The 72089-nt window shown below is 37.0% G+C and overlaps 3 protein-coding genes and 1 pseudogene across 4 annotated transcripts; 1 reads left to right on the top strand and 3 right to left on the bottom strand.

Moving 5' to 3' along the window:
• Positions 1–12110: 12110 nt before the first annotated feature.
• Positions 12111–18657, bottom strand: LOC140813648 (probable ubiquitin-conjugating enzyme E2 23). Of its 2 annotated transcripts, XM_073172267.1 has the most exons (8): positions 18499–18657; positions 15246–17267; positions 14713–14853; positions 14136–14597; positions 13868–13937; positions 13620–13759; positions 13138–13449; positions 12111–12771 (listed from the first exon to the last, which is right to left on the bottom strand). In XM_073172267.1, exons 2-8 carry the CDS (start codon positions 17265–17267, stop codon positions 12520–12522), a joined length of 3399 nt encoding a protein of 1132 aa, XP_073028368.1. In that variant the 5' UTR covers positions 18499–18657; the 3' UTR covers positions 12111–12519. The 2 variants fall into 2 exon arrangements, with proteins under 2 accessions (XP_073028368.1, XP_073028369.1); XM_073172268.1 differs by lacking the exon at positions 12111–12771 and having other exon boundaries at positions 13148–13449; positions 13592–13759.
• Positions 18658–19010: 353 nt separating this feature from the next.
• On the bottom strand, positions 19011–24428 carry LOC140813887 (probable 26S proteasome non-ATPase regulatory subunit 3). Its single transcript, XM_073172678.1, has 9 exons — positions 24298–24428; positions 23961–24053; positions 22145–22335; positions 21578–21715; positions 21348–21484; positions 21103–21157; positions 20904–21014; positions 20166–20405; positions 19011–19799 (listed from the first exon to the last, which is right to left on the bottom strand). The coding sequence occupies exons 2-9, from the start codon at positions 24040–24042 to the stop codon at positions 19287–19289; spliced, it is 1467 nt and encodes a 488-aa protein (XP_073028779.1). The 5' UTR covers positions 24043–24053; positions 24298–24428; the 3' UTR covers positions 19011–19286.
• A 16585-nt stretch (positions 24429–41013) lies between these two features.
• Positions 41014–44901, top strand: LOC140814558 (protein ALTERED PHOSPHATE STARVATION RESPONSE 1-like). Its single transcript, XM_073173579.1, has 4 exons — positions 41014–42457; positions 42954–43174; positions 43612–43835; positions 43926–44901. Exons 1-4 carry the CDS (start codon positions 41569–41571, stop codon positions 44755–44757), a joined length of 2166 nt encoding a protein of 721 aa, XP_073029680.1. The 5' UTR covers positions 41014–41568; the 3' UTR covers positions 44758–44901.
• A 9146-nt stretch (positions 44902–54047) lies between these two features.
• On the bottom strand, positions 54048–63398 carry LOC140814223 (serine/threonine protein phosphatase 2A 57 kDa regulatory subunit B' kappa isoform-like; annotated as a pseudogene).
• Between the last annotated feature and the right edge of the window lie 8691 nt (positions 63399–72089).

Raw genomic sequence — 72089 nt, 5'->3', positions numbered from 1 at the left:
ATATCCAAGTGTGTTAAGTTTAGATAGAACAAGAAATTATAAGTGCACCAGAAGATTATGCAATATTGTGATAACACATCATATAACAGTATGAATGAAAAATGCAGAATGTCTAATGCCTAAAAATGCACATGCATGTTAGATGTTGTCCGAGATGTTGTAACATCTGAGACAACATCCATGTATGATCAGCCAGAACACATGCTGAGAGATTTCCTAAGGTTGGAGAATCTCTCAAAATCTAATGCATTTGTGAATATGTCAGCCAATTGGTTATTTGTATCAACAAATTCCATCCGAATCAATCCTTTTTCTACTAAATCTCAAATGAAGTGATGTCTAATGTCAATGTGTTTAGTTCGAGAGTGTTGTACTGGATTTTTTGAAATGTTAAATGCACTTGAATTATCAAAGTACACAACTAAGGTCTCCCTAATAAAACTTATCCAAGAAAATCATGAAAATTCATCTATACACACAAAGGAATACTTCTTATGTCCAAAGTTTTCAACTTTCATAGGACCCATTAGGTCCATGTAAACTAAATCCAAACAGCGTGTTGTCCCAGATGTTGGCAACACTGGATGCGACACGCGAGTCATTTTTCCTTTTTGACAATCTCCACACACATATGGTATACCAGAAGAGAGATTAAGCATACCTCTAACTGCATCGTACTTACTCAAGTTCTTCAAGGTTTTGAAATTTGCATGTCCGAGTTTTTGATGCCAAAGGTCACGTTTGGTGATTTGCATATGTTTGCATGAAAGTTCTTCACCTATTTGGTAGCAATTTTTTGAGGACCTTGTACCTGTCATAATGCACATGTTAGCTTCATCAATAACTTCACAATTATATTTATCAAACTTAACAAGCAAATTATCATCACACAATTGGCTTATGCTTATAAGATTTGAATTTAATCATTCAACGTGAAGCACATTGTGGAGCTTTGGTAGTCCTTCCATATTCAAAGTTCCATTTCCCACAATCATTCCTTTAGCTCCCCCTCCATATGTCACTCTACCACATTTTTGTTCAACATAATCGGTGAGATATTCTCGAGATCCCGTCATGTGGCGTGAGCTTCCACTATCAAAGTACCAATGACCTGCAGTATTAGTTTTCAATGAAGTATAGACAACATTACAGTGAGTTTTTACCTTTGGTACACAAATTTGTCTTACTGTAGGTCGATGGTGGGAGATGTTGCGGGAAGTGTTGGACAACATTCGGGGCAACATCCTGCTCGACTTTCGATTCATGCAGTCATCCCTGAGTTTAAAACAGTAGGGCCTGATATGACCAGGCTTAAAGCAGTAATGACATACGTATCTTCGTTTTCTTCTCTTAGGACATATGTAGTATGTTGTCTTTTTGGTGGAGAGCTTTTGGTTGAAGATGTAGTATGAGATGGTATGAATGTTTCAGTTTCTCCTTTCACAAACACATTAGATTTTGAACACTCACCTATTTCAAACACATTGTCTTTGAAACCTAAACCTTTCTTGTCATCCCTTCCCATCAAAAGTATGGATTCAAGCTTGGATGTGCTTGAATTAACCTTGGACAAGGTTTCAGTTGCCTTTTGAAGTTCTTCTTTGGTCTTACCAAGTTCCAGATCATTTTTGCTCAAAATTACTTCAAGTTTGGCAACTACGGCTTTTAGTTCAGCGTTCTCTTTCATGAGACTTGAGTTCAACTTATTTCTTTTGGTCCAATCTACAAACAAATCTTCATATATCTTTTGCACACTCTCAAGAGTGATTTCTTCATCATCAGCTTCCACATCATCTTCACTGAAATTTCCAGAAGACGTGGATTTCAAACAAACTGATTTTTCACAGATGTTGCGGCCAGGAGTGGCAACACCTAGGGCAACACCTAAAGGATTCACTTGAAACCAGCGTTTTTCTTCATTCCTTGGTCGAAACTGTTGTTGGACAGGAGGTTTAGGAGCTGGTGGTCGAAATGCTCCGTTTGCAAGTGATGTGTCCATTAAATATTTCTGTCAAAACAAAATAAAAACCAGAATCAACACTTAGTATATCAAGAGTTGGCTCTGATACCACTTGTTAGGATTATTTTGACCGACAGATATAAAAAATAATGAAAATATCAGAATAGGATTAAAAATAGTGAATTTGTGTTTTATCAGAATTAAATGTTGTGCCAGATGTTACAAAATCTCGGACAAAATCTACATGCAGCGGAAAATTAATAACACAAATTGACTTGAAACAAATAGATGGACAAGATTAAATATGCACAAGTATAAATACTTGTGCGGTGCCTTATGTCAAAAATTAATCACAAGAAAATCAAACCGATTACAAAAACCTATCACTAGTGATTATTATAAAAATCAATTTCCTCAACAAGTTGAGAAAATAAAGCTTTTTAAAACAACCAACAATATTAAAACGTGAACAAGAAAGCAAAACTTGATCCCGAAAAACATGATCAATTAGATGTAATCTTCAGTCAACATAGTTACGGATGTTGTCTGTAGATGTTGGCAACATTCAGAGCAACACGGGATCAACACTCTTCAAAACACAGCACGTCTCTTGAATAGGATTTTCTCTGAAATTCTGAACGTGCACAAGTGAGTGAATATTGACCGAAGAAGAGAGACCACCACGAAAACTTTCCCACGAAGAACTCCAAGAACCTCACATGAAAACTTTCCCACGAAGAAAACTCCTCCACTAAAATTCTATGAATTTCTCTAAGTCTCTCTCTACAATCTTCTCTCTATTCACACTCCATCATCTCATGTTGATCACCTCTTATGTATAGCTTTCATCTCTCCTAAAGTTTATCTTCCATAAAGAAATCTATAAGATATGGTAAACATGAATTCTATTAAAAACAAGTCAATAATACCATATCATGTAAATCATTATCATAAATATTATATCTAGAAGATATTTATCACAAAGATAATATCTAGAAAAGTAAAATCCAATATTCCACATAATCTTATCAATAGGAAATTAAATTCAAGGAAGATATTATATCACAATAAAATCTTAACATAAATATCTAGAAAGACAAAACCACAATTAAATATTATACTCAATCAAATCAACAAGGAAAAGATAATATTAGGGAAATCAATTTAATATGGAAATTATATTTCCCTTCATAAATGATACAAATTTATGCTACTTGCGGAATAAAAAGAGGTCAGTGGAACACTCAATCACTAAGAGAAAAATAAAGAAATATGGACAAATTTTTGAGGCAAGTGGTAGTGAAGGGAGAAGTCATTTGGTAATCAGAATTATTCCAGCAATATCGGGGGGAACCATGGCCTTCGAGCCGAGGAGCCAACATTTCTCAAGAAGTATTATAAGCTTGCAACCAATGGGCGGCATGTCTTTTTCTAGAGATAGATAGAGCCGAAAATTCTATGGGAGTCATCCACCAAATAATTGGGTGTTATTTTCATAGTATAGATCACGAGCAAGTAAAAAGGTTCATAGTGAAAAGAATGAAGGAATGATAAAGAGTTATTGCTAGATTTGTACTGACATCTCAAAGTCAAATATGAGAAAATTGGAGAGTGGCTCAACGTAAAAATCACCTAAGTCACTCACCAGGACTCAAAAAAGAAAGAGTTGTTGCAAAAAAATAAAAAGTCAAATAAGTTGGAAAATGAACCCACACTAGATATTTCAATCATCGAATATCGAGTGGAGGGCAGATCATCTACTAAAGATAAGTTAGTGGATGACGATGATAATTTTTTCAATAAAGATGATGATCAGAGAAGAAAAACAATAAATTTTGTGTGAGAAAGTTTCACATCTCAATAGATTGTACCACATGAGTGGTGATACTATTAGAAAATTTTTAAATAGTGAAAGAGAGGAATGAGGAGTTGGTATCCAAGGAATCAATGCTAAAAGATCATTCCAGCAAACTGTTGGACTAAGAGGCCTATTGGGCTTGTATTTTGTGAATGGGAAATTGGACAAGCAATGCCCAATAGTTGGTAAGTGGGAAATGTCCTACATAGGAAAATAAACATAGCATTGATGAGCTTATATTGAGTTGCACTTTATGGAGGTGTAACAATGATTGGTCAAGAGGCTCTCTCTCGCGCGCACAGGCGCAGGGGGGTGCAAATCATGGGCCCGATTTGCAGTGGAAAAAGGCTTGACTTGTGTGCAAGCGTACGTGCGCGACCTGGGCGCGTCGAGTGTCGGACCGATCAAGGCAAAATTTCCCACCGAGGTTCACCTGGCTTTTGCTATTTTTATTTTCGAAAATTAAATTATGGACCAAGACCTTTTGGTGTTTCAGCTTACTCGAAACTGAAACTACCTTTGGTGCTTCAGCTGACTCGAAACTGAAACGGCTTTTGGTGCTCCAGCTGCTGACCTTTGGCCTTTCAGATGGCCAGCCGTAACTGTCCAACGAGTGCCTATAAATAGAGGCAGCCTCAAGTCTTTCGAAGTCATCCAGACACACTCTCCTACATTCTGCTATTTTCGAAGCCTTGTTCCTTCTGTTCTCTCGGCTGCTGCTGTTACCACCGGCTGCTGTCTCCCTGTCGTTTCTCTGCGTCGTGATAAAGTTCAGGTACTTTTTCAGTTCACCGTGCTGGTGCCTTGTGCTACGGTACTACTGGTTTTCCGTTGTATCCTGGGAAACAGACGTCCACGTTCATCCTCGCAGCACACACCGGAGGGGACGAATCTATTTTAAGGACACTGTATTTCATGCAGGCCTCGGTTTGCTTTATTTTTGCACTGTCCTACTGTTTTGTTTATTGAAATACTAGTTCTCTTTTCGTGTACCTTTCTGTTTGTGCGTATACGTTTTGATTAACAATCTTAAAACAGATTACTTATTACGAGCTTTGTTTCAGATATGGCTACTGAAACTAACGTGCAAAGGGAAACTGTTTCGGTTGTCCCTCCTCAAGTTGTCTCTCATGGTACCCCACGGGCTGCTGCGATTTCTGTTCCAGCCAGCCACGGAGAAAAACCTGAGAAGTTCACTGGTGTCGACTTCAAAAGGTGGCAGCAGAAGATGCTGTTTTACTTGACGATGCTGAACTTGGCCAGATTCCTTACCGAGGATGCTCCTAAACTCAACGAGGGTGAGGGAGATGTTGAATCTGTTAGTGCGGTTGAGGCATGGAATCATTCTGATTTCTTATGCCGAAACTATGTACTAAACGGATTGGCTGATTCGCTCTACAATGTGTTTTGCGAAAAGAAAACGGCGAAAGAGCTATGGGAATCCCTTGACAGAAAGTACAAAACCGAGGATGCCGGGGCCAAGAAGTTTCTTGTTGGTCGCTTTCTGGACTTTAAAATGATGGATTCAAAGCCGGTTATCAGCCAAGTTCAAGAACTCCAAGTGATTCTTCACGAGATTCACGGTGAGGGGATGACTTTGAGTGAATCATTCCAAGTGGCAGCTATTGTTGAGAAGCTACCACCAGCTTGGAAGGATTTCAAGAACTACTTGAAGCACAAGTGAAAGGAGATGAATGTTGAAGAGCTCATTGTTCGACTTCGCATCGAGGAAGACAACAAGGGTTCGGAAAGGCGATTGTTTTCTCCTGTTGCCGCTAAGGCAAATGTTGTCGAGCATGGTCAAAGCTCGAAAAAGAGAACATTTTCTTCCTCAAACAAAAGGTTGAACATGGGACCCAAAGGAGGCATTTCAAAGAAGAAATTCTCGAGAAAATGCTATAATTGTGATGGCATGGGTCACAAGGCATCTGAGTGTAAGAAGCCAAGGAGAAACCGCGAGGTGAATGTGGTCGAGAACATATCTCAAGAGGTTTCAAACATGAATCTCTGTGCTGTAATATCAGAGGTTAATCTGGTGGGTTCGAATCCAAGGGAGTGGTGGATCGACACGGGTGCCACTCGCCATGTTTGCTCGGATAAGGAGATGTTTGCAACTCTTGAGGAATCTGAGAATGGAGAAAAGCTGTTCATGGGAAATTCCGCCACTTCTGAAATCAAGGGTCAAGGAAAAGTTGTCCTAAAGATGACATCGGGAAAAGAACTGACGTTGAACAATGTGCTGTATGTGCCTGGCATCCGCAAGAACTTGGTGTCCGGGTCGCTTCTTAACAAGCATGGTTTCCGCATTGTCTTCGAGTCAGATAAGGTTGTTTTGTCTAAGAGTGGAATGTTTGTTGGCAAAGGTTATGTTTGTAATGGTTTGTTCAAACTAAATGTAATGGCTATTAAGGTCGTGATCAATAAAGTTAATACTTTTGCTTACTTGCTTGAGTCTTCTTGTTTATGGCATGGTAGACTTGGACACGTTAATTACGATACAATTCGTAGATTAATTAACATGAAAAGCATTCATGCATTCCAAATTGACAAACAACACAAATGTGAAATTTGTGTTGAGGCAAAACTAACGAGATCATCTTTTCGAACTATTGAAAGAAATAGTGAACTACTTTATATAATTCACAGTGATGTATGTGATTTAAAAGGTGTACAAACTCGTGGTGGAAATAAATACTTCATTACTTTTGTTGACGATAGCACAAAATTTTGTTATGTGTATCTTCTCAAAAGTAAGGATGAAGCTATTGATAAATTTGTCCAATATAAGAGTGAAGTTGAAAATCAACTTAGCAAGAAAATTAAGGTGCTAAGAAGTGATCGTGGAGGTGAATATGAATCACCATTTGCTGAGTTTTGTGCTCAACATGGTATCAAACACGAAAGAACTGCACCTTATTCTCCTCAGCAAAATGGCATTGCAGAGAGAAAGAATCGCACTTTGAAAGAAATGATGAATGCGTTACTATTAAGTTCTGGTTTACCACAGAACATGTGGGGGGAAGCTGTTCTAACAGCAAATTACCTTTTAAATAAGGTGCCCCGAAAGAAGCAAGATAAAAGTCCATATTAGTTATGGAAAGGTAGAAGTCCTTCCTACCAATACTTGCGAGTGTGGGGGTGTCTTGCCAAGGTAGCAGTACCCACTCCAAAGAAAGTAAAGATAGGACCAAAAACTGTGGATTGCATTTTCATTGGATATGCTCAAAACAGTAGTGCGTATCGTTTTCTTGTACATGAATCTCAAATACCTGATATTCACAAGAATACGATAATGGAATCAAGAAATGTTTCGTTCTTTGAACACGTGTTTCCATGTAAATCTAAGGAAGAACCAAGTTCATCCAAAAGATTGTATGAAACAATTGATGAAGAACAAGAGCTTGATCAAGACATTGAACCTAGACGTAGCAAGAGAGCTAGGACTGAGAAATCCTTTGGTCCGGATTTCATCACTTTCATGATGGAAAGTGAACCTCAAAGCTTCAAGGAAGCAATTAGTTCATCTGAGGGACCTCTATGGAAAGAGGCTATCAATTCTGAAATGGAATCAATTTTACAAAACCATACGTGTAAATTAGTAAATCTTCCTCCGGGAAGTAAACCACTAGGCTGTAAATGGGTTTTCAAAAGGAAAATGAAATCAGATGGAACCATAGATAAGTATAAAGCCAGATTGGTAATTAAAGGTTACCATCAACGTGAAGGGCTTGATTACTTTGACACATATTCTCCTGTATCGAGAATAACCTCTATTCGAGTGATACTTGCGATTTCCGCCTTGAGGAATCTGGAAGTACACCAAATGGACATAAAGACTGCTTTTCTAAATGTAGATTTAGAAGAGGAAATTTACATGGAACAACCTGAGGGATTTTCTGCGACTGGGCAAGAAAATAAGGTATGTAAATTGGTGAAGTCTCTGTATGGCTTAAAACAAGCACCAAAGCAATGGCACGAAAAATTTGATAAAGCCATGATAGAAAGTGGATTTAAATTCAGTGAATGTGACAAATGTGTATACATAAAGAACACTGAATTTGGATATGTCATCTTATGTCTTTACGTAGATGACATACTTATCATTGGTAGTAATGATAAGATGATCAAATCCACCAACAAGTTATTGAATTCAAGATTTGACATGAAAGATTTGGGCTTAGCCGATGTAATCCTTGGAATTAAAATCCATAGAACATCAGAAGGGCTAGTCCTAAGTCAGTCACATTATGTTGACAAAATACTTGAGAAATTCAATAACGATGACTCTGCATTGGCTAGAACTCCGATAGATACCAGTCAGCATCTATCAAAGAATCGAGGTGAGAGTATGTCTCAATTAGAGTACTCTCGAGTCATTGGAAGTCTGATGTACCTAATGAGTTGTACAAGACCAGACATAGCCTATGCAGTAAGCAAATTGAGTAGATTCACGAGTAATCCAGGAGTTGAACACTGGAAAGCAATTATCAGATTGCTAAGATACTTAAGGTACACTCGTGATCATGGGCTGCACTATACAAGATATCCTGCTGTTATTGAAGGATACAGTGATGCTAATTGGATATCTGATATGAAAGATTCAAAATCTACAAGTGGATTCGTATTCACTTTAGGAGGTGCAGCAATTGCGTGGAAATCTTCTAAACAAATTGTAATAGCCAGATCCACAATGGAATCTGAGTTTATAGCTCTTGACAAGTGTGGTGAAGAGGCTGAATGGCTGCGTCACTTTTTAGAAGATGTTCCAGGATGGGAAAAACATGTGCCGGCTATATGCATACATTGTGACAGCCAATCTGCGATTGGTAGGGCACAAAATAATATGTATAATGGTAAGTCTAGGCATATACGTCGTAGACATAATACCATTAGACAACTACTCTCAACTGAAGTTATTTCTGTTGACTATGTAAAGTCAAATGATAATATAGCGGATCCGCTAACCAAAGGGTTAAACAGAGAGTTAGTTGCGAAAATGTCAAGGGGAATGGGGCTCAAGCCTATAGAATAAATTGGTGCGAAGGAAAACCCAACCTACGCTAACTGGAGATCCCAAGAACTAGGTTCAATGGGACAACCTAATCGCATTAATTTGGAGAATCACTGTGGGGGTTATCCCTAGTCCATTCATATTATGAAACAATGAATATTGAGGATAAGCTTACGACTTTTAATGATTCTGATCAGAAGAAATATAGAATCACCTATGTGAGAGAGAGGTGGGGGCCGCTTCGAAGGAATTGCAGGGCTCAATTCTAGACCCTCTTGCAGAACCAGGAGTGTGTTCATGGCCAAAACGAACACAATCATGAGAACTGAATAGTATTAGGAAGAGTCTTGTGTGAAGTATATCTTAATTCACACAAACGGCTGTACAGTTCAAAGACATCATGTCTACTGTCAACCAATGAATTATTATGCTTTCACAAGGGAAGGTTCAAAGGGTAATACCTACCTATCCTATGCAAGATTCAACTGTTGAAATTTATCACGAAAACCGTTGAATATCTTTCAATTTTCATTCATGTGGGGGATTGTTGGACTAAGAGGCCTATTGGGCTTGTATTTTGTGAATGGGAAATTGGACAAGCAATGCCCAATAGTTGGTAAGTGGGAAATGTCCCACATAGGAAAATAAACATAGAATTGGTGAGCTTATATTGAGTTGCACTTTATGGAGGTGTAACAATGATTGGTCAAGAGGCTCTCTCTCGCGCGCACAGGCGCAGGGGGGTGCAAATCATGGGCCCGATTTGCAGTGGAAAAAGACTTGACTTGTGTGCAAGCATACGTGCGCGACCTGGGCGCGTCGAGTGTCGGAGCGATCAAGGCAAAATTTCCCACCGAGGTTCACCTGGATTTTGCTATTTTATTTTCGAAAATTAAATTATGGACCAAGACCTTTGGTGTTTCAGCTGACTCGAAACTGAAACGACCTTTGGTGCTTCAGCTGACTCGAAACTGAAACGGCTTTTGGTGCTCCAGCTGCTGACCTTTGGCCTTTCAGATGGCCAGCCGTAACTGTCCAACGAGTGCCTATAAATAGAGGCAGCCTCAAGTCTTTCGAAGACATCCAGACACACTCTCCTACATTCTGGAAGGAACAAGGCTGCTGCTGTTACCACCGGCTGCTGTCTCCCTGTCGTTTCTCTGCGTCGTGATAAAGTTCAGGTACTTTTTCAGTTCGCCGTGCTGGTGCCTTGTGCTACGATACTACTGGTTTTCCGTTGTATCCTGGGAAACAGACGTCCACGTTCATCCTCGCAGCACACACCGGAGGGGACGAATCTGTTTTAAGGACACTGTATTTCATGCAGGCCTCGGTTTGCTTTATTTTTGCACTGTCCTACTGTTTTGTTTATTGCAATACTAGTTCTCTTTTCGTGTACCTTTCTGTTTGTGTGTATACGTTTTGATTAACACAAACTCCTTAAGGAAGTTCATGAGTGATTATCAAACACAATTGCCCAACAGGTCTAAACAAGTGATACTCGAGAAGCCTACATCAGCTATCACCAAGCAAATAAAACCGTTGTACATGAAAACCCACATGAATGAGAAGTCAGTGTCTATGGTATTAATTGAAAATGGTACGATGGTGAATGTTTTGCTAGTGAGGATGTTAAGAAATTTAGACAAAACTGAAAAATACTTAATCCACACAAAAGTTTTTGTTGCTACATTTATAAGGAAAACCACCAAGACCATTGGGTTATTCATCACTGATGTTACTATGGGGAGTACGTCGTCGTCGTGTGCATTTTTCGTGCTAAACTCATCATAAAACTTTCAAACGTTATTAGACAAATATTGGATCCATGAAAACCAGTGCATTCCATTCTCGATGCACTGACTACTATTATTTTGGAAAAATGATTATGTGGATCCATGAAAACCAATTTATGATTTTTGGCAAGAAATGAGGTAAGAGTGTTGGCTGGATTAGCTTAGAATATAAAAACCAACATGATGATCTCCAACATCCTACATCTCATACAAACTCATCTCTACGCATCAATCAATATTCAACAATCACAATAACAAGCTAACAGTCACCAAACATAAAGCAAAGTCACCGCATGCAAGAACAGTAAATAAAATGTATGCGAGGAAGGACCCAAGTGAAGTTCAATGCATAGAAATGTATGCGAGAATATTTTCATAAGATTTTTTATAAATATCGAGATTTCTCATTGATAATATATGAATTAACTTTTTACTAAATAAAACAACAAACCAAGCTATTAAAATAAAAAACAAACCAAACATAAATTTTCCATTTGGTTCTGTTCAGCTTAGTTTAGATGACATATTTCAAACTTCGATTTTTTCAAATTAAATATTTTGATTATTTTCAAATATAATTCAAAATTTCTAAACTAACTATTATAAATAAACAAATATCAAAATACGCGTAAATATTAAATTGTATTTAGCAATTTAGTGTGCAAAAATGACACTACAAATTTAGTATAAAAATATAAAGACTCAAAATGGTTTATTTTAGTTTCCAAAAAAACTTCACAATCATCCATTAAAACTAATCTCAACAAAAATCTCTCGAAAATAGTAAATAGAAATATCATATTTTAAAATAAAATTGATTACAACAAACAAAGTTTTTATAATTAAAAATATTAAGTTAAAATTTGACAAATCTGTTATCTAATTTTGTTATATATACGAATTCGTTTTGGTTTGATTTGATTTGGATTGAGTTTTATTTATTTATATATTCAACTAAATCGAATAAAAAAACTAATCCAAAATATCGGTTTTGTTTTGCTTTCGATTTGATTCAGGTTATGTTCATATCTAGATTCACACTTTTATCACCCCCTCCACGACATGTAAGTCCTCTTGAACCCCCACCTAAGTTTTAACAATGTTCAATCAAGGTGCATCCTAAACTGAACTTTGGTGCAATGTTTTCAGAATAGTATTGGATCGACCGGGACCATCGATAACCGGTCACAAGTCCGGTCCGGACTGCTCTAAAAAAATCGTTTTAATAGTCAAATCGGTCAAGAACCATTCGAACCAGTATTGAACCGGTTAAAAAATACATTTAAGATTTTTAGAATTTAAATATCAACCGTTCCAACAGTCCGATAAGTTGAACCACTATTTTAAGGTGGTCGCCGGCCTGGATATGAAAATATTGATTTGATGTACTTTTTTTCCTTTGGTAATATGGAAGATACACCCAAGAATGTTACATTTCTGGGTAAGTTATGGGATTATAAAAATTAAATAAATAAGCAAACACAATGAAGGAACATCAGTAAAACTTCATCCACGAATTATGGACCAAAAAAAGACCAATAGTTGAAGGAATGCATCAAATGCCCAGATTAGGGGGCAATGCAAACACAAATTCCAAACAGAAACAGGAAAATAATATGTATCAATAGTCAACAAATGGCCTGCCAGTATATAGCATCAAAATTTTCAACCGACTGCTAAACATACATGCTGCAATTTTTTTGGTACAATAACAGTAAATAATTCAGAGCAATTACAAATATCTAGTGTTTCAATCCCACTTTTGAAGCACGTCTCTCTTCTTTGAAGTTTCCAACGTCTCCACTGCAAGACAGCAACTCTATTAACCCCAAACAAAATCAAGAGGTATGTTGAGATGAGTTATTTATGGCCAAATTGTCCTTTCAGATTGTTCCTACGATGGTAGGAGATGCTTGAATTCCTGACATTGGGCTCCAACTTCAGTTAATGCATCAAAAAGTTTCGGTAAAACTTTAGCAAGCATTAGCTTGAAACCGACTGAATTCAAGTTAGAATTACTATCAATAGATACAGAAGCGTCCCTTGTGAGTGAGCCAATGAGGTGTCCTTTCATATATGCGTCACATGCCTTGAGAATATAGTAACCGCGCTTCCTGAAGTGCTCAATGACCAAGCCTTCAAAGTCCTGCAAAAATCGTAGAAAATAAACACCTAACAAGGATGACTACATATTTTTAGTTATTACTTCAACAGTTCATGCTACAAAAATGGACTAGAGAGATAATCCAATTAATAGGAACTGTTAATCATTTTTTGATGTAGAAGATGAGTAAATAACTGGATGATAATAGAAAAAAAAATATATGCTAAGCGACACGTTTGTTGTTATTTACAATAGTTAATAAACAATAAACCAATCTTTGAAAGAGCTGTTCTCAGAATACTGATTTAGTTAATTTTTCAGAATGGATCCATGGTCTATATTCCCTGCGGTCAAACATAGCATTTTAACCACCACAGAAGCCAACACGTAAAAAAAATTAGCAATAACCTTTGGGGGCTTTCGCATCAGGTACATCATTGTCTTACAGTTCAGTAGAAACGTATTCTCATTGTAAGACAAGGAATTTTTCTCCCCTTCAGCCGTCCCAACTTGTTTATCATATCCAGCCTCATTGAAATATGGCTTGGAATTGAGTACAAGTCCCTGAAGAGAAACTAATACTTGAAGAATACTTGAGGTTGAATGATGCCAGACCTCATTTCCTTTACCTGTCCAGGTATTCAGAAGACTGAGGCAAACTTTTCCTTCCTCGTACAAATTTGGATTTATTCGCCACCCCCCAGAATGATAATACGCAGACTGCACACACGAAAATTGGTTGCTGAAAGTCACGAAGCAAAACCAGCAAAGAGAAATTAAAGGAGTTCGGAGCAACATGGGGGCAAAGACTACAGATGCAAATAAAAAAGTACAACTTTCCAGCTTTAAATGAATGATGGACCTGTAAAGGCAATGCATAGATTTCTTACAGGCGGAACATCAGGATATTCTGGTGGAAGGTGAAAATCAAAGAAGAAAAGGCCATCTTGGTAAGGCGTCCCATATGCTCCAACTATGACTGCCCTCAAAAGATCCATTCTATCTTCATAGACACGTACATATATCCCCTCTGTTTATCAATCTTTTAATTTTTAAGATAGCTTGTAAAATCATTTCCACATTATAACAAGAGTTTTTAAAAGAAGTTGAGAGCAATAGGAAAACAGCGGAAGCATACCCGGTAGGTTATTTTGAAGAATATTCCAGTCTTGTTGGACTTTCTTGAGCCACTTCCTTGCAGCGTTATTCTGTAAATTGGATAACAGGGATCAGTTGAGCATAAACCCTGATAGAACTAAGGAAGCACTATAGATAGGTAAATAAAGGACAGAGAAAAGAAGCCAAGGAAGCAAGGTTCAGATTAATCAAATGCATAATTTCTCTGTCTGATGCTGCATTATGAAAAGCTTTCAAGCGATCGTTATGGTAATTGATTGAGAACTAACCTGCCCTTGTGCACCACTAAAGTAGTGGTCAAAAGAATCTGGGACGATATCAAAGCCTTTGAATAATGAAACATTTGATTCTGCCAATTTTAAGTGGCATAGGTTTTCCACAACTTCTGATAAATCAGATGCCTTGGTATCGTGCTCCTCATCCTTGTTATTAATGCTTGGATTTGAATGCTTATCCTCTGCATCATGAAGTATTTGAGAGCTTGATCCGTTGCAAGGATTCTTATTCGAAGCCAATCCATCAAACTGAAAATCATCGTCTCTTTTGATATTTAACTCCAGTGGATCGGAATCCTTTCGTCCCTTCGAAAATATTCCGGAGGCTAGTCTGGTCATAAAACCTAGTGCAGCAAGAGGAACTGAGAGTGCACCATTCTTTCCCGAATTTTCTGCAGCCAGGTTGCTATCTTCGATATCAGGTTTGGCGTCACTAGAATTCTCCGACGTGGGATCCTGATATCACATGTGCAGGCCATTCATCGTATCAAAGAAATTTAGATAAATTTCAACATAAACAGAGAGACTCGTGACCATTGACAACAATTAAACTGCTCTAGCCACCATTTACCTCCTTGTCATCATCAATAGTCTCAATGTTATCATCTTCTACAGTTTCCCAGCTGGCAGCATCATCATCGCTAGCACCACTTGCAGCTGCAATAGACTCATCATCATCACGACCAACAACATATATTGCCTGGGGACCAACCTGATATATCATAGATTAAACTGTCAATGAGGATTAAGAAAAAAAAGATGAAATCAGTACAGAGTGTCATATATAAAAAACAAATTCATTGTTTTATTAATACAGTGCCGTTAGTTATACAACCAATTCTCTCGTACAAAAACATAAATTTTAGATGAAAGGCTGCGAGCAGGGGAATATTTGGGGGAACTAACATTTTTTCTTATAGGAAACGATATTTGGGGGAACTAACATTCTCAGTGAACAAAATAAAACAAAAATAGAAGAAACTATGACATCAGGAGTGAAACTAATGCTTTCAATCAATTGAAGAGTCAAACGACCAGAACAGGATCAACAGTATTAAAACTAAACAAAGTGATGATAATTCGCGAGGCACGCAGAAAACTTACCGAGGATATCATCCCATCAGCCCATGTGACTTCTATGTCACCGTCTTTCAGTCCAGTGATGTTCCCAACCCAAGAGAGATCCGAAAATTCAGAAGAAATGTCATGAGCAGAGGTATTTTCTATATCATTACTTCCATGATGCTTGACCTCGTCATGCTTTGACTCATGTAAACTATTAAGTGAACTGTCTTCAATAGAATTTTTAGCAGGAAAAGTTACTGGTGAAAGCCGAACAACTACATCTCCATAACAATAATCGTAGTCTGGATGGCCCTCCAGCTCATAAACACTTACCACTTCCTCTCTGTCAAATTCCCTGGGGTCCTCTGCCCTCATTACAGGCTTCAACCATCTGAGACAAGATGTCCGTTCTTTTGCATTTACACTTTTAATAACCCCGACACGTCGGATCTCAGTGCCAGTAGCATCATCACTGTCGTCAGCAGCTTTCTCCACCACATACTGCTCAGCAACGAATTCATGATCCCCAGGACTATCAATGGGAATCAAAGATGTGGAATCCATGCCCAATTTTATTGTTCCATCCTGCCATGCAACATCAACTTTTGTCTTGGTATTAACAATTAAAAGGGCTCTTTCAAAATTTTCTACCTTCTTCCGGGCTCTCTTGTCCTTCCTAACTACAACTTTACGAATCTTTTTACGATGAAGAGGCCAAGTTTCATGCACAGCTTCCTTTGAAGCTGTTACTGAACTGCATAAACTGGATCCTGCAAGAACACTGTTCTCTGATGATTTTATATTTTTGTTCAAGAAAGCCTCTGAATCATGCTGCATCAGTTCACCATTCCCATTTAATTCCTCAGTGGTGGCCACTTCTGCATCAGACTCATCACCCGTTTCAGTTGATTCCCGTTCATCTTTCACAAAATCCCGAACTCCTGATTTTGTTGGGTCCTTGTCCAATAGAGTGAATGATGACTCCGCGGCCGATGGAAGTAGGCACCAATCACCCAACTGCCAAATTGTATGTGCAAAACAAGATAACAGTTTTAAGTTCTTAGGACTCTGCTCTTCATCTGGAGTGCTATCAAAATCAGGTCCATACCCAGCAGAAGCAATCCAGTAAATGAACACCGATCCTACAGCTACTTTGGTCACCGTGCCTTCCAATCTATTAGCTTTCCACAATCCAGATAGCCACCTAGAATTTTTGAAAACTGATGACGAGCTTGCCTTCACACGTTGGCCGGGATAATATGGAAAATGTCCATCTTCTAGGATTTTCTTTCCAACTGGTTTAAGGCGCAACGGGTCAGCATTCATGACCTTGCAGACAGAACCATCATCAAACAGAACAGTCACATTATCAAAAACATCTTCAATTCTACCCAACCAGGGCCCGAGGACAACATAGTCGCCTACGGTGAACTCTCTAATGCGTTTCAGGTCCTTGGATAACTGATCTTTCAATACAGATCCATCATGGGTTAATAAATCAACAGTAATACTGACATCAACCACAATCCCTATTTGACCAGTTGGATCTGAAGTAGCAGCAACATAATCCCCTTGTAAAAATCCTCTATCGATAACTGTCACATCATTAGTGCTTTCTTTTGTTTCAGACTCATCCATCCAAAGCACTCTAACTTGGTCTACTGAGAGGATTTCGTTCTTAGATTCATTATCACCAAATTTTCCACTAGAATTTTCATCAGAATTTTTGTTTCTTTCCTCAAAACACTCCTCTTTAGAGCCAGCTTCATCATCTTTTTCATCTTCATTATCTTCTTCATCATCTGTTACGATGCTATCGGAATCTGAATCACCAGCAACTTCAGTCACAATACCAATTTTACTGTTAACTTTGCTACTCACAACATCTTGCCTGTAGATGTATGAAACATTCTGCAAGTTCCTGAGAACCTCGCCTGGTCTATTTGCATAGCTCAAGTCAGGATCTCTATTTGATCCACATGTTGAATTACATTGTTTAGTGGTGATGTCCTCTGTAGTAGTGGTAGGTTCATTAAGATCAGAACTCCGCTGAGATTCCATCTGATGAACAATAAAGGCATTCATGAAGGCATAAAATATGCAGCTGGTATAGACATACGTCCCGATATATCCACATTTTAACTTCTCTATCTTTAATAGGCGGATAGATATTTCTATTCAACATCTCAATAAGGATAATTGGATCATGCTGCACTACCGCATTAGTCCCATTCACAAAAGAAAAAATATCACGCGACAGAAATGTGGAAGATCGTAGCCCCCATATTCAGATTATTTCAAGTAATAATTAATGGAATCTCAACTGGTTCAAAATAAGCTAAGTTCGTAGAAAGAAGCTGACAGTCGCATTTGCTCAATTGGACCAATTATACATAACCCAATCTCATATCCCAATACAAATTCAATTCCAAAAACACTTGCACGAACTTCATGCATACGTCAGATAGCCTTTCTATATGATTGGAGAATATTTTAGTAAATTGAGGAGAAGCAAACAAATGGACAAGGCAAGTTTGTAAAAGAGATAATTATACAACAAATCAGAAATTTTAATGCGTACTCTGCGGCACAGCGCCAAAATTCAAATCAATAGTTCGTACAAATAAGTAGAATTCGCAGTATCCCATCACTCAAAACTCGAGAATAAGAAGCTAGTGAAAGTAAAAACTTCTTATTCTGCAATAAATCTTCCAAATGTGAAGTCTTCAGAAACAATTATGATACTACTTTGCACAATGCAATTGTTTTTGTGAGTAGCACAGAATTCCCTTCCTCTATAAATACCGACTCCTATGGAGCCATGTACAACGGACCAAATTGAGTTCTTTAAGAACTCATCTTGAAAACCATGCTCCACAGGAACTGGCATCTCATTTCAAAACATTATTTACCATCCTCGCCATTGCGGAAGCTTTAATTTGCCATAATGACAATGAAGCTAAAATAACGAGAAATTGAAATTTAAGAATCCAGATTATACAAAAAGGAAAAATAAAAAGTAAAGAAGCAATGAACAACGAAAAATCCAGCGACCCGCTCAAACCCGTCATCTTTTCAGAAACTCGTACAGCTAAAGGATGAGTTAACAAATAAAATGCACAAAAACCAGATCAAACAACTATTATCTACATCAACTCTTCCGCCAAAAATCCAACAACACGTCGGAAACAAGTACACGAATCACCAATTTTTTTTAAAAAATAGCTCAGAAATACAAGGAATTTAATCAAACGCAAATCGGAGGAATGAGAGGAATAATTATATCGATTACCTCCAAAATCGGAGAGCAACAAGCGAGCTGATTGAATGTTTGACACTTCCCTCCGATTATATTGATCCAGACAACAAAAATATATATTGTTTAAAGGTCATGGTATCACCGAAGCTCTTACAGAGGCTACGCTACCGTGGGCCTTTCGGTCATTACACCACCGTATATTTGTTTCGTAGGTCATCTTTCTTTTTCATTATTTATTTATTAATGTGTTTTCGATTAATTACTATCTTAGTTACCGAATGAATGATTTTAATTTAATATTCGTCTAATATGTCTTGTTTTGTTGGTTGATCTATCGTCTAGTGAAACAGATCTTCTACTCGACTCGATTAGTACATACACAGCGATTAAAACTCTAGTAAAACAGAACTTCAACTCGATCTGATTAGTACATCCTCAACGATCAAGGAAGAGTCATGAGTATATATATTAGAAAGATGGTTGTTCTTTAGCTAATTATGACGACCAAGGCAGGCAAAATGCTTTTCTTGAGACCTCAGGGAAGGAAAGAACATCCAAGTGACATAATCCATCTGCTGTTGAACAAACACAGCATATTTAAATGAATCAAGTTGCAAATATAGAAGTAATGTAGAATTGTTCCAAAAAAAAAAAAAAAAAACTTTCGACATAAATTCTGAATAAAGGAGTTTCTTTGAAGTTAAATGAACCGATCCAACATCTTGAAGCTCGGTATGATGAACGTAACAAAACGTCTCCGAAAAATTCGGTAGCCCCATCGAAGAGAATGGAAAATGGAACACCTAGCAAGAGAACATTAATCAGAATTCGTCATCGTCCTCCTCGGCTATATGTTTAGCAAGCTCTTGCTCCTGCTGATGTCTCTCTCTCCTCTTCTCCGCACTTTCCTTTTCCTTGTGAGAATTAGGTGGGAATCGAAGAGCACGAACTGCCTCATTATGCATGTTCAGGCAGAAAGCAATCCTGGAGTTGAAGGCAACTTGTGGCTCGTTTGTAGAGTATATATCCCCGGTCTCCTTCGATACCATCCATCCATTAGCATGGTCCAATGTGGCATCAATCGCACCATCTCGAATTGCTTTGGATACAATGCTTTCAGCATCAGCAACAGGATTTGGTGAATCCAATCTTAGCTTCTTAGCAACATCAAAAAGTGAGATCTTGGAATATGAGATACTGATGTTGCGTAAGCCAGTCCTGATAACATTGTGGCGTAGCCTGACTATTAGATTGTTAGTTCGATCAGAGCTGAAGGAGCTGGAGAACTTTTCAGCTACTGTTTTGAACAGCTCCAGATCTCCAATTCGAACGGCCTGAAACCCATACATAGAATCCGTCGGTAACAAATTATTTGCTTTTAAAGATGCTAATTCCCACCACCCCCCACCAAAAAAAAAAAAACTAATATCCTAGCCCAAAACAAATTCAGAATTTGTTTTTATATAAATAGATAACAGAGACTGTTGATTCTAGACAATACTAGTGACCGTTAACCAAATAGAATTAAAGCACAACAACAAAATAAAAAACAAAAAAACACTTTCTTATTTCTACAAACGCAATTAAATGTGTGGAAAGCCTTCAACGGCTTCCTCATGAGATCATCAATTTCATTTGAGTATAAATGGTATCTCTTCATTTTTCATGATTGTCGACAACTTTAATAGATTCATACTCACATTTGTAAGCTCAAAGTAAGGCCTCAGAGCTTTTTCCATCCCTTTCTGCATAAAAACAGTTCTTTCTGGAATCTCTCCAAGCAGTAAGCGGACAATTATAGCCCACTTGTTGCATTGAACTCGGAAACCAAGAGCAGAAGCAGGTGCTTTCCTAGAAGCTTGTAGGAGTGATTCTTTGGCATCAGTGTACTCCAATTGAATTGTCCTGATCTTTCCGAGGTAAAAGAGATACCTACAGAACTGAAGAGAATACAGGCAGAGTTAATCACATGACAGAGACGACTAGTTATTCCTGGAACAGTAAAAGTTTTTGACACATGTTAAGAGAAAATGAGATCTGACAGAAATGCTGCATTTACGGAGAGATAAAATCACTAAATTTACAACATTAAAGCGTGATTGCTTGAAACAGCCATATATGAGATCCTTTTCCATTTCTTATAGATGTGTGATATTAATCTGGTCTATCAATCTCTTTCTACACTAACAGTTCAAGCACTTAATGTTGATGATATTAACAACAATCTACGAGTTCCAGGTTATTTAAAGATAAATTATTTCATGTACCGAATTTACAACATTCTAATCTCCTCTTTATATCAATATTACATTCCACTCTATATTAGGCTCTAAGTCAAACCAATCATTTTATTAATTGATCAATTATATTCAGAAAGAAACAATACAGGTCTCATATTGACAAGTATAAAATGATTGGAGCTGTGTTTCTAGAGTTGCCTGCTGATTTGAGTGAGCTTCAAAACGAGGAGCCTTTGATCTCAGTTTTTCAGCTTGATCATATAAGTTGTAATGGAGGTAATTCCTAAGCAACAGATTCAGAAGAGTTTCCTGCATCATGCCATTACCACATCCATCACTCACAAGAACACCAACACCCAAGTTAACAAAGTTAATTGCTGATTCAACAACCACCAACCTGGCCCAACTCGTCATGTCGCAAAGTAGCAATTCGGTGCAGAGCAAGAAGACTACTGAAAAAAATAATAGAATCTCTATCAGATAACACAATCGGTTCATAATCAACACAGTTAAAGTTGCAAAGAAGAAGAAATAAAGCATCCCAGTTCCTTGTTTTCCAAACTACAGTATCTGCGCATCAGAAAAAGAGTTAGGGTATCAAAGGCTATGAAAGAAATTCAGACGAGTAAAACATAGGCATACCCACGTATTTCAGCAAGATCTCCAGTAAGTTCATAGCTTAGACTGTAGTAAAAGTAAAGCCTGGATGCTAGGACATCAACAGTTCGCCTATTAAGATTCTTTAGACGTGCTATGCTTGTAGAAGAACAAGCCTTGGCCTAATGTATCAAAGAATCATCAATAGATTAACACGCGCTCAAAACATAATCTAGTTATGGAAGCCTTGTATAAATTTAAATATACTACTATACCTCACTGTATCTCTTCTGATCAATCAGAAATATCAATACAAGTAAATAGCAATATATCTCAATCTCTGGTAAGGAGTGTTTTGCAGGAGCTTGAGCACTAGATGTAGCAGAATCAACTTCCATATCATTTTCATCCTCCTACAACATTCAGCAAAACTTTTAAGAGTTATACACAGTATATCTTGTTTATATTAGATGCCATATTATTTGATGAGACAAACGACCTCAGAATAAAATGCCAACCGCCGCCCACATCCAATTAGTTCACCAAGTTTAAATGCACTTCATTTATTAATGGTATACAAAAAGATGTCACCTTTTAAATCAAATTAGGAAAAAAACCTAGAAAAAGACAAAAGTATGTCGTTTAAAACTATGCCTCGGAGCAATTGTGAAAACAGAGTTGAACGTCCAAAATAAGATATACCACTGTTTCACAAGATATTAATAAATTGTTGGGTGATTTATTCCACCAACAAAATTAAGAAATCATTCTCTTTGAAATATGTTTAAACACTTAAATTTCCAAAATCTATTTAAATGTTGGCATAAAAACATTTTTCTCACCTTGGGAAGGTAGGAAGACAATCGTGAATGCACCTCAGATCCTGGCACTAGCACAAAATTGAGAAATGCAGATAGAACAGAAGTCGTGAGGTTCTTCCTGAGCTGAATTGTCAATCGAATAGCCCTTGCAATTCTTCGAACCTCCCGGGTGTACGCCCCAGTCTCAACCAAAGATGCTATATCCTTCAAATCTAGAAGAAGAGGCCAGAAAAAAGAAAAAAGAAAAGAAAAGAAAGAAGCTAACTCATTTAAAAATTAAGATATAAATTTCAACAAGCTCTCTAAGTTTAGTTGAGTGCTGTTAAAGTATAAAACTAATGATTGTGTTGGCTCCCGTGAACTTGAGCTTTTCCAGCTTGGCACCAAAGTCGGATAAAAGATTCAAGACCAACTTACATCTTCAAGCTAAGATGTAGAAGTGATAGTTAAAGCTTAAAACACAAACTAGAATGAATTATGATGTTTCTTATTTGAAAGAATGAAGTAAAGTTAAGGTTTCCAACCAAAGTGAGCTTAATAGAATAATCCACTGAAAGAAAAGTGATTTATTGGCTCTTTTCTTTCATTGGGAAGGCAAGGGTAGGATTCTCTTATTTTCATCCTCGAGTATACATCGCAATAATGTTCTAGAGTGAACACCAGGAGAGTAATTTATTGATGGAGCAAAGGGCAAAGGCAAGTCTTCTCATTCCTAGAAGCAGCTCAAAGCAAAGTAGTCTGTAGCATGGTTCGCCGGAACGGTTGCGGTACTTGGAACGGCAACTTACCGTTCCAATTCCAATGTTATGTTGCGGAACGCTTGTATAAAAAAATTAATAAATTCAAAAAATTGTAAAAAAATTTAAATATGAATTACATCATACTAAAATATAAAATATATGAAGTTATTACAAATTAATATATCAATACAAAACTATTTTACAATAATAGCACAATAAGAAATACACACTAAAAATTATAACATACCAAAGCTAATACCATGAAGAGTGACGCGGTGGAGCGAGATCTGGCGCATATGCGCGCCACATTCTGCCGAAAAACTCATTTTTATCTTCCGAATTAGCAAAAGTGGTCAACATGAAAGTTGTAGCCCGATGTATTTTCTTGCATCTCCAATTAGCCTCATGTCATTTGAAGGTCTGAGTAAAAAGTTATGCTCATTTTCCTAACATGTGTCAGTGCAAGAACAACGATACACACGACACACTTCGGGCCACTTTTGGCTCGTCTTCCCTAATGATTTGAACAAAACTCAAAGCATGAAAGTTATAGCCTTATATCTAATCTTTCTAATGGAAGTGGCCTGACAACAATTGGATCAATATACAAGACATTATACTAAAAACCACAACAACTGTCACATTTCCCATTCGCTCCGCTCCGCCGTTCCGTTCCACATTGCCGTTTAATCGCCGCTAAAAAGTCGAAGAACAGTGCTACAAAACAATCACCGCTTTGCCCTGGAACGGTGGTGACCGTTCCCGTTCCGCAACGGCCGTTCCGGCGAACCATGCTCCCTAGGAGTGCAAAACTCCACATTTTATTAAGTTGGGTTTTTAATCCCCTTCTTTCATGATGTTCTATGAATTTACATGTCTACACCTTAGATGTTAAGCTGGAGCGCTTTCGGCACAAACCAGTTTCCACTTTACTATAATACTTTAAAACCAAAGGGGATAAAAAGAGAAACACAATGAAACTCACTCTTCTTGTTTAATTCAACAAAGTTTAAGCTCCAAATACGGTGTGATTCAGTAAATATCCATTACAAACAACAACAAAAAAATTAAGCATTTTCACAGAAATAAAGACATACGCTGGAGAGGTGAGGGAGAACTGGTGACAACTGAATTTGAAGGGGTGGGCCGCTGCTCCTTCATCTCGATATCTTCAGTCATTTTCTTCGAATCTGATAAATAAACCCAAAATTAGCCCACGGTTTGTTTAGATTAATTGACTGCAGATCAGATTCAAGTAAAATTAAAATAAAAAGTAGTTTTCGAGGTGAGCTTTAATCTGTAACAAAGGGTGAATCAAGGGTTTCAATTGCATTAAATTTATGCATGCCATTGGAAAAAATTAATAATTTCAAGAAAAAAAGTCAGGTTTGGTTCAAATATGCATCCGTAGAAGAAGATAAGAAGAATCTGTACCTCGGATTCTACGACTTTCTGAAAATCAGGTAAACCCTAAATTGTTGGCTCAGTGATTTGGGGGGTCGTCTCCTCCAAGCAAGCTGTAAAAAAAACTAGTAGGTCTGCTTGGCCAAGGCCGATAAATGGGTGCGGGGCAATTTAGTAAAACAGTTATGTTTTCTCTGTTTTTTACTCAATTAATTAATAAGAAACACGTGAAAAAAAAAATTACGAAAAATTAACGATAAATTTAATTAAAATCCTTCTGTCTGTTTCATTTTAAATTCAGTACTTATAAGATAATTTTTTTGGCTTACTACCTGATTATAAGCCTAATATATTTTTAACTCTCTACATAAACTAATTTACTTTTTTACCCTTTTGTTGTTATATTATATTTATTAGATAAAATCTTCCCCAACAATATACCCGTTTTTTACCATACATTTGTAATTCTTCCCCTACGAATATACTTGTTTTTTACAATATATACCTGTTTTTGACCGTACAATACTCAAATTAGATAATTTGAAGTAAAATTTGAGTGGCTTTTGATAATGCAAGTTGTGAAGTAAAAAATACTGTTGGAACATTTCATGTTCGCAATCTTGATTTTGATGTTAATAAAATGTGTTATTATGTTTTTAACATATTTACTCAAGTGTGAAGTTACACGAGAAGGAAACTGAGTTTAGCCAAACTAAATTTCTGGCGAGTTGTGGTATTTTGATGATATCTCTCATCTGAATGATTCAAATGACAATCCGCCAACTTGATCGATCAGAAAACTCGATTTGGAACTAGTCATACATCACGTCAATTGGGCAAAATCGGATGTTATATAGGCCAAACCGCTAGCTGAATGACATACCTGATTGCTCGAAAACAACAATCAGTTAGGTATAAGCAAATGTGGTATTTTGGTCATATCTCTCAGCTCGGTTATTGGAATGAAACGATTCAGTATGAGTTGAAAAGATAAGATGATGATCTACAAATCATCTTCAGAAGTCAAAGTCTGAATCGAATCTTAAGAATACTAATAAATGACAATGAAGTTACTGGTTCTGCACAAAATGAAATCAACAAGGCTGGTTTCAGCACACCGGATTGAGCTGCTGACCAATTCAGTTTCAACCGCTGATCAGTTTCAACCGCTGACCAGTTCAACACTAACTAGTTTCATCCGCTGATCAGTTTTCAACCGCTTACTAGTTCAACCAATGACCAACCGTTGAACGACCAGTTTAAGCTTGAGAAAATATCCAGCAAGGTGAATTTGATCGTTGCAATTTCAGAAACAGTACAAAAACTTTTCAAATGGTCATATTCTTGTGTCTAACATATATATCATTGTTGAGGCCTATAAATACAACATTTTGAAGATCAAACAAGAGCTTTTTGGAAGGGGATTAAAAGCACGGTCAGCTAGTATGAAGAAATCTGCTAGTTGAGAGCACAAGCTCTTGTGTGAGTATTGTAAAGAATAAATTCCTCACAAACAATCATTCACACATATATAAGAGAGTTGAACTTCAAATAGTAGTTGAGTAAGTCTTCACACAAAGACATTAAAGATTGTGAGGTTGCGGCCTACAATCAAGAGTATGTTGGGAGTTTCAATTAGGTAAGAGATAAGTCCTAAGTTGAAATGGGTTTATACAAGGTATTGTATAAATCAAAGTCTTCTAGCGGATCTTTTCTAAGAGGAAGAAGGGGTGACGTATGAGTTGTTAATCTCCGAACATCCATAAACAAATTTTTGTCTATTTCGAAAAATATATTTTAAAGTTAATATTTAGTGACTTTGATGATGTAATTCGTGAAATAAAAATATTATACCTAAATTAGTACAAAAAAATACCAAAATCAAGATCACATAGGCTTGTTTTTTGACTCTACAATACTCAAATTCAATTCTTTGAGGATGTAAAAAATATAGTTTGAAGTTAATGTTGATTGACTTTTGATGATGCAATTTGTGAAGTAAAAATATAATACCTAAATTAGTACAAAATATACTTACTTTTGATATAACATATACATGTTTTTTTACCGTAAAATACTCAATTTTGTATATTTAGAGATGTCAAAAAATATAGTTTGAAGTTAATATTGAGTAGTTTTGATGGTGTAATTCATGAAGCAAAAATATAATACCTAAACTTGTACAAAAAATGCCTATTTTGATACCACAAATACCTGTTTTTGACCCTATAATACTCAAATTCGAGACCACATATACTTATTGATATTCATTAAAGCAATAAAAAGATGTCTAATTTGATATCATACTTATTAGTATTCATCTATAATACTTATTGCTAATTATTCGTTACTTTTATAAATATTTTTTTATTATACTTATGAATATTAATTTATAATTGGATATGAGTATTTATGGAGTAAAATCAAGTATTTGTAGATTCAAATTAGATAATATTTGTATTACTTTAGGTATCACGTTTTAACACCACAAATGGCACCATCAATAGTCACTCAATGTCACTTGAAACTATATTTTTTCATATCCCAAAATAAACAAAATTGAGTCTTAAAAGAATAAAATCAAGTATACGTAGGATCGAATTAGGTACTACTTGTACCAATTTACGCATTACATTTTTCTATTCACAAATCTAATAATCAAATGTCACTCAATATTAACTTCAAAACTATATATTTTGACATTCTCAAATAATCGATTGAGTATTTAAAAGGTAAAATCAAGGATGTGTGGTCTCGAATTATGTCTTATTTGTATTAATTTAGGTATCAAATTTTTACTTCGTGAATGTCATCATCAAATGTCTTTTGATATTAACTTCAAACTATATTTTGACATCCTTAAATAATTGGATATGAGTATTTATAGAGTAAATCAAGAATTTTTATACTGAAATAAGATATTTTTTGTACCAATTTAGGTATCACATTTTAACTTTACAAATGACACAATCATACTTCACTCAATATTACTTGAAAATCCAATAATTTTTTTACACATTTGGGGTATTCAAATAATCAAATAAAATATCTGAAACCCCAAAATAGGTACATCATCGGTCAAAATAAGTATTTTTTCTTATTCCATGATGAGTGAGGAACTGTGTTTTTTTAAAAATTAAAATAACATGAATAAGTCATCCTAATATATATTTCATGAAAAACCCAATAATGACTGAATTTATTATGATCCCTCGAAGATCCGATATTTTCTTACACATTTAGAATATTCAAATAGCCAAACCAAGTATCTGGAACATCAAAATAATTATTTTTTGGTCAAAATAAATACTTATTCTTATTCAATGATGAATGAAGAACTATGTTTTTTTTTAAAAAAATAATAAATGACATGAGTAAGCCACATTAATGTATTTTCAATAAAAAGACCGTTAATGATTTATTTATGATAATCATTGAATATCCAATATTTTTTTTTACCATTTGGAGTAATCAAATATCCAAATCAAATATTTGGAACTTCAAAATAGATACTTTTTAGGTAAAATAAGTATTTATTCTTATTCCATTATAAGCGAGGAACTATGTTTTTTAAAAAATTTAAATGAGATGAATAAGCCATCCTAATATATTTTTCATGAAAGACCAATAATGACTGAATTTATGGTAATTTCTCCATAAAGACCAGTAAATTAAGTACTGCCAGCCAAAAATAGATTACTTTTTCAATCATTCTAGGAAAAAATGTTGCAAGAGTGCATTTGTAAATGTAAGAACCACAACAAGCCACAATATACATTAAACTACCACTTAACATAACATTTTCATGATTAATGCATAAATGACTTACACTGCTGAACTTGACCTTAAATTGTCTTTTTCGAAGCCAGAAAATGGTGAAATTGATCGACAGATTGATTTACTTGGGGAGGACATTCTGGCTTTTACATCAACAGTAACTTCATAATATATTTTTTTTCATCCACAAATAATGGAATAAAAATATTTACGACTCTAAATTAAGTACTTATTAGCTCGAATAGGTACTTATGAGGCCAAATCAAGTATCTATTGACTGAATTATATACTTTAAGTACCAATTTAGGTATCATATTTTAATTTCTGCCACCAAAAAAATCCATTCTAATAAGTATGATATCAAATTAAGTAGTCCTTTGTTATTTTGTGAATACCAACAAATAGTGTAAATGAATAATAATGATTATATACATCAATATTCATAAGTATAACGAAAGAATGCTGATAAATATAATGAATTGTTACCAATAACTATCATGGAAGAATACTAATAAGGATGATATCAAATCAAGCGTTCTCATGTTATTTAATGAATTTTAAACATGTAAAAATGTCTATCATAATTAATTCATGCAGTTAAAACAATTTGATTAGTCATTTTTCATTTTTCTTAGATTTGCATGTTGTTGGAATATGTTATCGCATTTTGGACCTTACATAATGACATTGTATCATACATTTTATATTAAATTATTTATCAATTTTGAATAATTGAAATTATTTTTTAAAACTTATAGTGTATTGATGAGCACAATTTCTCTTCTAAAGCCTTGTCTTTTTTCTTCACTCAATAAACAACTCACGTGGTTGACCTTATTCACAATTCCGATGATATCTGTTTATGTAAAGTTTGACATTAGTTTCACATGATGCAAAACATTTAGAAATACTTTACAAATCTTATAATATCTTTGGTTTTTTTTATTCCATCAACCACTTTTGCAAATTATTTGAAGTTAAATTTGCAATTAGTTCTGTAATCATCGTATTCGTATAAATGACTGATTGAATGTCTTGATTGATATTTGGGTAATCTTTATTTATCTTCCTCACAATTACTTCAAATAATTGATATCTCTTGTTGATGAACAATTGATTTTGAAATTGGTCGATGATGTTTAAAAATAGAAGAAGATGAATTATTTGTCCCAACATATACATAAAATGTCCATGTTCATTATATTATTTTGAATTTATGAATTCAATCACATGATGTTTTTGCATGTAAAGTTATGGATTTTATCTTATCATCAGCAACTATGAGTTTTCGAGTCAATTTTGAATTATGTCTTGCGGCAATCGAATTTCCTTATCGAAATATGATTACTTGTATCTTTACATCATTTTGATTTTCTCTCAATAAATTTATTGGTATATAATTGTCTTTTTCCATGATTATACAGATTTGAGTGAGAAACCCTTTGACGATATTCAACTTCAAAATGTATCATGCACTGAGGTTTACAATTGCAATAATTGATTATCCTAGCCATATAGATTAAATCTAACTAATGAAAAAAAAATGGATTAATGGGTGTTTGCATTAAAAGTTACACTGCTTTTCCAAGAATTGGATTTTTATTATCTGGGTTATTTTCAGTAAAGTTCAGAATTTAATAATTATTACAATTTAGGTCTTATCGAATAAACATTTAGGTATTTAATAAATCGGAAAACAAAAAATTGTTACAAACAACAATTATTTGACAAAAACTTATGTGAGACGGTCTCACGGGTCGTATTTGTGAGACAGATCTCTTATTTAGGTCATCAATGAAAAAGTATAGCTTTTTATGCTAAGAGTATTACTTTTATTTTGAATATTCGTAGGGTTGACCAGTCTCACAGCTTAAAATTCATGAGACGATCTCACATAAAACCCACTCATTACAACAAAAAACTTGTATGAGACGATCTCACGGGTCGTATTTTGTGAGACAGATCTCTTTATTTGAGTCACCCACGAAAAATATTACTTTTTATAGTGGGTCTCATGTGAGACGGTCTCACATATCTTAATCTGTGAGACGGGTCAACCCTACCAATATTCACAATAAAAAGTAATACTCTTACCATAAAAATTAATATTTTTCATGGATGACCCAAATAAGAGACTCGTCTCACAAATGTCTCACACATAAAGATTCATGAAATCGTACCTACTCGAAAATTACATACCAATACTACTCTAATCGTCACTTTCAGAAATCAAATCAGATCACAAACAAAGAAGAATTTTCAACAAACAATGACATATCTAATCAACAATGACAAATCGACAGTAGCAGCGAGAAGTCATAAACCGAAAATAAAACTCCCACAATCAAAGTTCATCAAAACTTGGTCCAACATGCTCAGAAAAAGAATTTCTTACTGAATTCAAATGAAATTCCAAGAATTTCTTCCAGCAATTCCGTAACACCATCGATAACTCCGTAACCAAGCAATTTATTCTCCGACGTGATCAAACATTTGATACCGCCTTTCACAACGGAATAGGGCACATGAAGCCTACCATGCAACCAACGATTATAATCATTCCTCAATTCCTTTCTCATTGACATCGTCAAAACAAATACGACTATAACATTCAAATGGAGACATTTTACGCTGTTTGATCCCATACGCGAATGGATCTTTCCCTTACCATCGGCAACAAATGGTCCCCACACAATACACATCTCCAAAGATTGCTCATTGATCCTGATGATACCCCTGTAAGAGCCCGGGTCATGGATGACCCGGAATATCAAATGGATTCCCAAATCCGAGTGAGTCTGCAGATGGATTCTTCTGGAGCCGGGCAGGCGCAAGTCCATGCTCTACTCTCCGGGCAGTCATAGGCCCGGGCTCTTGTATAAATCTCCAGGGAGGCATTCTACCCGGCCACCTCGATATGAGCACCGCACTCGAGTATACTAGCAGAATAGGATGTGGGCGACTGTCCCATCTCTGACACCGTGCTGATGAGTTGACATGTCAGAATATAGGGTGTGCTCAGCCGTCCTACTATAATTAGTAGGTAGCACGGAGAACGAGGTAATCATTACTTCTCATACTATAAATACCAGGTTCTCTCTTTACATTTACATTGGATTCATTCACACCAATATCACAGCCATCACTTGGCTACATTGGTTTTATTGCTTGAGTACTCTGCTGACTTAAGCATCGGAGTGGCCACGCCGGACACCCCTCCGGCGCCCATTCACGAGTTCCTTTCATTGTTTGCAGGTCACGATCGAAGCCATCTACCTTGTTCATTTTCCTGAACAACACTATAAATTATTGATCTGATCCGATGGAGCACCCGACCCTGCTCATCCATTTCACCCGGATCGCATCATTGGCGCCGTCTGTGGGAAAGTGAGTTCAAGACGTAGATATGGTTTCCATTCAAAAATAAGCCCAACTCTGCTTGGCAAACATACAAGTCCGACCTCACGCTCGGCACTCAGTAAGCCCAACTCTGCTTGGCAAACATACAAGTCCGACCAGCTCGGCACTCAGATTTTATGTGGGTTTTATATGAGCTCAAAGCTCAGCAGCTATCCCAGATTGGCATGGAAGAACATTTTCTATGCACTCATTAGCATACAGCTATATTAGTCACCTAATTTAGCTCAACCAGAGAAGTTCCACTCTACCGAAAATGAATTTGGATTCAATATTTCCCGGTTAGTAATTTGGTTTTTAAACTAATATAGCAGGAGAAGCAAAATTTTGAAAGTCCGGAAGACACGAGGTCCCGGCATCCTATTTAAAGTCCGGGAGACACGAGGCCTCGGCACTATATCTTAAGTCCAGGGATCCGTACCCTGGCTCGGGGCTCCGTACCTCGACCATTTATGAAGGCCAGGGCTCCGCACCCTGGTTATCTATTAAGTCCAGGGATCCGTACCCTGGCTCGGGGCTCCGTACCTCGACCATTTATGAAGGCCAGGGCTCCGCACCCTGGTTATCTATTAAGTCCAGGGATCCGTACCCTGGCTCGGGGCTCCGTACCTCGACCATTTATGAAGGCCAGGGCTCCGCACCCTGGTTATCTATTAAGTCCAGGGATCCGTACCCTGGCTCGGGGCTCCGTACCTCGACCATTTATGAAGGCCAGGGCTCCGCACCCTGGTTATCTATTAAGTCCAGGGATCCGTACCCTGGCTCGGGGCTCCGTACCTCGACCATTTATGAAGGCCAGGGCTCCGCACCCTGGTTATCTATTAAGTCCAGGGATCCGTACCCTGGCTCGGGGCTCCGTACCTCGACCATTTATGAAGGCCAGGGCTCCGCACCCTGGTTATCTATTAAGTCCAGGGATCCGTACCCTGGCTCGGGGCTCCGTACCTCGACCATTTATGAAGGCCAGGGCTCCGCACCCTGGTTATCTATTAAGTCCAGGGATCCGTACCCTGGCTCGCTCCGTACCTCGACCATTTATGAAGGCCAGGGCTCCGCACCCTGGTTATCTATTAAGTCCAGGGATCCGTACCCTGGCTCGGGGCTCCGTACCTCGACCATTTATGAAGGCCAGGGCTCCGCACCCTGGTTATCTATTAAGTCCAGGGATCCGTACCCTGGCTCGGGGCTCCGTACCTCGACCATTTATGAAGGCCAGGGCTCCGCACCCTGGTTATCTATTAAGTCCAGGGATCCGTACCCTGGCTCGGGACTCCGCACCTCGACCATTCCCAAGTCCCGGGACATGCTCCCCGGTCCAAGGCTCCGTACCTTGGTTATTTATAAGTCCAGGGATCCGTACCCTGGCTCGGGGCTCCGCACCTCGACCATTCTAAGTCCGGGAGATATGAGGCCCCGACAATCTATTTTAAAGTCCATGAGACACGAGACTCCGACATCTTATCTCAAGTCCATGAGACACGAGACTCCGGCATTTTATCTCATTTCTAGGAAACATGAAGCCCCCGATGCTTTTATAGAACAAGATTGATTATCTCTTTGGGAATCCAAGCATGACTGATCGGGACAGCGAGTATGACTCTAGCCCGACTATTTAAGGGATGTGTGATGATACCCCTGTAAGAGCCCGGGTCATGGATGACCCGGAATATCAAATGGATTCCCAAATCCGAGTGAGTCTGCAGATGGATTCTTCTGGAGCCGGGCAGGCGCAAGTCCATGCTCTACTCTCCGGGCAGTCATAGGCCCGGGCTCTTGTATAAATCTCCAGGGAGGCATTCTACCCGGCCACCTCGATATGAGCACCGCACTCGAGTATACTAGCAGAATAGGATGTGGGCGACTGTCCCATCTCTGACACCGTGCTGATGAGTTGACATGTCAGAATATAGGGTGTGCTCAGCCGTCCTACTATAATTAGTAGGTAGCACGGAGAACGAGGTAATCATTACTTCTCATACTATAAATACCAGGTTCTCTCTTTACATTTACATTGGATTCATTCACACCAATATCACAGCCATCACTTGGCTACATTGGTTTTATTGCTTGAGTACCCTGCTGACTTAAGCATCGGAGTGGCCACGCCGGACACCCCTCCGGCGCCCATTCACGAGTTCCTTTCATTGTTTGCAGGTCACGATCGAAGCCATCTACCTTGTTCATTTTCCTGAACAACACTATAAATTATTGATCTGATCCGATGGAGCACCCGACCCTGCTCATCCATTTCACCCGGATCGCATCAGATCCAAATCAAACCGGTAACAAACCGCAAATTTCATTGTTTCGATATGGTTATGCTAGTTCAGTTTGTCGAGCGAACGAGTTCCTTTGAATCATTGTCTTTCGAACCAAGGTCAGAAGTTTTTTTCCCCGTGTCCTTGTAGACAGTGTCCTTGTATACATCACTAAAAATGAAAGTATTGGTAAAATAATTCTGAAGTTCCTACTGCAACATGCTCTAGATTTTGTTGGATAATTCGGACAGAGCCGAGCAAGTTGTATGCAGGCTTATCAATTGTGCTTGCATTTGTTTTGAACAATAATATTTGTGAAGTCTTACTTGATATAACAAGCATCGTGATTTTCGCGTCATGTATAAAATAAACCGAAACAGCATGTTTCCAATCATTTTACTCCACTGGCAGTCGCATAGGAGAGCAGAGATAACTTTTACTGCTGAACATTTGACAAATAGGTAGTAGAATTCATTTATAAAGAAATTGATCGACAGCCCTTGACTACTTTGTAATGTGTAACTATCAACTGAAGGCTAATACTTGCCGAAGGGGTTATTTTCCAAGTTATATTTTGTGGAAATGTTTCATTCTTACCAGTTAATGTGCTTCGCCCCATGTCGAACATCTAATTGGTGTAGCAGAAGATGCAAGGGATGCTTTAAAATGGGTTTTTAACCTAGTTTACCTCTGTAAATCTTGCGACATCTTGTTGATACCAACATCTTTGTTGATACCATGTTTGAGGCGAGGTTCGGCCAAGAACATTCACACCAATATACCCTGGAAAAAAGCAAAAGATTGATGATATTTGACCGTGAGTTTGTTTCAAATTGTTGATTGAGGTTGCATTTGAAAGTTGAAGCAGATGCAGTAATATATAGTTAACTTCCTTTACTTCTTGTCAAAAACCAAGTTCTACTTTCAATTATATCATGATTTCAAACAAGCAACATGTCTATATCAAGTTGTTTTCAAATGTGTTGGGAGGAAATTCTAGATACAAGGAATTCAATTTTACACCAAGTAAATATTTTTATATTGCTTACATCATGGTTTCTTATATAAATCACTCAAATTTTCATGTACAATTATGTTATATATTTCATTTTGAAATACATATAGGGTGTATTTGGTTGAGTGGATTAAATAAGGATAGATTAATAGTCCAATATTTATCGTTAAAATTTTAAGATGTTTTAATAATCATTTTGACTCGGTTTAAGATTCAATTTTATTAATCAAATAGTTATCCATAAAATTGGATCTTAAAACGGGTCAAAATGATTATTAAAACAACTTAAAATTTTAACGATAAATATTGGACTATTAATCTATCCTTATTTAATTCACTCAACCAAACACACCCATATTGTATTTGAAAAAGATTATGTTATCTGTGAAACGGGTCAATCCTATTGATATTCACAATAAAAAGTAATACTCTTAGCATAAAAAGTTATACTTTCATGAATGACCCAAATAAGATATACATGTCATAAAATACTACCCGTGAACTTACCCGCAAGATTTAAAATTAAAATCACTGCCCGGTCCATTTTGATTTGAATTGGGCCTTCACAGATTTGAGCCCAATAATGTTTTGGTTCTAATGTGAGAGAGAGAGATGTCTGTGGTCTGTTAAAAATCAGTGTGTCAGGCATATTCCCACTGCCCAATGAAACCCATTTTATGGTTCAATTATGCGTCACTTAATTAATTCATTATTAGTTTCGAAAATTTTTAATTAATTAAATTTCTACGGTCCAATAACCAATGTTCATTACGGGTTTATGAGAAAATTAATTAATTTTTTGAAATATTTTATTTAAGTAATAATTATGCATGAAAATTCTCGCAGCCCAATCTTCGATGCTTCTTCACCATTTATTTGGAGTGTTGATTTGAAAATAAATAAATAATGTAGAACCAGACTGATGCAAAACTATCTATTTTCTTTTGTAATTGAGTTATCAATTTGAAATTCATCAATTTTATTGTTTATAATAAAATAATATATTAAATTTTAATTTATATCTTATTTATTTATATGTTAATAATGTAAAACAGATTGAATTTGAAATTAAATCAATATTGAGTGAACTTTAAATATATTTTTATTAACATTAAATATTATATAAGCATATAAGAGGTGAATTTGAAGTTTGTGATATTATTTCTTCAAATAACAAACATATATTTTAATTATATAAATTTAAAATTTATCAATTTAAACGTAGCTTTAGAAACTTGTTTGCTTGTTTTTAGGTTTTCTCCACCTACTAGTATGACTTCTCATAGTTCCGTTTTCATGTTCGAGCTCATCAAAGTTAAGATTTTGATTTCGAACTTACATCGAGTGGATGTTGAATCATTGGAGCTAGATATTGGATTCAGTTTTGATTTCGTCGAACCAGATTGAGATTCGTAGTTATATATATCTATTTTATATTTACTCAAATATGACAAAGATTTAACAATCAAATTTCACTCAAATCTTCTGACAATAAATTCTCGCAAAAGAACCGGTGAGGGAGTGAAGATACTTGCTATTGGTTTTTTTTAGAGAGATTTAACTTGAGACAAAACTTGTGTGAGACTGTCTCACGGGTCGTATTTTGTGAGACATATATCTTATTTGAGTCATTCATGAAAAAATATTACTTTTTATTCTAAGAGTATTATTTTTTATTGTGAATATCGGTATGTTTGACTCGTCTCACAGATAAAGATTCGTGAGACCGTTTCACAAGAGACTTATTCTTAACTTGGTTATTATCCTGGTCATGAATATCCAACCTAAATATCTGATCTAATGTATAAAGATATGAATATTTCACAACCTTAAATATACTAATTGGTCAAATTGAAAGTTCCTTGTGACATGAATATCGCAGATTGGGTGAAAATGAGCATCAAAACTAAGTAAAAAGGCAAAACCTTACATGTGCAATCTGGCCTTGACTCTGTATATGTAAGTGGTCGAATGCCTTTTAGGCCTGCACATATGAGTTTCTCCTCTCCTCTCCATTTCTAGTAAAATAGATACATATATGTTAACATTAAAACTCAATATTTAGGAGTATCACGGTCCACTCAATCATCTTAAAAATTTTCATATAAATAAATATGTTTTACAATATTTAAATTATTATTATAATTTTTAAAAATAATTTTACTGTTTAATAAAATAACTTTATTAATTTTAAAAAATAATAGTAATGTTTTTTAAATATATTTATTAAATAAAGTAGATGTTCGAAAGAACTACCACGACATAAGAATTATTTAAACAAAGCGTGAACATGATTTATTTAAAGCTACAATATAATTATGAAATTGAAATGAAACAATAACTAAGAATAAAGGCAAAAACTTGTGTGAGACGGTCTCACGGGTCGTATTTGTGAGACGGATCTCTTATTTGGGTTATCCATGAAAAGATATTACTTTTTATGCTAAGAGTATTATTTTTTATTGTGAATATGGGTAGGGTTGACCCGTCTCACAAATTAAGATCCGTGAGACGGTCTCACATGAGATTCACTCAAGAATAAATCATACTTTGATGAAATTAAAAATAACATATGAAATATTATTTCACGGATTATTGTTGTATTGCCCCATATATGCTCAACTAATTCTGCGCGAAGTTGGTGATGAACTTTAGTGTCATGTAGCTCAGAATTTGTCCGAAGATGATCCTGAAATCCTCGGTTTGAGCCATAAATAGGTTGTGCGGGTTCATCATCTTCATCATTGTACCAATTTTTCACGTAACCTCCCTCATCCTTAACAATCATGTTATGCAAAATAATGTATGCTAACAATATTTTTTTAACTTGTTCATATACCAATAACGAGCTGGAACCCTGACAATCGCTCACCGAGATTGAAGCACCCCAAATGCCCGTTCGACATCTTTTCTTGCATACTCCTGTCTTTCCTTAAACAACTTCCTCTTGGGATCCTCCGGGCATGGAAAAGCCTTAATGAAAGTAGCTCACTCAGGATATATTCCATTTGTATAATAACCCTTCGTATATGCAGTGCCGTTCACCATGAACTTAATCTCCGGCGCATTTCCTCGCAAGACGTTGTTGAATATGGGATATTCATATAACATGTTAATATCGTTACGTGAACCGGCGACCCCAAAGAATGCATGCCATATCCACAAATCATGAGACGCGACCGCTTCAAGCACGATTGTTGGTGACCCATGTCCCCTTGTAAATTGACCTTTCCAAGCAACTGAATTTTTTTCTATTTCCAGTGCATACAATCAAGCTACCCAACATTCCAAGGAAGCCGTGCCTCTCATCATGCATTTGAAAAAAAGCGTTGAACTTCATCAGCATTTGGCCTTCTCAAGTACCTATCACCAAATATTTCAACCACGTATTCGCATAACTTGAAAAGACACTTGATTCACCCATACATAGGTACTCATCAAGATGGTTGGCGGAGACTTCATAAGCCAATTAACGAATCGTAGCTCTGCATTTTTGTAGTGGTGACAACCCTTTTCTTCGCAGAGCATTGTCCCTTTGTTGAAAAAACGTTGAATGATTCTCTAATGCATCACTATGCTAAGGAATAACTCTCTTCACATTCGAAATCATGTTCGAATTATTTTATCGTGATACATCGAGTTCGTAGAGAAATAATCATTGAGGAGCCTCTCATGCTCGGCTTCACGATTTCTTTGGATGAACCTTCTTCTTCTACGTGTTTCCCTCCTCTGATATGATTCCATAAGTTGTTGGTATTGTTGAAGTACCAATGACATCATTTCTTCAACCGTATCAAAAGCTTGCTCATTGATTTCAACATGGACTTCGTCTTCGCTTGTCGAGCAGGAATTTGAGCTAGAGCTGCATGTAGAATGAGACATTTTTGGAGGAAACACGTTTTAGCATATGTGTTTGTGAAAGATTATGTTAGTTGAATGAAACTCTCGTAGAGCAATGTGTCTATATAAATTGTTTTTTTTCATGCAACAGATAGTTTTCAATGGTTATTTTACAATGACAATTTTGCATAGATGATAATAATTGAAAATCTCATTAATCGAAATGAGAAATATATTAATTAATTTAAAAAGTTAAAATAATAATAAAAAAATCCAAAAGAAACCTAAAAAAATATTAAAAAATGTAAAAAAAAAAATTAAAAAAAAAAAGATGACGCAGAACGCGTGAGACCATACAATAAAATTAAAAAAAAATTGAATGAACGCCCCTCTCTATTGTGAGTGAGCATTCTCTCTCTCATGTGAGTGCGTATTATAATACTTACTCACAGTAGACAGAGGGTGTTAAATAAACATTATAATGCCCATTTATAATATAGATATTAGAAGAGAAACCAACACCTGGATCCTTTTTTTTTTTTGCAACATGTGTCATACCATATTCATCAATATCTCCATTCTCACATATTACATGCTATTTAATTCACATGTTACGTGTTCGTTCAATTTATGAATTAAAGGTGTATACTTTAGGTTACACTAATACTTATATTTTACATTATAAAAATGTCATCCAAGTACAATACATCTAACACGACTCTTAACTTATATGTTAGTATATATTGAACATTATCCTTCACCTTTTAATGTTGGGGCTTCACGAATGATGGAGAGGACGTTGGATGAAACAAAAAAGTGTAATAATTTTAAAGTAAGTTTTTTATGAGATGGATCAATCACAGACATATATACAATAAAAAAACAAAAAATTTCATATGTCGAATCGAAGATTTAATCTCACAAAATTTATCAATGTGACGTTCTCATGAAGTTTTTGTGATTAACTAATATTCCATCTTTTGTACAAAATGGTCACTTAACATGAAATCATATCATCTCACTAGACAAGCAAAATATGCTAGCTTTGAAATAGATCATCTGAACCAACCTATTTTCACAAAATATGCAACATTCTTGTTCGAACTTTTGAGAAATTTAATTTATATTATAAAATTTCCTCCAAATCTTTTTTGAAAAATAGACCTCATGACTAAATACTCAGGAGAGATCAATTTTGTTTATGGAATAGACGTGGAAAAACTTTATTAAATGAGGTGAGATTTCTGTTCAAATAACTCCTCTCCTCTTCATTTCTAACTTTCTTTTTTTTTTTTTTTATGAGTAGGTCTCTTGTCAGATGATTTCACGATTTTTTATCTTTGAGATGTGTCAACTTTACCGATCCGTGAGACCGTCTCACACAAATTTTGTCTTTTTTAATTATTTCGTCATAATATTAAATTGACATCGAAAAATATTGATACGACGCTTAAAAAATGGTAAAATAATATCGAAAATGGTTGACGTAATGTTCTACAAATAAAAAATTAGATCAAAATAGTGAAAATCTAAAAATTAGTATACCAAATAATTTGACAAATTAATAGATTAAAAAAAAATTTAAAAAATACTGATAAAAAATATTATTATTATATTCTTAAAAAAAGGAAGAAGTAAATCGTATATATTATTTATTTTTGTTGGAATAGAAGTGAAAAGAACTTTATTAAATGGCAACAGTAAACTAAACCCCCCACAGCCATACCACACACACAAAAGGCTACAGAAACAGACAAAAAGATGGAAATAAGAAGCAAACACACATGCGGGGACACACACACCGCAGTACGGTTGTGAATTGTCGTGACTACCCTTTTACCCGTTTTGAGAAGTAGATTTGACTCCTCTTTTCTCTCACCAGTCTGTCTCCTTTGTCAAAAATCTCTGCTAAATTTCTCTGCAGCTTTACTTATTTCTATGTCCATTGTCCAGTGCTCCCTCCCTTCATATCTTTATTGGTGTAGCAAACAATTCATTCTATCTTCTCCCTTTGGAGAAGAGAAGGTAACTTTTATTAGTAAATCAAATTAACTTCAACTTGTTACGATTGGATTTGGATCTAACTCAATTCTAAAAACTAACTCAAGGGGAAAAGATTGTACAAGAGCATATATATAACTCACAGCTATTTTATCCAACCGTGGGACAACTAACACACTCATCACATCCAGAAATGAACATCTGGAGCGTGAAATTTTAAAATGACCTAATTATGAGCAGAACAAGTGATCCAACTATGGACAAAACAAGTTTTTGAAGTTGTGTTAAATCCAAATTCCAATTATAACACAACTCATAAAATATGGATATGTGTGTAATATTTGGGATGACTTGCAATTACCAACTAAGATTTTATATAATCGTCCTTGAAACAAAAACATCGAGGTGAAATTATGAGCAGACTGTATATTATTATTATTATTATGGAGAATCAACAAACTACCACTAAGTTGATAATTTATTGCTCTTACATGGTCGTACAAGAATGCCGTCTCTTCCTCGAGCCCCTACCTGAGTGAGTGAGTACCTCTCTCTATTCTGCCATTCTTTTGTGTAACAATTTCCATCTCTAGGCAAACACAAACATATTAGGGGTTGGAGGAGATCGAGGAGGAAAAGAAAAAACACTCACGCTTTCCTCCCTCGCAGTTTATGTTTATATCCCCTTTTTGTGTCTGTGAAAGCCTCCATTTTTCGTGAAGATTCTTACTTTATACTAAGTCTCCGTTTTGTTTGTGGGAGAACCTCCATTTTTTGGTTTTATGAAGTGGGCTGGAGTTTATTTACTTAACTTCTCGAAAGTGTGTCTTCTAAGTCTCTTAAACCCCATTCCTGTGAACTTAAGGGGAAAAAGATTATAGCTTGGCACAAACCCGCCATTCTTTTAGTCCCCCAGATAGCTTCAAGAAACCACTTTTCTTGTTCTACTCTTGGTTAAACTGTTTACGGAGCAGAACAAGCAATCCAGAGAGAATGGGGTGTGTAGCCTCCAGGTTAGAAGAAGAAGAAGAAGTAGTCTCCATGTGTAGGGAAAGGAAGCATCAACTCAAGGTTGCTGTGGAGAGAAGATATGCACTTGCAGATGCTCACTACAGATACTGTAAATCCTTGTATGGAGTCTCTGCCGCCATAAATTTCTTTGTTTCTCGCCATTCTTCACCCCCATCACCATTTTTCGTGACCTTTCCACCGCCATCTCCGCCGCCCAGTCGGCCCAAAGAAAATGTGGTGTCAAACCCTTTGTTTCTCCAGCAAACACCGCCTGAGCCCACCAAAGAAACCGTTGCTTGCGAGTCATGCAGCAGGTCCTCCACAAGCTCGATTTCTTCCGAGGAAGACTGCAAGGAGAAGAATCGTAAAGAACAGCCAGTTTGTGGGTATTTTTACATGGATTTGCCTAACGGAATAGCTTCACCAAACAGAGATTTTGGGTGGGATTTTTTTAACCCCTTTAATGGCGTAACCAGGCATGATGTGATAAATGTATATAGCAGAATATCAGAGGAGGACCTGAGGGTGGTGAGGGAACAAGAAGGGATTCCAGAGCTTGAAGATGAAGAAGGGGAAAGAATAGAGGAAGAGGAAATGGCTATGGTGAGAAAAGAAAGACTTGAGACAGAGAAGGTGTCTAGTGTTGAAGTTGTGAAGGCAGTGTATGGTGATAATGTGAGCCAGGGGGAGCATCAGCATCAGCCCAAAGGGCTCACTGTTATTGATACACCAGTGGGAGGAAGAGAGTTGTTGGAGGCATTAAAAGATATCGAAGACCACTTTATTAAAGCCTATGAATCTGGTAAGGATGTTTCCAGAATGCTTGAGTGTAACAAGATCCAGTTGCAGTCTAATCTGGAAGAAATTAAAGGTGAACTTTATATCTAATTTTCTGATATCCTTTTGTGCTTATGCCAAAGTTTTCTTGGTAAAAAAAGTGTAATGTTTGTGCATCCTAGAGAATTAGATTTTAAAAAAAATTCTGTAATTGCTTGAAAATGTTCAACTCATCCACAACTGTAGAGGAGATGACATCTTAAAGTTCCAACTTTCTTTTTTTTTATTTGTTTTTTTGCCTTTTGATTCAATAGTCTATTTAGTTCTTATTTCTCTGTTATGATTCGTGATTAAGTGTACTGCATTCCTAGGACTATGTATTAGTTGCAGTTCAATTCTGCACAGCAAAAACGGATAACTTGATTTTATAGTTTCACGATTGTTCAATCCTTGATTTATTTTGTCTCGATTTAACAGTTCTAAATGAGTTTCCTAGATAATTTCGTTCCATCATACCTTTTAGGCATTCTCTTTGTTTCTCTTGATCCCTGATCTCTAATAGGAATTTAATGAAGTAATTGTATGAGCAGAGAATTCGACGAAATTAATCCAAGCTATTACATGGCGTACTGCTTCTTCCCGTTCATCATCTTCCAAGAGTTTGGTAGCATCTTCATCCAAAAGCTCGACGACATGGACAGAATTCAATAATGATCTTTTTGATGATTATGGAGGAATGAATTCTGGAAGCCATTCACTGACTCTTGGACGGCTCTATGCATGGGAAAAGAAACTCTATCAAGAAGTCAAAGTAATATCAACTTGTCTATGATACCCCTAAATTTTCTCCAATACTCAAGTTGGATAACAGCTATTGTCATAGCGTACTCCGTGGTTGCTATGATGATCAAAATGTTATGTATAGGCAATTATATACTTTATAGTATCTTACTCTATCGGCTGTAGCTTGGAAACTTGTCTGTGTCGATAATGCTTAGTTCACTTGAGTTCCGAACTTAAGCAATTATTGGGAGAGAATCAATGGATAGTTGCATTTACCACTGGTGTTTTGTGCATGATTCTTAGAGTCCTGTATAGGTAATAGATTTGAGTTGCACATCGAGTATCGGGCATCGGCCATGCCTTTTAAAATTAATGCAGCAAATGTTTGGTTCTACAATAATGAAACATCAATATCTTTTTTTTGTTATGATTTGCTTAGTGCTTTTATGTGTTCTTGCCTCTAAGGATGGAGATAGCATTCAAAGAATTTATGAAAGAAAATGCAATCATCTTAGGAACCAAGATGTTAGAGGAGATGAAGGAATTGCAGTGGATAAATCGCGAGCAGCGGTTAAAGATTTATACAGCAGGATCCTTGTGGCAATTCGAAGTGCTGAGACGATTTCAAACCAAATAGATAAACTGCGAGATGAAGAACTGGAGCCCCAAATAAGAGAGCTTCTTCAAGGGTATTTTATAAATAAGATAAGAAAACAATTATACTATCTTTATTTTGATTTCTTCTATATTATTTTTATTCTCCTTTTTATTCCATACAGTATGATGACAACCTGGAAAATTATGTCGGAATGTCACGAAATCCAGAACAAGATTATATTCGAACTCAAAACATTCAACTGTCCTTCTTATGGAAAATTCATCAACGAGTCACATCGACGAGCTACCCTTCAACTAGAAATCGAGCTGGTGAACATGCGAGCTTGCTTTATAGAATATATTGCAACACTGAAAGGATACGTTGAAGCCCTTTACAAATGGTTATCCAAGTTCATTGCCCCGGACGTCGAGTTTTACTCTAGTGGCCGGACTTCTGCTCTGCCAGGTCGATCTAGTGGCCCTCCACTACTCACAGTTTGCCATGATTGGTTAAATTTAATTAACAAGTTACCAGATAAGTCGGTCTCGCTCGCAGTAAAAAGCTGTTATAAGGATGTCCGGACCTTGTGGATTCAACAAGGCGAGGAACAGCAACAGAAGAGGAAAGTTGATAGCTTATCCAAAGAACTAGATAAAAAGACTTCGGCATTCAAGAAAGCTGAGAATAGGGTCTTTGAGTTCAGGCTCATGGATAAGAACACCGATACCGAAACCGAGAATCAGACGGAATCCTTTATAGATAGGAAAGATGTATTAGACAATTTGAGAAGAAGGGTCGACCTGGAAAAGGAAAAACACCATGACTGTATGAAAGAAACTGAGAGGATCACTCTGAAAAGCTTCCAGACGGGTTTTGGTCGGGTTTTCGAGTCTCTGACGGAGTTCTCCAGAGCTGCTTTTAATATGTATAGTGAATTAAGCTCCGTTGAGACTGGCGAGAAACCATCGCGGATAGAGGGTGCGCCAGTGGACGAAGATGGTGGTATTAGATGACTTGTGATTGATATTTTGTGTACATTTTTTGTGTTGTATGATTGGTGTGCGTAGTGTTGTAGATTACACCGTGTCGAAGCAACTCACTGAGACATGGTTTTTTCAAGGATTTCTTGGAGTCGTTGACTGGTTCTTGATTATTTTTACAAAACTGTTTGCACAATATTTGGTATTTGCGGGCGTGCCAGGTGCGAAGTGCACCGATATGTGTGAAAATGATAAAAATCTAAATTCTAAAAACTTGACGATTATGGATACTAAATTTGACCGTCGGTTCTAATCTCCTAAAACAAATGCAACGCCAAAACTAAGAAAATTATTGGAATTTGAAGAAAATAAATCCCTGACATTGTTTATATTTTCAATAAACCGTAGGAATTTACAAGACGTAAAAATATAACAAATAGAATTGCTGAAACATGAAACGAGAAGATGTAAATTGCTAGAAATATGCTGGAATGATTAACGACTAAAGCTTGAAGATTGCAATTTTGCAGAGAGTATTTTGCAGAATTTTGTGCGTAGTTGAGTTGTTTTGTGTGTCTGTAGCCAGTGTTTGCCGATGTCTTTTTCTTTCCAGCGTTGTGCCGTTTCTCCTCACTCCCCCATGAGCCCATGATCTTTTCCACTACTTTCTCACGATCTCCATTTATCCTCCCACGTTCTGTGACCAGTTTTGAATCGATAAAAACCAATTCCGCCAATTTTATCGGGCCTATATAATTTAATTGGGCTTGTAATTTAACTGGGCTTATAATTAAATTATTTTGGCGCAAACAATTGCCCCCCGCAAGCATTGGCCCATTGGGCCAAAATGCTTGTATGTAGCCCGGTCCGATCCATTTATTTGTAGTGGCCCATAATCATTTATCTGTGAATTTGATTTATAGCAGTGGGCCACTCACCCAAGCCCAATCCGTATTTGGGCTTTAAAATATTGGGTTCTATTTCTTCCCCTTCAATTCAAAATCTGTAATCCGCTTTCTTCACTTCTTCCTTCTCGCTGCCCTCATCCGATTACTCCCCGCTGCCACTGTGGAAGCCCGTCGCTCCGCCAATCCTACACCTCAACCGTGGCGGCTCTCAAGCTCTTTCCAGCCGTTCTTTGCTGTCGATTGTTCTCTACTGCTGCCCACAGTCGTTTTATGGCTCACGATCCACCTCCGGCGAATCCTTCCGCATCCATCGCTGCGGGCGCCATTTCTGCTCCGGCCACTGTTTCTGTCTCGTTGCCCATTGCGTTCGCCGGCTCCGCCACTGGTCTTAATCCCTTCCTCGCCATCTCTGGGTCGTCGATTTCCCATTCGGTAGCCAAGTCAACTAATACTTAATTTGATCATCATCACGTCTTAATGGTGTTTGTGAATTTGCCCAAATGAAATCCACAAGCATTTCCTTGTATTGCATGTCTGCTTCTTTAGCTTCCATTCCTTCTTGGATTTGGGATTCATTCAACTCCTTACTCTTTCTTGGGCATCAACTCCCCACTCTCATTTTTTTTAATAGTGTTGGCATGTTTACTCATAACAGGTATCACTGGATTGAGATTGGCCATGTGTTGGCCTCAGCTCCCTGGTGCATTTGACACTTAAGCATTTGTGTCATTTGAGGTTTCTTGACACAGATATTTCTCGACTATTATGTGCTCTTATATGCTCTTATGTGTTGCATCCACTCAAGATGATTCCCTCGCTCCTAACATTATGCATTGCACTTCAGTCGGATCCCTTTCCCGCATACACGTATATGCATTTGCACTTCAGTTGGACCCCTTTCCCGCATACACGTATTTGCACTTCAGTTGGACCCCTTTCCCGCATACACGTTTACTTACTGTTCTTGCATGCGGTGGCTCCGCTTCTTATCTGTTGATTGTTGGTTTGGTGTTGTGGTTGTTGGGTGATGGGTGTGGTACGAAGGTGGATTTGTATGGGGTGTTGTGTATTGGATGTTGGGAAGGAGTTTCTATTCGTTCTTAATTCACTTAACCCAACTCATTTTCAATAGCTTCAATCAAAACCATATGTTGGCTTAAAACTCCCCACTCGAGATTATTCTCTCCCTTCATTGGCTATCGAAACACAATGGATCCAGTACGATAAAAGTGGCCTACTGGCCAACTTTAATCGATCGTTGTCATTTTTGAATCATAACCAACAAATATTTACATTAGTGGCCCTAAGGCCTACTTCAAATAAAATCGTACAACATGAACATGAAGCTAGAACATACAAAAATGGCTGGTCAGCCTATTTTTCTTCCAAAGTCAACTTCTGGGTCCTCTTGGGTTTGCATAACGTCCTTGTTCTCTTCTATTCTTCCTTTATTATTCGCTTTTCCCACCGGTGAGCTCAACTCCCTGCTCAGTATATTTCTTTCCTGCCATATTCTAAGTGGCCTGAAGGCCTACTTCATGGTTTGTCACTGCATATGCAAACAACCAATTTATAATGGCGGTATGGTCTACTTCCCCATGATTTCTCGTACCATAGGAACATTAGAAATATCAACGGAATGTATATATAATAAGTGGCCATAAGGCCGACTCCCTGCTGAAACAAAGTATCTTCAAAATAATGAAAGTGACTTGATGTCCCACTTTCTCTGATCAATCTTATTGTTGAATCGTAAACAACAGATATTTACCTCAGTGGCCCTAAGGCCTACATCACATGACAACTTGAAATAAAAAACTAAACATATACCAGAGTGGCCCTGAAGGCCAACTCCCCGCTGAAGAAGGCCAACTTCCACTGAATATCAGCCTTCGTGTTTGCATCACTCGCTAGCTTTTTCCTACTTCTTGGACAACCTCAGTTCCATAGGTGTCCCATACTTCTTCTTCCTCTAATTTGTCCAGTACTTGCTGCACATGCGCCTTCCATATAGAGGTTGCAGCCACCTCTTTTCCTTTTTAGTTCAAATCAATCATCAACCTCCTCAATCAGCGGTTGAATTATCGGCCTAGGCGGCACGATAACAGTAGGCTTGAGGATTCTTTCTAACACCGAGCTTGGAGTTGGTGTTTGCATGTACAATGGGTTTTCTTTCTTGCTACTGCTACAAATTTTGATAGGCCCAAAATCCCCATTGTAATATCTGGCCTCCACAGCACTTGCGCTTGTTTGGAACGGCTGTCCATCCGCTTCCACAACCTCCACATCATCCTCTTTCCAAAATAACAACAGTTGGTGCATTGAGGATGGGATGCACTGGTTTGCATGGATCCAATCTCTGCCTAACAATGCTTGGAAGTTGGCGGAAGAGTTCACCACAAAAAATGCACATAAAGATGACATGCTCCCTACAGTAACATCAGCGGGGAATACCCCAATGGTCTTGGTGGTTTCCCCTGTAAATGCAGCAACCGAAAATTCCGAAGGAATCAAGTCTTCTTCAGTTTTGCCTAGACTTTTTAACATTCTTACTGGAAGAACATTCACAGCTGAACCATTGTCAATCAACACCATATACACTGGCTTCCCATTCACGTGGGCTTTGATGTACAACGGCCTTATGTGCTTGGTCATGGCCGGTGTAGGCTTTTCCAGTATCACCTGTTGAGGCTTATTTGAGTGGCCCTCCTGGATAATCACTCTTGAACTCCCTTCAGGGAGTTTATTTGCACACTCTTTCTTTTGCACTGATTTATGGGGCATCAACTCCACATCCTCTTCTTCCACCATTTTAAATCTCTCGGGTAGTATCACCACTCCTGTGGCACAATCCACTATGATGTGAAACTCTCCAACGCAAAAATTGATTGTTTTTCCTCTTTGATCTTCTTCTTCGCTTAACAAATCATCATCATCCTCCACAAACTTATCCTCAGTAGCCGATCTTCCAAACTTGGATTTACTCCCCACTGGACTCCTTGCGACTGGAATATCATTTGTGGGTTCATTTCTCAGCTTAGCAGACTCTTCCCTTCTTGCAATAGCTATTTCTCTCAACAGTCGTCTCTTTTGAGTCCTAGTAAGTGGACTAGGGAACTTTTTGTGTTGGGCCACTCTCCAAGACTCACTGAACTTGCCTCTGGCTGGGAGGACATACATGGGCTTTGCTCCCCTGCCCTTAATCATTTTTCCTTCTGAGATTTCATCCACACGCCGCTCTCGATCTTGGTCAGCTGACTTTTTCTTGATTCCCATCCGTCGCGGCTCCACTCCATATGTATCTCTCTTGTTCGAGTATCTTTGGTATTGATTGCAAGATGATTCCCCTCTGAACCATTGACTCTTAGGCACTTGCTTCTCGAAGAAACGCTGGTTCCTCGGCCTGTAGGCCGCGGATTCACCAACATCTTTGTGGAAACGTTGTTGAACTGTTGTTATTCGATCATCAATATGCCTCTTGTTAGCTTCGAACAGTTGACCCTTCGGGATCCAACATTTCTTAATTATTCGGTCTTTCACTACAAAGGATCGGCTTCTTCTCTTGTCATTCAACAAATTTCTCAAATCTGTGATGTTCACGTTTACCGACTCCGCATGAGGAAATGGGTCATTTTCCACTGCCATGGACTCTTGATTGTCAGGGAATTTCAATACTCCTTTGTTGATTCTTTCCTGTAGAACATTTTTGAAAGCCCAACACAATTTAGTGGAATGGTTGTATGAGTTGTGATACTTACAATATTCTCGGCTTTTCAGATCGTCCTTAGCAGGCATTTGATGATCAGGTGGAAAAGTGATAAACTTTTCTTTAACCAGAAAATCAAATATGTCATCTGTTTTGGAAACATCGAATGTGTAATGCATGTCCTTGGGAGGTTGGGTGGTGCTCTTCTTCTCCGACTCTGTGGATTTTATCTTGAGTAAAGGGACTATGCATGAGCCGTTCGATCTAATTTCGGCCAGTGCAATCTCTTCCACCTCCTGGTAATAAGAGCTCATTGTTGTTTTCTTCTTAGATGACTCCTCTGTCAATAGTTCCTCATACTCCCCAACCTTTGCTGCAAGTTCAAAGAAATCTGTGAATTCCATACTCTGAAACTTCTTCTGTAGCTCAAAGTCTAGCCCCTTTTGGGCTATTTTGACAAACTCAGTCTCTAGCATAAACACCTTGCACCTCTTCTTTGTTTTCTTGAACCTACTAATGAACATATCAACTGTTTCTCCTTTTTTCTGAAACATCCTTGACAAATTAGCGATGCACACCTCAGGCTCAGTTCGGTAAAACTGAGTATGGAATTGCTTCTTCATATCTTGCCAACTTAAGATTGAGTTTCGGGGAAGTGCGGCATACCACGAAAATGTCGTGCCAGTAAGAGTATTTGGGAACAATCTCAACTTCAAACTAATAAAGTTTTCCAAGTTCGCCAACGCCCCACACCTTATAGTGAACCTATCAATGTGCTCAAGGCTAGATTGACTATCTTCTCCAGAAAATAGGTTGAAATCTGGTGCTTTGTAACCTTTGGGAAATGGATTGTTGACATCTATGTGGTTGGGGTATGGCTTGTAAAATTCTGGGCGGCCAATTTGTCTCAAGGCCGACCCATAAATTTCTTGCACAGCTTCTCTCACCATATCAGGATCGATCATTGCTGCATTGGGGAGCGGATGGTGATAATAATTGGCCCCCCGAGTCTGAGACCATGTACTGCAACCAGCATTCCATCCTTGGAAAATTCCATCAACTCCCTGATAACCCAAATGTGGTATATCATCATGCATTTCTGGTTGATACAAAGGATTAGTAATCACATACACTTGGTTGATAGGTTGTTCCGAACTCCCCACTACAAGAGCACGTGAATATGGCTGGGCTCTTCCACCTAAAGTTTCCTCCCTTTTATGTGGTGGTGTGTATCTTCCTTCTGGATGACTTGGGAGAACGAACTCTGGGCGGCGGGGATCACCAGCCCTTGAATTTCCTACTCCCTGGTCAAATTCATGGACTTTGTTACTTCTTTGGACTTGGTTGCTTCCCTGGTTCCCTTCTTTTTCACTTTCATTCTGCTCTTTGTTGGTTGACTGCTTTACTTTACCCAATACTGTCTTCAAGCAATCAGACACAGCTTTGGACAATGCTTGTGATATTTCTTCAATTTTCATCGCAGTCAACTTTTCGACCAAACGGTTTGAAATATGAGCGTACACCTCTGGAACATTATTTGGATGCAAATCCAACTCCCTGGTCGGTTCTTCAGCATGTGGTTCAACAGTAGGTTGCTCTGGCGGTGGAACCTGAGTTCCCTCTTGATTAGCCAGAGACTCCCCGCTCTCCTGATTGACGTTTTCTTTTCTTCTTGGCGGCATAGTGATGGTCCCACTGGGCGTGCCAAAAATATGTTTGCACAATATTTGGTATTTGCGGGCGTGCCAGGTGCGAAGTGCACCGATATGTGTGAAAATGATAAAAATCTAACTTCTAAAAACTTGACGATTATGGATACTAAATTTGACCGTCGGTTCTAATCTCCTAAAACAAATGCAACGCCAAAACTAAGAAAATTATTGGAATTTGAAGAAAATAAATCCCTGACATTGTTTATATTTTCAATAAACCGTAGGAATTTACAAGACGTAAAAATATAACAAATAGAATTGCTGAAACATGAAACGAGAAGATGTAAATTGCTAGAAATATGCTGGAATGATTAACGACTAAAGCTTGAAGATTGCAATTTTGCAGAGAGTATTTTGCAGAATTTTGTGCGTAGTTGAGTTGTTTTGTGTGTCTGTAGCCAGTGTTTGCCGATGTCTTTTTCTTTCCAGCGTTGTGCCGTTTCTCCTCACTCCCCCATGAGCCCATGATCTTTTCCACTACTTTCTCACGATCTCCATTTATCCTCCCACGTTCTGTGACCAGTTTTGAATCGATAAAAACCAATTCCGCCAATTTTATCGGGCCTATATAATTTAATTGGGCTTGTAATTTAACTGGGCTTATAATTAAATTATTTTGGCGCAAACAAAAACATTAGTCTTCAAATTTTTTTCATCCCCTGATCGAAATTTTACATTCTCACATGTTATCATAATGCGTGGACATGTGTTCGATTCTTGTGATCAAAATTTTCTTGAGCAAGCTTGTCGTGCAGGTTTGCCCAGTCGATTTATAAGACTAGGTTGTTTGTAAGCTAGAATTAACCAGTATGCTCGAAAAAAGAGCGACTGACAAATATGTATATCTATAAAATTGAATTTGTTTATGAATTTATGTTTTTGTCTTTATTTTCTTAAATCTAATAAATGAAAATTATAATTTTAATCATGTAAGAAGATTGTTTTATTATTTAGTTACATAATTTGTCAATATTTGCTTTTTATCAAATAATTTGAATATTTTTTTGGCCAAAAGTCACTAATCTCGACGAATATTATTTATTTGATACTGATGTTCTTTTACATAGTTTATGTAGCAACAAAAAATGTTGGGATCGATTAGGAGGTAATCGGTGAGCTACAATAGCTCGGTTCTTGAAATATTGAACACCGATGAATTAAATCGAGTTTGGTTTTCAAACTAAGCGGAAGATACTCGAAATAATCTTTCGTAGAAACCGAATAAACATTTGTAAATCATTTAAAATATATGCAAGTTGAATGACTAAAAATATTTTAATTGAAACATTTTATCAAACACTTGGTATCCAATATTTGATATTTGAAGAACACATAAAATGCTTCAACAATGCATCTTTAAAATAATGGAAATGACAAGTAATTGCAATAAATAAATAGACATGAATTTGTTTATGGATGTTCGGAGATTTCAAACACTCTTACTTTACCCCTTCTCCCCCTTGAGAAGGATCCACTAGAAGACTTTGATTTATACAACTCTTTGTACAAACCCATTCAGCTAGAACTTACACTACTGCCTAACTGAACTCCTAACACTCAAGATTGTAGGCTACACCTCACAATAAACATATTGTTTAATGTCTCATATGCAAAGACTACATACACAAGTTATTATTTTTGTGCAAGACTCACTCAACTAATCTTTGAAGTTCAACTCTCTTGTATATGTATGAGTGATTGTGCGTGAGGAATTTATCAGTTACAGTGTACATATCAAATATATCCTCACACAAGGGCTGATGCTCTCAACTAGCTGATTTCTTCATACTAACTGCCCATGCTTTGAATCCACTTCAAAATCTCTTGTTTGATTTTCAAGATATTGTATTTATAGGCTCCAACAATAATATATACGTTAGATACAAGAATATGACAGTTTGGAACGTTTCTGTACTGTTTCTGCAATTGCAACGGTCAAATTCGCCTTGCTGGACATTTTTCCGACTGGTCAACTCTGGTCAACTCAACTAGTCGTTCAGTTCAAATGATCAGCAACTGGTTCAGTTTAGTTCAGTTCAGTTGGTCAGCTGTTGGTTCGGTTCAGTTGGTCTGGTCCAATGGAACTGGTTCAGTTGGTCTGGTTCAGTTCAACTGGTTCAGTTGATCAGCAGCTGGTTCAGTTCAACTGGTCTGGTTCAGCTGGTCAGCAGCTGGTTCAGTTCAGCTAGTCTGGTTCAGTTTCAGCTAGTGTGTTGAAATCAGCGTAGCTGATTTCAGTTTGTGCGGAACTAGTATCTTCATTGTCAATTATCAACATCTTAGGCTTCGATTCAGACTTTGACTTCTGAAGATGATTTGTAGATCATCGTCTTAGATTTCCAACGCATACTAAATCGCTATTTCGATAACCGAGCTGAGAGATATGACCGAAATATCGTAGCTGCTCAAACTCAACTGATTGTTGTTTTCGTGCAATTAGTTCGATAATTCAGCGATCAGTTAGACCATGATAACATCCGAATTCGCCCAACTGACGTGAAGTACAAATTGTTCGAAATTGAGTTTTCTGATCAGGGAATGGGCGGATTGTCATTTGAATCATTCAGATATCATCAAAATACCGAAGCTTGCCAGAAATTCAGTTTGTCCAGAATTCAGTTTCGGTTTGCTTCTTGTGTTTGCAATTTCACACATGAGTAAATATGTTAGAAACACAATAACAAGTTTTGTTAACATCAAAATCAAGATTACAAACATGAAATGTTCCAACAAAAAACTTACATCAAACACAATAAAATAAAACTAAACAAAAGCAAAAGGTAAAACAAAAAGAAAATAACACCCGATATTTCAAAATGAGATTTCTTTTATTTTTTCTCAAATAAATTTTAATTTATATAATATATATTTTATTTTCGTTATAGGAGTCATATAGAAAATATCAAAGTCAAATAAGTAATATTTCGTAGAAATGATTTTGCTGCATGGTATAACAGTTAAAAGTAGTTGCAAGAATCAATCCCTTGGTAGAAACATTCAGGACAAAATAATTGGAAAATAATTTACTTGCGAACTCCAACTGTTCAAACACTTCGTTATTTGTTTGCACTTTGCACAAAGGCAAAGCAATATTCTTTTACTGTTCAAGACCCATGTTTTCAACTATTTCTTCCAACTCTCCTATGAGTACAACTTCCTTCTGACAGTCCGGGGCCAATATCTCAAAATACCTTTAACCACAACAACCCCAAGATCTGGCTCCTTCTCCACAAGTTGATGGACACGGTAAGCCAACTGCTTGTGGAATACCTGCATACCTTTCGGCCTGTGCAAGGAAATAAGCACTTTTGTTAATAAATCCTTGTGCTTGTCCTTCAATGGGCAGGAATGCTAAATCCAATGATTATAGTTCCCCAGATCTCCCGTATCTATCCAATTCCAGTGTCTCTGCTCCGTGTCAAAAATATAGTTAAACATAACATCATTCATCGCTTTTCTCGTGAATGGTCTAGAGGAAAGGAACTTAGAATATATTTTGTGGAACACATTCTTCGAGATTTCTCGTTCCCTCGGATCTTCAGACTGGAAAAGGGTGAGCAAACCAAGAACGAAAGAATGATCTAGTTGTTGTGAGAACCCGAATTTTCAGCAGCTAGCAACTTCAGTAGCAAATGAAAATTCCAGCAGAAGCTAGCAATTCCAGCATCAATCTAATATTTCAGAAGTTTATATTTTCCAGCAGACATGTATTTTCCAGCAGACAGAATCCAGCAGCAGAAGAGCGAGAAAGCAAAAGAGCAAAGAAGCAACAGACAGTTATCAATTCAGCCATGACTTGTAACTGAAGCATTTAAACGGAATAAAGATTGTTAATGGCAGATTATGGCCATTAATAGGGAGCCTAACAGTCAGATTGTGGCCTATAAATAACACCTCAAGTCTCTGAAATGGGTTACACAAGATTTGAGAGTATCACTTAAATTTCGAGTTAAGAGATAGTGCCTTTGTCAAGCAACAAAATCCAGTAGCGAGAGCAGCTAAATTCCAGTAGAGTTCAACCGAAACTTTATAGCAAATCAGGTAAGTGGGCTTATGTATAAATATCTTGAAAACCCGTTTGATGATTTCTGTTTCAAAGCAAAGTATATTCTCGATTTCTGATATCTGATTTTGAATCACTGAAACTTGGTGAACTAATGGTAGGAATATATATTCTGAACATTACTGAATTCTGATTACTGATTACTGGCCTCACCCCTTAGAGGAGAGAACATATAGGGGACTGATATCAGTTTAGCCATGAAATTCACGAACGTGCTCAGTGCTTACTTGTTAAACCTCTGATTACTGATTACTGAATACTGATTACTGATTTCTGAATACTGATTCCTGTTCTGAAAGTAAAAGTTTCTGTATATTCTTGAAATACTGTTCTGTATTAAAATGATTTTCGAAAACTGGGAGTTATTCCCGCCCCTGCTTACTGAGTGACAATCATATCACTCACCCACCAAACCCATCTCAGATAAGAGTACTGAAGAAATGTTAGAGGAAGAGGAACTGATCCAGTTCTGGGGCTGGTGAAGAAGACTGTTGTTCTCAGTTTATGTTTATTTTTATTCCGCTGCATCTGTTAAGATACTGTAATATTTGGTTTTACATTTCCACTGTAAAACATCAGTATTCGAGTTGTAACAGACAATTGATTTATTTCGTATTATGAATAAAAGACTGATTTATGAGATTCTGTACTTCTGAGGCTTGTTGTTTTCGAATGTAATATTTGAGAGCAACGTCGGTGTCAACCCACCCCCGTCCTGGGGCGTGACATTGAAGTGGTATCAGAGCAGAACTGGGTTTCATAATCTGGGGAGGAGGAACTAGAAATAATGAGTTCTTATAGACTTCTGAAAATAGGTTCTGAAAGTTACTAAAAATAAATCTCTGGAATAGACTACTGAAAATAATAAGCTAATGTAATAGACTACTGAAACGAGTAAAAAAAAAAAATCAGTAGGCCAAAACCAGTAGACGGAAAAAAACAGTAGGATAAGACCAGTAGTCTGAAACCAGAATCAGTAGATGGGAACCAGTAGATCTGCATGCAGAAGACTGAGTCAGCAGACTCGGAATGCAGCAGACAACGCTAGAAATGCAGCAGACTGATTGCAGCAGCATCAGAGTTGCAGTAGACAGTGTATTCCAGCAAGGGAATGCAGTAGACCTTGCAAATAACATGGAAGTTGAGGTGTTTTTCGCGCCAACTTCAAACGGCCATAACTTTTGATCCAGAAGGAATTTTTACTATTAAAAGTAGGCGTTGGAAAGCTCTCGACGAGGAGAACCTAACCTAGAACCATGCATCTTCTAGCACCACCGACGAACCCAAAAATCCTCCGTTTAGATAGTGATATCATCATTTCCGTAAAATTTTCCAACTTTTCGAAACTTTGAGGAATTTTCATTTCCAAATGGCTTAGTATTTTTGCACCAAACTTGGTACCATTCATATTCTTGATGTGAACGATTTTTAGTAAATTTTTCACGCCATTCTGAGACCGAAAATTTTTGAGCTATTTTTCTGCTATTGAATGTTATAGGCTTACTTACTCTATTCATTCCAGTATTTGTCTATAACTCGACCTATATTCTTGAGATCATTTCTGAACCTTTACCCTTATGCTTTTGGATGTAGGATATGACGGACCAAAGTAGCTACATTAAGAGCTTAGAAAGGAAACTAGAAAAGCTCAAGGGGAATAACTACTGTTTAAAGTTGGACAAAGATGAGTTAGAGCGTCGAGCAGAGCACTTAGAGGGTGATGTTCAACGTTATGCTCACTATCTGCATGAAACAGAAGAGAGGAATAGGAAGATTCAAGAGGAGTTTGAAATATCCCAAGAGACTGTGGCAGAGTTCATCGAGCTACGTGATACACTTGTTGACAAGATCCAAATACTCAAGGATCAGAATCACCAACTTGTGCACCAGCATAATCAGTATAGTGAGCAGACCGATGCTCAAATTCATGAGTTGCAGAGTACTGTTGAAGTTCTTAGCGACCAGAATGCAGTTCTGCATGGTCATATTGAACATCTACAAACAGTAATAGCCAACCAAGATGAACCTGATGAAGAACCAGAAGAGGAAGAAGAAGTTGGAGAGGATCTTATGGATTTGGGATTAGGAGAAGTAGTAGATTAGTTTATCAGTAGTTGTTTTCTTTGTAATAACACATGTTCATTTATCTTCTTGTTAACAATTTCGATATTTCGTTGTAATTGCAATTTCTTGGGAAATCAATAAAATCTCTTTCGATCAATTGGTTTCATATTTAATTCTCGGGCAATTACTATAAACATTGTGTTTCTTTTGTTTAGTCTCTATTCTGCCATCAATCTTAGAACTTTCATAACTGTAGGAAATGGACGGAAGACCAGTTAGAAACAATCGCAATCCTCATTACGGCAACCGCAACAATAACCGCAACGATGAGGAAGCACAACAACAACAACCACCTCAACCACCACCAGCAGTTGGCCTCAGTCAGGCCGATTTGATGGCCATAGCCACGATCGTGGCAACTACGCTGCAAGGGTTTGTCAACCCAAATGCTAATCAACCACCGCCGCCACCTCCAGCTCATAATGGAACTAAGCAGCACTATGAGGCTCTCCGAAGAGCAAGAGTCCCTAACTTCGATGGAAGCACCGATCCAGAGGTCGGACAAAATTGGATGAAAGAGGTGGAAAATCATCTTCGACTACTTGAGGTTCCCCAAAGGATCAGAGTAGAGGTGATTACACCTTTTCTTGTCGATCAAGCTGCCAAATGGTGGGAAGGAGTCTCACCAGCCATGTTATAGGCGGGACCTATCACTTGGCAAAGGTTCCGAGAGGCATTTCTGAGGCAGTACTTTCCGACAGCAGTTCGAGTGCAGAAGCTGTCAGAATTCGAAAGCTTGGTGCAAGAACCAAACATGACAGTGGTGGAGTACTCATCCAAGTTCCACTCATTAGGAACTTACTCCCCAACCATCATGGGGAACGAAGCTTTGAAGATGCATCGCTTCAAGAAGGGATTGAACAGCCGTATTTAATCTGCCCTTGCCGTTATCGAGCCCAACAGCTTTGAGGAATTGATGGGAGCCGCCATTAGGGCTGAAAACGACATTAAGAGGCGTGAAGGAGAAAACAAACTCAAACGTCCTCAGCAAGGTCAGTACCAATCGGGCCAACAATTCAAAAGGCCTAGGTTTTCAAGCAACCAATTCACCAGTGATCCAGCCAAAGGAACCACTTCTTCCCCATCAAGCAAAGAGGGAGTCAAGTGCCAAAATTGTGGATTCACTCACACGGGTGAATGCCGTAAGAATTCTGGAGCTTGTTTTCGTTGTGGAAAGATGGGCCACCACATTGCTCAATGCCCTTTTCCAGATCCAAGGAATGGACCAGCAGGAGGAACAGCTCTAAGAAACAAGCCTAAGGAGAACAAGCCAAATGCTCGAGTCTATGCCATCACTCAAGAAGAGGCGGACAACTCAAATGATGTCGTAGCCGGTAACATTCTGATCAATAATATACCTGCTTATGTGTTATTTGATTGTGGTGCTACGCATTCATTTATGTCTAAGAGATTTTCCAAGAAGTTAGGAGCTAAGCCTGATAACTTAGAAGAACCATACAGAGTAGCCACTCCTGCAAATCTATTTTAGAAACTCGCACTCTATATCGGGATATTAGTGTTCTCATTGAAGATCAGAATTTCAAGGCAACCCTTATTCAACTAAACATGGTGGAATTCGACGTAATTTTTGGAATGGATTGGTTAGCCAAGAATCATGCCTTAGTAGACTGTCATGGAAAGACGGTAACCATCCAAACTCCACACCAAGAGAAACTTTTATTTCATGGCAAGACCAAAGAACGAAAGACTCTTCTTTCTGCTTCTCAAGCTTGGGCAGCCATGAAAAGTGGAGAAGAAGTTTACCTAGCTAAGCTAAGCGAGGTAAAGAAAGAAACCGCACTCACGCTTGAAGAGATTCCAGTAGTACAAGATTTTCCAGATGTCTTTCCTGAAGAACTCCCTGGCGAACTTCCCGATCGCGAAGTGGAATTTGAGATTAACCTAGTGCCCAATGCTATACTAATCTCAAAAGCACCATACCGAATGGCTCCAGCAGAGTTAAAAGAACTCAAAGAGCAACTTCAAGAGTTGTTGGACAAGAAGCAAATCCGACCAAGCGCATCTCCGTGGGGAGCTCCTGTCCTATTTGTAAAGAAGAAGGACGGAAGCATGAGAATGTGTATCGATTACAGAGAGCTGAACAAGATCACAATCAAAAACAAGTATCCGCTTCCAAGGATAGATGACTTGTTTGACCAACTCAAAGGAGCTTCAGTCTTTTCCAAGCTCGACTTAAGGTCAGGCTATCACCAACTCAAGGTCAAATCGGATGATATTCCAAAGACAGCCTTCAGAACAAGGTACGGACACTATGAGTTCACAGTGATGCCGTTCGGATTAACAAACGCTCCGGCAGTATTCATGGATTTGATGAATAGAGTGTTTAAACCATTTCTTGACAAGTTTGTTGTGGTATTCATCGACGACATTCTAGTATATTCGTCAAGTGAAGAAGACCACAAAGAACACCTTCGCCTCAGCCTCCAGAAGCTGAGAGAAAAGGAACTATACGCCAAGTTCAAGAAATGCGAATTCTGGCCGGAGAGCATCGCATTCTTGGGACACATAATATCAGCAGCAGGAGTATCTGTGGACCCTAAGAAAGTAGAGGCAATCTCGGATTGGCCTAGACCAAAGAGTGTGACAGAAATACGAAGCTTCTTGGGATTAGCAGGCTATTATCGAAAATTTGTTGAAGGATTTTCCTCAATAGCCATACCTCTCACCAAGCTCACACAGAAGAACTCTAAATTTCAATGGAGTGAAAAGTGTGAGCAAAGCTTCGATACTTTGAAGAAGAAGCTTACATCCACCCCAGTACTAGTATTACCTATGGAAGGTAAGGACTACACCGTCTACAGTGATGCATCCAAAGAAGGGTTGGGATGTGTACTCATGCAGGAGGGAAGGGTGATTGCATACACATCAAGGCAGTTGAAGTCGTATGAACAAAATTACCCAACACATGACCTCGAACTAGCTGCAGTGGTATTCGCACTAAAGATTTGGAGACATTATCTTTATGGAGCCAAGTGTGAGATTTTCACCGATCACCAAAGTCTCAAATATTTGTTCACTCAAAAGGAACTAAATATGAGACAAAGACGGTGGATTGAACTCATAAAAGATTACGACTTGACGATAAGCTACCATCCAGGCAAAGCCAACAAGGTAGCAGATGCTTTAAGTCGAAAGAATATGAGTAAGGTAATCCTTACATCACTTTCAGCACAACCATGTCTTCGAGAGACAATCAAGATAAGCCAAGATAAAGATTCCGCTTTGGTGAAACTGAAAGAGCAAGCCAAAGAAGGGAAATCACAAGATTTCGAGATAGACAACAAAGGAATCTTGTGGATGAAAGGACGGTTGTGTGTACCAGACGTTGATAACCTTCGACAAGAAGTAATATCTGAAGCACATAAGTCAAAGTTTTCAGTTCATCCTGGCAGTACCAAGATGTACAGGGACTTGAAGAAGAATTTCTGGTGGAGTGGAATGAAGAAGGACGTGGCGATGTTTGTTTCCAAATGTCACGTATGCCAACAAGTAAAAGCAGAACACCAAAGACCTGGAGGACTTCTGCAACCTCTAGAAATTCCAGAATGGAAATGGGAGCATATTTCTATGGATTTCGTTGTGGGTTTACCGAAGACGAGACAAGGGCATGACGGGATATGGGTAATCGTAGATAGACTCACAAAATCTGCGCATTTCTTACCTGTCCGCATGAACTATAATTTGGATAAGCTAGCCACATTGTACATGAATGAGATCGTAATATTGCATGGAATTCCAGCTAGCATACTGTCAGACAGAGATCCTAGATTTACATCTCGATTTTGGAAGAGCTTTCAACAAGCTATGGGGACTAAGGTTACTCTTAGCACGGCCTACCATCCGCAGACTGATGGCCAAACTGAGAGGACAATACAAACTCTAGAAGATATGCTGAGAGCATGTGCCTTGGACTTCAGTGGTACTTGGAGCGAACATCTGCCCTTAATCGAGTTCGCATACAATAATAGTTACCACAGCAGCATTGGAATGGCACCATACGAAGCTCTGTATGGACGAAAATGTCGATCACCACTGTATTGGGATGAAGTAGGGGAAAAATCCATCGTTGGACCCGAACTAATCCAAGAAACAGTGGATAAAGTTGCTATGATCAGGGAGCGATTAAAGGCTGCACAAGATCGACAGAAAAGCTGGGCTGACATGAAAAGAAGACCCGTGGAATTTGAAGTTGGAGAGAAGGCATATGTCAAAGTGTCACCCATGAAGGGTGTATTCCGATTCAATAAGGCTGGGAAACTTAACCCCAGATACGTCGGACCATTTGAGATTCTTGAGAAAGTGGGAACACTTGCTTACAAATTAGCACTTCCACCCGATATGTCAAGGATCCACAACGTTTTTCACGTATCGCAGTTGAGAAGATATATCTCTGATCCAAGTCACATTCTGGAAGCTGGACCACTTCTGGCGGAGAGTAATCTAAATGAAGAGCTGAAATATGAAGTAGATTCCGATTCGAATTGTGGATCACAAAGACCAAGTACTGAGGCGACGAACTATTCCATATGTCAAGGTACAATGGTCCAACCACACCGAAAGAGAAGCTACTTGGGAGTTGGAAGAAAAGATGCGAACACAATATCCCTATCTCTTTGAAGATACTTCAAGTATAGCCAAGTTTCGAGGACGAAACTTTTTATAAGGAGGGAGGGATGTGAGAACCCGAATTTTCAGCAGCTAGCAACTTCAGTAGCAAATGAAAATTCCAGCAGAAGCTAGCAATTCCAGCATCAAGCTAATATTTCAGAAGTTTATATTTTCCAGCAGACATGTATTTTCCAGCAGACAGAATCCAGCAGCAGAAGAGCGAGAAAGCAGAAGAGCAAAGAAGCAACAGACAGTTACCAATTCAGCCATGACTTGTAACTGAAGCATTTAAACGGAATAAAGATTGTTAATGGCAGATTATGGCCATTAATAGGGAGCCTAACAGTCAGATTGTGGCCTATAAATACCACCTCAAGTCTCTGAAATGGGTTACACAAGATTTGAGAGTATCACATTAAATTTCGAGTTAAGAGATAGTGCCTTTGTCAAGCAGCAAAATCCAGTAGCGAGAGCAGCTAAATTCCAGTAGAGTTCAACCGAAACTTTATAGCAAATCAGGTAAGTGGGCTTATGTATAAATATCTTGAAAACCCGTTTGATGATTTCTGTTTCAAAGCAAAGTATATTCTCGATTTCTAATATCTGATTTTGAAGCACTGAAACTTGGTGAACTAATGGTAGGAATATATATTCTGAACATTACTGAATTCTGATTACTGATTACTGGCCTCACCCCTTAGAGGAGAGAACATATAGGGGACTGATATCAGTTTAGCCATGAAATTCACGAACGTGCTCAGTGCTTACTTGTTAAACTTCTGATTACTGATTACTGAATACTGATTACTGATTACTGATTTCTGAATACTGATTCCTGTTCTGAAAGTAAGAGTTTCTGTATATTCTTGAAATACTGTTCTGTATTAAAATGATTTTCGAAAACTGGGAGTTATTCCCGCCCCTGCTTACTGAGTGACAATCATATCACTCACCCACCAAACCCATCTCAGATAAGAGTACTGAAGAAATGTTAGAGGAAAAGGAACAGATCCAGTTCTGGGGCTTGTGAAGAAGACTGTTGTTCTCAGTTTATGTTTATTTTTATTCCGCTGCATCTGTTAAGATACTGTAATATTTGGTTTTACATTTCCGCTGTAAAACATCAGTATTCGAGTTGTAACAAACAATTGATTTATTTCGTATTATGAATAAAAGACTGGTTTATGAGATTCTGTACTTCTGAGGCTTGTTGTTTTCGAATGTAATATTTGAGAGCAACGCCGGTGTCAACCCACCCCCGTCTCGGGGCGTGACAGTTGTACACTCAGCACCTTTGGTTCTAAGCTCATGATCAGCCTTAGAAGGATGTCGTATACTATTTATAGGTGCAACCAGGCAGCTGCAGGTGTGGCAACAAGGTCATCATCATCAGGCAAGATGCTGACAATACAAGCAGCATTGGGCGGAGAGAAGGGCCGGAAGAGGTTAAGTACTGATATCATAGTAAATAGTGGCTGTAGTATTTCATCAGGGACCGATTTTTTCCATGACTTAATGATAGAAATAAGGTTTATGAATTAATCCCGCTTAAGATCATGTCGCGAAGGAGATTTTATGAATTAATCCCGCTTAAGATCATGTCGCGAAGGAGATTCAAAAGGATCATTGAAGACATAGTTTCATCATGATACGAACTGTTATATGCCTGCCTCCTGGAATTGTGCCTGGAATCAATAAATATCAAGAAAACATTTTAGCGTAGGGATTCTTGGATTTGGATACGCTTTAGGACTGCTACGTTGGGGACCAATATTTCTCATGTCGTTAGTATTGGAGAACCCAACCAATATCGATGCCCTACTGGACTGGCACAAGCCCACATCACCTTTTTTTAATGTTTCATTTTGATGAAATCCACATTAATGGATATTAGGAGAAGAAAACGTAGTACAAATAAAATGATGGAATTTACGTATCAAAAGCTCTTGTTTTACCCGATGTTAAGATTGGAACTTGTATCTAAGTCACCCCAAAAGTTAGCTCAAAAGAGAGGATTGTTTAAGATCATATATACCACTCCCAGGTATTTTATCCAACCGATGTGGGACAACTAAAACTATGGGCAGTCCAACACATAACGGTGGAATCTGAGATCTGATATCATATCAAGATTGGAACTTGAACCTAACTCAACTTCAACAACTAGATCAAGAGAAGAAGATTGTCCAAGATCATATATACAACTTCCAAATATATTATCCAACTAATATGGGTGTTATGTATGGCAAGTTAATTAGTCAATTGGCAAGTTAATTCGAATTCGTCAACACATGATTTACCGATATATAGCTTTTCCCAAGGTTGGGATTCATAGTACAACAGCTACGTGTTGAAATCACTTTGCCACTTCTTTCGGTCCGAACGAGACAAGACAAAGTTGCTGTTTTTTAAATTATTATTATTTCCGTGTCTGGTTAGTAAATGGTATTCTCGAAATATATATTTCGAAATATATATATAGATTTAATCCATTTTGTCTGCTATTATAATTTAAAAGTTGTTTCAATAATCCTCATCCTATATTTTACTTTGACTTTGACTTTCTACTATTTTACATACGTAGCCATTAAGATATGTGCGCCCCTAAGGTTATTCATAAACTTATGGGGATTTCACTTATTTTTATGTAATGTGGAACAAGCCTTGTACCCGTAAAAAAATATTAATATAGGCTTGTATAATTATATACTAGTAATCGTGACGCATACTATGTGTGTCTATACTATGTACAAATAAATTCAATAGAATTTTATAAAAGTAAAGAACAATGATTAATCGATTGGGGTTTTTGGTGGAATGTTTCGGTTTTGGATATATGATTTTGAATTAGAATGAGATAAATGGTTATTGAATTGGAGAATTTTTGAATTATGACATGAGAAAAAAATGAAGAATGACTTGTAAAAAAAAGGGTTATAATCATCATAAATATAATGTATAATATTAATTTATTAGTATAATAATGAAAATATCTATAAAAATCATAATAACATCGTATAGCTGTTAGGCAAAAATTTATGTGAGACGATCTTACGAGTCATATTTTGTGAGACAGATCCTTTATTTGGGTCATCCATTAAAAAATATTACTTTTTATATTAAAAGTATTACTTTTTATTGTGAATATCGGCAGGATTGACCCGTCTCACAGGTAAAGATTCGTGAGATCGTTTCACAAAAGATATATTCATAGTGTTATTTTAATTGTTTAAATAATACGATTATTATATAGTAGAGTGAGTCTCACATGAGACTCACTCACGAATCATAATCTGTTAAACGGGTCAACATTACCCATATGCACAATAAAAAGTAATACTCTTAGCATAAAAAATAATAATTTTTCATGGATGATCCAAATAAGATATCTGTCTCACAAATACGACCCGTGAGACCGTCTCAGACAATTTTTTTTTCCTATATAATAATAGTAACATCGAATATAGTAAATTTGTCCCAACTACCGGTTTTATAGTGTATGGTATATATAAATCATCTCGCACTTTCATAATTATGTATTTAGATAAATTTAAAATAATACAATAATAAATATATGTGTAAATTTTTGTGAGATTGATAATAAAAATAATAATCATTATATAATTCAAATATTTTAAATTATATAATAATTAAATAGTCACTCTCTCAGCAGACAGGAAAATAAAAGGAAAGAAAAATGCATAATCTTAAAACATGAATAATCACAATTAGAGACAAATCAAATCCACATAGCCCACGCGTCCGGGACCGCCGTCCACTCTAACCGCTAACACGTGTTATCAAATAACTCATTGACCCCGCCACGCGTGGATCCCACTCTCTGCTCACTCTCGTACACCTAATTCACTCAACACTTCTCCATAAAAACACACTCCTTCGCCCAACAAAATCCAAAGTAAATCAACCATCATTCCGGTTCCGATTCCTACTCAGAATATTTATGAATTATGAAACCACTAATTAAGACCCACAACCAATTTAATCTCAGTTTCTCCTTGAATTCGCCATTGCAAAAATGTCGGGATGTTGAGATGACCACTTTCCAGAGCATGGGCTACACCAGCTTGAAGGATTTAATGCCGGTTTCGCCGCCGTGCTCGGTGTCTCCCACTGGAAGTTGGAAAGAGAGCTGGCGGGAGATACCCATCAAGGATCCCTTGCTGCAGCATGCAGCCTGGGCGTACCTGCAGCCCATGGCGGAGCCGCGCGATGGTCATGGCGGCCGAGCTTTCTTTTTCAAGAGGTTGAAGAAGGATTGCCGGAGGATACTGGGATGTATCGCCGGCTTCGTTCTGGTCGTCTTCGGCGGTTGGTTTTGTGAACGATCGGCACCGGCGGATTGCGGTGGCGATCAATTTGACTAACAATTGCGTGCAACCGAATTAAAGCTGTTTTTTTTTTGGCTTGGAGCTTTAATGTTGTTTTTGACCAATCAAAATTTAAAAAAATTTAAATTTTGTTTTATATATATATATATATATATATTGCTTAATTTCTCCAAAACTAGATTCATCCTTGTACATATTATAGTTTTGGGTTCAGGTATTGTATGTCTTGTATATTAATGTATGAGATTAATTTGGTTGCATATGAACGGATGAATTTGAAATTTATAAATTTCGTTTGAGTCGAGTTATTCGTATAATAAATGATTTTACATTATCTATTTAAATATGAGCATGTTTTTATTGAGATGCTCTCGCGATTTTAATATATGAGACGGATTGACTCGATTTATATTTAGATTAAAAAATAATGTTTTTTTCGTGCGTCGAGTTGAAAAATATATTGATCTTACAAAATTGAACTAGGTATAATTTTACATGAATTTTTGTGTTAAAACATAACGTGATAATTCATTAAATTGACATTGAATGTATTATAATGCTCAACTAAATGAGATTCACTAAACAAATCAAACTAATTCAAAATTGGTCATTAGAGCACACATATGGCGACTAATTGTGTGCACGATAACAATTGTACTTTAATATTATAATGAGTAGGTCTCATGTGAGATCGTCTCACGGATCTCAATCTGTGAGACGGGTCAACCATACCCATATTCACCATAAAAAGTAGTACTCTTAGCATAAAAAGCAATACTATTTCATGGATTACCCAAATAAAGATCCGTCTCACAAAATTTGACCCGTGAGACCGTCTCACACAAGTTTTTGCCTATTATAATTTAATAATTTAATTTATTAAATATAACAATATCAAAATAATATATTTTTTTACACTTTTAATATTTAAATTCGATCGATATAAAATTTGTATTAATAATGTGGTTTATGAGAGGTCCCCTGTTATTTTAATCGATATAAAATTTGTATTAATAATGTGGTTTATGAGAGGTCCCCTGTTATTTTATATATTATATTTATTTAGTTATTTATTTATTTATTTCACTTTTTCAGGTTGTGAATATAATTTTATAACCTTTTCTCACACAATATATGTGTAAAAAATAATAAAATAGATGGGTAAATAAATAATTTTATTCATTTTGGCTTATTCATATCCCATAGAGTTTCGACATATATATTTTCAATAGGTCTATTTGAGATTTTTCATGGATGTTTATGAAATAAGTTCGTATTTATAATAACAAATAAATTTTTTGATATTAAAATCAATATTTTTCACAGATGACCCAAATAATATATTTGTATGAAAAAATTGATTTGTGATATTATCTCAAAATTTTTTATGATATATTTAATTGACGTTTAAATGAAATATCACTTCTTGATGGCGTGTCAAATCTTGAACTATTTAAATATTCATCTCGAATATTTGCAATTTACCTCCACAATTAAAATAATAAAAATATATTTTTTATTTATCATATATTAAAATAATAATATTAAAATCCAAGACGATGATAAATAATTAAGAACGATGACCCGTTATGTTTATGCCATCAAAATCGTGGGTCGCCTGGTACGTTTTCTAATCCCTACACAATATTTTGCCCGATAAAAATATATATATACGTTTTCATTATTTTATTTTTTGTATTTTACGATTTTTTATTTTTGAATAATGAATATTATAATCTATTTATTTGTTATTGTCAGTATTATTAAATGGCCGACATCGATATTTATTGCTTTTATATTAGCAAGTTTGAATTTGTCACCGTGAAAAAGATATAAATAACGTGTCACACATTCAAGTATGTATTATATATATAATTATAAAGTTTTTGTTATATTTAAAAAGTTCACACAAAAAATTACAGTAATAAGAAATATTTATTAGTTTAATATATTCAGATACTGCATTTATAAATATTTGAAAACTGATAAAAAAAAATAAATGTGTAATTTAAATGTAAAGTTTTCTAACATTTTTTTAAAATTCAAATTTAAATTTTACGTGTCTTAAAAATATAAATTATATTTAAATGTCTACATTGATTATATCTTTTATTTAATTTGTGTTACGATATTGAGTTTTATGTTAATTTTATACATTTATTTATTGTTATTTATATATAATATTACGTTTTCAACTTTTTAAAAAAAGTGTCGTAGTAAATTTTGATATATTGATTGTCCGTAATTTGTCATCATTATTATTTATTTTAATTAGAATTTTCAGTATAAATATTTTAAGGGTAAATTGCTCATAAATCCTCAAACTCAAACTCAACTTTACCCAAACTCCCTACACCTCAAAATCTTCCTTTAAACTCCCTAATACCTTAAAATGGACAAAAATACCCTTATTCCTATTTTAAGTTTAATTGATCCTCCGCGCTTTCCAAATGGTATCAGAGCTTATAAAAAGCCCCGAGCCTCTATCGTGTGATCTGACACGAAGCACGACTCTCCGTAGGGGATAACCTAGGTCATCTAACTATTGTTAGATATCAGAACCAGAAAGGGAAGCTTCAGCACCCTCAGGTAAAATCTCAGGTAAAGTTATGATACAGAACAATAAGTTTCTGGAAATAACACCCGATTCCTCTAAGCTTTCGTCAGATCTTAGAGAGATCCAAAAAACGGTACAAAGCTATAGCACTTTGCTATATTATGTACCTCAACGAGTTGAGAAAATCCTAGAGAAACAAGAAGAAATTCTTGTAACCTTAAAGGATATTCAGACAAGAATTCAGAAACTAGAACAACAACCAAGTTCTAGTAAAAGAACTTCAGGAGGATGGTTACCACCCTCATTTGGTACCGAACCTTTGTTACATCAACAGGGGAAGGCCAGAGTGGTGTCAAAACCTTTGACTGAAGAAGAAAAGGTGATCAATCTAATCAAGTCTGTCTCAGAAAAGAAATTGATCTGATAACAACCTTAGAAAGGATTGGTTTAGAGGATCTACAAGAGCTTGTGGAATCTTTCGCAAATCTCAAGGTTGTAGATTTAAAGATGAACACAGCAGTAGGTGAAACACCACCTGCAATAACCTGGTCATCTTCTCGGGAACCACCAAGGGAAAGTATGGGATCTTATCATGTAAATATGAGAGAATCTCAAACTGATTTCCATACTGGTGGAGGATCACACCCAGCGGGAACAAGGGCAAGGAGAAATCAAATTCCTTTGCACCAAACACCCTACGAGAAAACTGTTTTAGATCCTATACATCCTTACGGGGTTATGCTTAACCTTGATGTATTAGACTTCAAAAACAGAGAAGATCTCATAGACGATTGGACATCTGCTATGAGGATTGCAGCAGGAACACTTGATCTCAACAAAGAAAGATTCATTAAACTTTTAGAAATGAGTCTTATGGGATCAGTGAAAATCGCTTGGGACATGACTTCATTAGACATGAAGGAGTCAGCCCTAGCTGGTGAATCTCTTAGTGAGATCGCTGGAAAAATGGCTACCCTCTTTAAAGCACACTTTATAGGGGTAGACTATTTTAACAGTCAAGATACAGAGAAGAAAAAGAAATACACTCAAGCTCTGTATAGTCTTGAATTACATAATATATGTTTGGTGGATGAATACATTATGTTATTCACTAAATATAGATGGAATTCAGGAGTCGAAGAAGATATAGCTATGCAGCTTTTCTTCGCAAAAATGCCAAGCCCTTGGAGAGAAATGGTCATAAGGGAATACGTACCTGGAAATCCAGATACGCTGGCAAGAAGAGCCTCTTTCTTCAAAGGAAAATTGGCAGAATGGTGCCATTTGGCAGCATTACAAAAGAATTACAAACACTTAAGAGGTATCAACAAAAGAACTCCTTTGTGTTGTAAAGAAAATGATCTTCCAACAATTATTGGAAGTAAACCACAGAAGCATAAAAGGAAAAGTTTCAGAACTCATACTTATGCCCGAAGTGGAAGAAGTTCTTGGAAACCAATAACTGTTTGGTCTAGAAAGAAATCCATATCTTACAAATCTAGACAAAGAAGTGGACCATCAAGAAGTAGGATATCATCCCAAGCATCGAGTTCATCTCGAAGCACAGGAAGAACACCTACAAAGAAAACTTTCAGAAGAGCTCATACTCGAGCTAATGAAAGTTTCAAGGACTGTAATTGTTGGACATGTGGAGCAAGAGGTCATATCTCAACCGACTGTCCATAAAATGAAAAGAGAGGAATTAAACGCTTCGATCCTACCCCGGATATTGAAGAAGCAGTTTACTACCAAGATCTTATTCAGGTATACCGATTCGAGGATATTGCCTCAGATGAAAGTATATATGAAGAAGAAGAAGTCTTAAGTCAAGAAGAATCTGATGGAACAGAATCGGAATCTGACTGAAGACGAGGTGTTTCGACACGAAATACTGATACATGAAGATCTGTCTGGGTTTTTCAGCCAGACAACAATATCTCATAATATGGTTCAAAGAATCATGAGAGAAAATCCAAGTCTACAGAGATACCAAGTTTTCTTTGCAGGACAGGTAGAAAAGTTCTTAGGAAGTCTTGGCCTAAGAAACAGAAAGCATCATATAATCTATAAAGTTTCTAGAAGGGAAATGGCAATCCCAATGGAACTCACAGGAAATAGAATGGAGATGCAGTTAATTCCTTCCGAAGAAATTAAGCAGGAATTACAAAAACTCAAGATAGAAGTAGCAAGGACTATGTCCTGGATTCATATTGGAGCAATCCAGATTATGATAAAGGCTATTTTCAAAGAAAGAATAGATTCACCTATCGATATTGCTATATGCGATAAAAGAATGGGGAATCTACAAGATTCAGTACTGGGAACAATCTTAGGAAATCTTTGTACAGGAAAGATTGTAGGAGTAATCTATCCAAGGATAGCCTACAACCTAGCAGATCGAGATTTCAGCCGAGCCTTGACATTGCATCAGAATTTCAAGGAAAAAAGGTTGATGAAAGAAGGTAATAGACCATATTCTATTACCTATCAGATTTCATATGCTCTATCTAATACACATCATTCAGAGTTGTTTATTAGAAACGAGTTTATTGAAATTCCTGAGATATTCGGAAAATTTGCTCAGACAATTTATCCAGAAAGAGTTGAGTTTCCTTTAATACAGGAAACAGATATCCAAATCCAAGACAAACCGATTCTACAAAGGAATCAAATTCTTAGATTGGAATCAAGATGACTATCTTTTCAGGGAGATAGAATTACAAGTTACAGATGGGATAAAAGACATGTCATAGAAACCCAACAGGAGCTAAAAAGTTTTTCTACAATAGGAAAACTTAGATGCCCAGAAGGATGGAAGGAAGTAGAAATAGTATTTGATATTACAAAACAAAGGAATCAATTTCCTGGTAATACCATATACTATTTGGAACAACCTACGATAGGAACTTACCAAGGACTGATTAATATCGGAGAATTGGAAGTCCATATTCAAGGGATTCCAGGAAAAGAATCAGATCGACTGATTCTTGGATTAGAGTTTCTCGAGGAACATAAACCTTGGAAACGTCTAGAATATGGAATGGAGTTTATGGCAGAGGATAGGATGTGGAAAATCCAATGACCACAAATCCATTTTCCATATACATTCCAGTAGGAATGTTATATGAACAATAGAAGACATAATATTTTGCTGCTTATATTGATTCAGGAGCTGGAATCTGTACAGCAAAACGAGGAGTTTTTCCAAATAATTTGGAAGAAGAATTACCAAAGATTGCTGGAAGAGATTTTTTCAGAAGAATCTTAATCTTATGCAAAGGGATTAAGATGACAGAAATCATGATTGGCGGTGCTGG

Source organism: Primulina eburnea, chromosome 15, assembly GCF_022965805.1.
Source record: "Primulina eburnea isolate SZY01 chromosome 15, ASM2296580v1, whole genome shotgun sequence".
Classification (NCBI taxonomy): domain Eukaryota; kingdom Viridiplantae; phylum Streptophyta; class Magnoliopsida; order Lamiales; family Gesneriaceae; genus Primulina; species Primulina eburnea.
The sequence above is the reverse complement of the archived record's forward strand: the minus strand, read 5'-3'. Positions and strand labels throughout refer to the sequence as shown.

What these genes read in the sequence shown, in the direction of transcription:
- LOC140813648 (XM_073172267.1), bottom strand. Translation starts at nt 17,267, where the DNA reads ATGGAATCTCAGCGGAGTTCTGATCTTAATGAACCTACCACTACTACA. An exon ending in TTAGTGGTGCACAAGGGCAG is followed by an intron (nt 13,938 to 14,135) that starts GTTAGTTCTCAA and finishes TCCAATTTACAG; the next exon opens with AATAACGCTGCAAGGAAGTG. An exon ending in TCTTCAAAATAACCTACCGG is followed by an intron (nt 13,760 to 13,867) that starts GTATGCTTCCGC and finishes ATTGATAAACAG; the next exon opens with AGGGGATATATGTACGTGTC.
- LOC140813887 (XM_073172678.1), bottom strand. Translation starts at nt 24,042, where the DNA reads ATGACTGAAGATATCGAGATGAAGGAGCAGCGGCCCACCCCTTCAAAT. An exon ending in ATCAGAAGAGATACAGTGAG is followed by an intron (nt 21,485 to 21,577) that starts GTATAGTAGTAT and finishes TTGATACATTAG; the next exon opens with GCCAAGGCTTGTTCTTCTAC. An exon ending in GATCTTGCTGAAATACGTGG is followed by an intron (nt 21,158 to 21,347) that starts GTATGCCTATGT and finishes TATTTTTTTCAG; the next exon opens with TAGTCTTCTTGCTCTGCACC.
- LOC140814558 (XM_073173579.1), top strand. Translation starts at nt 41,569, where the DNA reads ATGGGGTGTGTAGCCTCCAGGTTAGAAGAAGAAGAAGAAGTAGTCTCC. An exon ending in TAATCTGGAAGAAATTAAAG is followed by an intron (nt 42,458 to 42,953) that starts GTGAACTTTATA and finishes TTGTATGAGCAG; the next exon opens with AGAATTCGACGAAATTAATC. An exon ending in AACTCTATCAAGAAGTCAAA is followed by an intron (nt 43,175 to 43,611) that starts GTAATATCAACT and finishes CTTGCCTCTAAG; the next exon opens with GATGGAGATAGCATTCAAAG.